Raw genomic sequence first — 72,089 nt, 5'->3', positions numbered from 1 at the left:
AGACAAAAACTCTGTGCCACCTTTGCAATGACTCTGTGAAAGTCCAGGTTCGATCCACGATACTGGATGCTTGGGGCTGGTGCACTGGGATGACCCAGAGGGATGGTATGGGGAGGGAGGAGGGAGAGGGTTCAGGATGGGGAACACATGTATACCTGTGGCAGATTCATTTTGATATATGGCAAAACCAATACAATATTGTAAAGTTAAAAAATAAAATAAAATTAAATTTAAAAATAAATAAATAAATAAACTATCCTAACACAAAAACATTTATTTAAATAGGTATATAGTCAAAGAGAGATACTCAATGTAAATATCTTACAGTGTGATAAAGCTACAACCAAATTATATTCTTGAAGCCTTGTGTGAGCACAAAAGGAATAGAGATTGAATTTGCAGAGGGACAGAAGTGTCACAGAGGATTCCATGGATGAAGTGGCTTTTGAAGTGGATTCATTTTATCCTTCCTTTTCCTAATTGCTGGAAATACAACAGTGAGCAACATAGACATTATGCCTGCTCTCTTGGGGCTTCTACTCTAGTAAGGTGTGACTCAAACATAACTAAAACATTTTAAAGTTGTCTTTAATTATAAGAGGGGAGGGGATGGTGAAAACAAAGCAAACGTTGCAAAGGCACAGAGATGTAAAGTCACATTGTGTGTTTGGGGGCTCAGAGCCCATCAAGTGTGGCCCCAAGATAAGCAGGGTTGGGACTCAGATAAGCTGAGTGAAGTACCCAGGATACAAAAATTTAAGGAGGCATTCACTCTTACGATCCTATCTTAGATACCTCACTCTAGTCCCAGCTTTGAGCACAGGGTTTGTAGTGAGGAGTTGAAGGAAGTTAGATCAAGATACCAAACTAGAGCCATATTGTGAAGGGTCTTGTATGCTTTACTAAGAAATTGGAGCTTCAGCGTGTAGGTAGTGGGGAATCATATCTGTGCTTTAGAAAGGTCATTTTACAAACTGTGGGGAAAGGAGTAGGGGCGGTGTGTGACAGGAATCAGATGGCCATTGAAAGGACAATTGCCTTTCTCTATGAAACTCATGAAACTCATGGCTGGTTTTGAGGGCTGAGGGGAAGGAAAGAGACAGTGCAGAGGAAGACATTCAAGAACAGAAATGAGTGAGCTTCATGAGGGCAGGAATACTCTTTCATTCTCAATTGCTAATCCTAGTACCTTGGACAATGACTAGAGCATGCTGCTAAGTCGCTTCATTCGTGTCCGATTCTGTGCGACCCCATAGACGGCAGCCCACCAGGCTCCCCCGTCCCTGGGATTCTCCAGGCAAGAACACTGGAGTGGGTTGCCATTTCCTTCTCCAATGCATGAAAGTGCAAAAATAAAGTGAAGTTGCTCAGTCTTGTCCGACTCCTAGCGACCCCATGGACTGTAGCCCACCAGGCCCCTCCGTCCATGGGATTTTCCCGGCAAGAGTACTGGAGTGGGGTGCCATCGCCTTCTCCAGACTGGAGCATAGGAATAGTTTAATAACTATTTGTGAATGAATACATAAGTAGGTGTAAAATATAGCAGCAAGATCCCTCAGGATCTTGGAAAGAAGAGATTTTCAGAGTAGGAATTTGTCTTATAAAGGAGAGGGACACCCTTTCTTGGGAGGAGAGACTAACACAAAGGTGATAATTCTCTGCCAGGAGACTTCCACTGTGATGACAGATGTGATGCCAGTTGTCTTCTTAGCAGATGTGGGAATAATGAGATTGAGGATTGGAAGATGGTGAGACAAGATATGCATGGCCTTGGGTCAGTGGTAGGGTGACATGAGTGACAAAGTCTCCAAGGGCTTTCCATGGGCCAGGGAAGCTCCCAAGCTATTGAATAGTTCTGATTTTCACAGACACTAAAGAAGAGGTATATAAAAATGAATATCTCCACCTTTCTGTCTCTTTTTCTTTCTTTCTCTCTCTCTCTCTCTCTGTTTCACATACAAAAATGCCCACACAAGAGAACCAGAGTCCTCTTATGATGATTGGGAATGTTTTCCCCTAAATATTATTTATGCCAACTTTGAAGGAAGGTGGCTGAGTAGTGCAACTCAAAAAGTTTCTCATTCTGGGAGAAAATAATAATGAGTGAAACAATTGACCAAGAATTAATCTCCAAAACATACAAGCAGCTCATGCAGCTCAATACCAGAAAAATAAATGACCCAATCAAAAAGTGGGCCAAAGAACTAAACAGACATTTCTCCAAAGAAGACATACAGATGGCTAACAAACACATGTAAAAATGCTCAACATCACTCATTATCAGAGAAATGCAAATCAAAACCACAGTGAGGTACCACCTCATGCTGGTCAGAATGGCTGCCATCAAAAAGCCTGCAAACAATAAATGCTGAGAGGGTGTGGAGAAAAGGGAACCCCCTTACACTGTTGGTGGGAAGGCAAACCAGTACAGCCACTATGGAGAACAGTGTGGAGATTCCTTAAAAAACTGGAAATAAAACTGCCATATGACCCAGCAATCCCACCACTGGGCATACACATGGAGGAAACCAGAACTGAACGAGACACATGTACCCCAATGCTCATTGCAGCACTGTTTACAATAGCCAGGGCGTGGAAGCAACCTACATGTTCATCAGCAGACAAATGGATAAGGAAGTTGTGGTACATATGCACAATGGAATATTTCTCAGCTATTAAAAAGAATGCATTTGAGTCAGTTCAAATGAGGTGGATGAAAATGGAGCCTATTATACAGAGTAAAGTAAGTCAGAAAGAGAAACACCAATACAGTATCTTAATGCATATATATGGAATTTAGAAAGACAGTAACGTTGACCCTATATGCAAGATAGCAAAAGAGACACAGATGTAAAGAACAGACTTTTGGACTATGTGGGAGAAGGTGAGGTTGGGATGACTTGAGAGAATAGCATTGAAACATGTATATTACCATATGTAAAACAGATAACCAGTGCAAGTTAAATGCATGAAGCAAGGCACTCAAAGCTGGTGCTCTGGGCCAACCCAGAGGAATGGAGCAGGGAGGGAGGTGAAAGGGGGTTCAGGATGGGGGGACACATGTACACCAGTGGCTGATTCGTGTTGATGTATGGCAAAAACCACCACAATATTGTAAAGTAATTAGCTTCCAATTAAAATTTTAAAATTAATTTAATAAAAATAAATAAATGAAGTTTCTCATTCTACCCAGGGAAAAATTATCAAACAGAACTAATGAGCTACAGTGGGACTGACAATTTTAAAAAAACAAAAACGTTTTTATGGGAAGAAGAAACAGGATGGATCACCTGGTATTCTCAACAGAAGCATTGTTGTGTAAAGTCAGCAAGGGTACTCAAATAATCAGGGATGAAACAACACTGGAAAGACCAAAAGTTAGACCAAGGAGTTGATCCTTGGATGCCATAATGTGTTAAGAAGTTGTTGAGCTCATTTGGAAGACACCCTCAGCTTTCAAGAGAATTTCAGGGCTAACCCAAACCCTGCTTGCTCTTTATAACTGTCCTACATTGGACAGAGTTCAAAGTTGATCATTTATGAGTCATTTTATACACTGCGCCCAAAAAACACCATTCAGCAAGACTTTAAAGGATATGCCGTGAACAGTCAGTTCTGTGGTCCAGTAAGTGTGGGAAATACTGGGCTATATACAATTAATCTGTATGCTTTATTACAGTATGTTTCAAAATCTTTAATATAGTAAACGGATACTGTATACAAGAAGAAGATAAAGTTTACAGCTTCCCCAGTTATTTAACCCAGAATACCTGACTAGTGTTTTACATACTATGATTTGGGAAACCTTGTCCTAAAGCATCATTCCTGGAAGGCTATTGTTAAAATGCAAATAAAACACTTTGGGGTAGTAGTAGTGTTAGTCGCTCAGTCCTATCCGACTCTGTGATCCCACGGACGTAGCCCACCAGGCTCCTCTGTCCATGGGACTCTTCAGGCAAGAATTCTGGAGTGGATTGCTATTCCCTTCTCCAGAACTTTGGAGTAAATAATACACTATTAGCACGAAGCCTGGTGGGCTGCAGTCCATGGGGTCGCTAGGAGTCGGACACGACTGAGCGACTTCCCTTTCACTTTTCACTTTCATGCATTGGAGAAGGAAATGGCAACCCACTCCAGTGTTCTTGCCTGGAGAATCCCAGGGACGGGGGAGCCTGGTGGGCTGCCGTCTATGGGGTCGCACAGAGTCAGACACGACTAAAGCGACTTAACAGCAGCACCCACTTTCATATTTGAGGACATGTTTGTAGAGGAATAGAGTATCAGAAATATACACTGTTCTCAGGAAGTTTACAGCCTATGGGTGACAGAGAAGAATGAAGTATACAAGAAATATTATGGTAAGGAATTACATGGGCTTTCCCTGTGGCATTAGTGGTAAAGAACCCACCTAATGCAGGAGACATAAGACATGTGGGTTTGATCCCTGGGTCAGGAAGATCCCCTGGAGGAGGGCATGGCAACCCACTCCAGTATTTGTGCCTGGAAAATCCCATGGACAGAGGAGCATGGTGGATTATGGTCCATAGGGTCACAAAGAGTCAGACACTACTGAAGCGACCTAGCATGCATGCACAAGGAATTACACATGCTGTAAGATGGTGGTGTCTTGGATGAGGGTGGTGGCAGTGAAAAGGAAAGGAAATTGACAGATGTGGGAACTATTTTAGAGGTAAGATCCATAGGACTTAGTAATGGATTGAAGAATGTAGGGTGAAACAAAGGAGTAAGTGAAAAACTGACCATAACAGGTGTGATTTTGCAACCATATGAATGATGATTCTACTCACTGTGATGGAGAGTGGAAAAGGAGAGAGGGTTGTGGGGAGATGATGAGTTTAACCTGTGGGAATTCTAAAGGCAGTTATTCTCAGGATCACCTACATGACTGTTATTACTCTCTCTGCTCTGCTACATGGTAAAATGAACCAATTCTCATGAGAGATGTCACATTAAAGATTCTGTCTAAGTCATTTATCCTCTTGTTTATTTCTATGGTAGCTTAACTGATTAAATGAAATACCAGACATAGCCTACAGCAGTTAGGGCTTCACAGACAAAACAGAGCTATTCACAGAATAACATTGTTTCTGATCAAATATAGGAGATAATCAGATTAATGGATTAAAATGAACACAAAATTTTTCACACTAAATCAGTGAAAATACAGCAAATCACATGCAGTTCTTTACATTTCTATTTACTCAATTAACTGACATTTACTGTGTGTCCAATAACTGTCAAGTTCAGTACTGAATTACACAAAGATGAACCAGTCAAAAGTCTTGCTATTGAATTGTTCAGAGTCTTGGGGTAGATGTGTGTCACAGATTTATAAAATTAAATGAGATGAAGTTTTAGAAGTTTTGTGATAGAAGGCTGGATTGGACTTAGTAATGGAACAGTGGTGGAATTATGCCATTCTAGTTGAGGATGGGCAAAGAAATTGACAAACTCATTCTTGCAAAATAGAAAAGATGTTTTCCAAGTGGACAAAATCAGGAGATAGAATACAAGAATGATGTTCTGGGAAAAAAGAGCATTATCACAAAGACTTAGATGTCTAAATTGTACCTTGCAGGTAATAAGCTATTTAAGGATTTTAAGTAGAGAGGTAATAAATTAGATTTATGATTTATAAGGATAACCCTGGCAATTATATGGAAAGCAAATAAGAGAGAATAAGGCTCTTCCTAAGGGCAAGAAAGCCAACTAAAAGTTTCTGAAAGAGTTCAAACAGGAGATAATGGAGGAGTATCTGTGGATATGGAGAGGAGATAGATCAGAGAGATGTCAAAAATGTAGAACTTATTGACTTTCTGCATGTGCTATGGACATCGAGAATGGAGTTTAAACTTAATGCTTATTTTTTTCTACATGAAAAATTTAACTGATAGTACTTCTTTCAGTAAGATGGGAAGATTGGTAGGGTAAGTTTGAGGTGGAAGATGATTTCAATTTTAACATGAATGTGAAGTATCAGAGAGATGTAAAGATACTCATTACACATTTAGATATGTGAACTTGGATTCAGGTGAAAAGTTTAGCTGGAAATATATTTAAGAGTTTACAATGTGTATGTGGTGTTTGATAAAAAGGAATGGAAGGACTTCTACTTCCTAGTGGGGAGGACAAGCAGTCTTGGCAAAAACACTACATAAAAAATGGATGAAACATTAACACACATACCCAGGTGGCCCAGTGGTAAAGAATCCACTTGCCAATGTAGGGGACACAAGAGATGTGGGTTCGATCCCTAGGTCAGGAAGATCCCCTGGAGTAGGAAATGGCAACCCACTCCAGTATTCTTGCCTGGAAAATTCCAAGGACGGTGGAGCCTGATGGGTTACCGTCCATGGGGTTGCAAAGAGTCGGACACCACTGAATAATTGAGCACACACACACAAATGAGTAAAGACAAAGAAAGTGTGATCAACATAATGAAACACGACCTTTTTGTTATACATAGAACAACGCCAACCAAAAATGGCAGAATTTATTTTCTTTTAATGGGTATAGGGAGCATTTAATAAAATTTCAGAACATGGAAAGCCTCAACACGTTTATAAAGATGGAAATCATTTGAAGCATCTTCTTGACATCAGTGAAAGTAGCTTAGAAACCAACAGCAAAACAATAAATAGAATATATTATATAATACCTTATTAAATAATCAATGGATCTAAGGTGAAATCACAAGTAAAAGTATAAAATATTTCAAGATGAAATAGAATAATTACAATGAATATCTAAAAATTTTTGGCATATAGCTTTAATAGAAATTAGTGGAATATGTGTGTGTGTATATATATATTCTCATATTAGAATCAAGGAAACACTGAAAATCATATTTTAAACTTACAAAAGTTAGAAAAATAACAATAAAGTTTAACCTTATAAGGAAGAAAATAAAGATCAGGTTATAAATAATTGAGCTTTAAAAAACGAAGCAAAATTGTGTTCTTTGAAAAGCTGAATAAAACTGATAAATGTCTAAGAAGATTGGTTAAGAAAAAAAGAAAACAAATTACTAATATAAGGAAAAGAGGCATATTGCAAGAGATCCTAAAGATATTTAAAAACTAATGAGGTTGTTATGAACAAATATATGCAATTAAATTTAAAATTTAGAGAGAAAAAGCAATTGCTTAAAACATAATTTACCAAAGCAGAAAAAATAATGCATAGACAATTTTAATAGTCCAATATCTATAAAGAAACTTACTTCATTACTTAAAACTTTCCCATAACAAAAATCCCAGATCCAGCATTAAAGAAAAAAATAGTATTAATTTAACAAAATTTATGTGCATACCCACATAAGAATAAAGACATCCCAACTCTTTTTAGGAAACCAGCAAAACTTTGATTCCAAAATCTGACCAGGACTTTGAAAGAGAAAAATTACAGACGAATCTCTATCATGAATATAGATGTTAAAAAAAAAAAAACCCTTAATAAACATTTAACATTTCAAATCTAGCAATAAATAAAACAATAGAATATATCACAATCAGGTGATCTTCATTCTTGGTATCCAAGGGTGGTTTATCACTCAAAAATCATCCAATGTAATTCATCACAGTATCAAAGTTAAAAAGAGAAAAATCATGACCATATTAATAGAAGAAGAAAGCAGAATTGGTATTTGACAAACTTAAGACCTGTTCATAATAAACACTTATAGCAAAATAGGAATAAAAGGCAACTTGCTCATTCTAAGAAAATACATTCAAAAAAGATTTCAGCAAACATTACATTCAATGGTAAAAAAAAAAAATATTTTACCATGACTAGTAGAAACAAAACACCCAGGATGACTTCTATTATCACTTTTAATCAAATTTGAACTGCAGGTCCAAATGAGTACAATAAAACAAGAAAAGGAAATTAAAGGCATAAGGATTAGAAAGGTTGAAATAAAATTTTCATTACTTACACACAAGATTGGATACTTAATGAACTCAAGGAATTTATGAACAAACTCTTAGAATTAAGTGAATTTAGCAAGCCAGGATATGAAAATCCATTTTTTAAATTTCAGCAACAGATATTTAAATTGTAAAGGAAATTTTATCATCTGAACAACCTGGACTCTCCATCCGAGCCATCTTCCTGTGCCATTCCTTTACTGCACACGGGCGCCCCCACAACGTCTGCTACCTGGGAGGGGTGCATCCTGGCCATCCTATTCCATCCTATTTTCATGCCACTCACCACCATTTTTCTTCTAAACTTACTTCGGCCACCTCAAGTTCATTAGACAGATGTGTTTACCCATCTTCTGCTTTAATTTTCTTCGTGGCATTTATTACTAACTGATTTGCTTGTTTATAATGTCTCCACCATTAAAAATAAAGCTTCCATTACAATACAAATTTAAAAGTATATACATGTAACATAAAATAAGTATATCAATATATTCTATATGAGTATATTATGTTGCAAATAATATAAATATATTATCAATAAATATTAAATACAAAATAAAAATTGAACAGGAAATTTAATGGCACTGTGATACAGTTCTGTGTCCACTTCGCTAGGTTCTAGTCTCCAGGTATTCAAATACAAATATATACGCCGCTCTGAATGTATTTTTATGATAATTAGTTGACTTGAAGTAAAAGATTGTCCTAAACACAGGTGGTTCTGATTGAGTTTGTTGAAAGAACCTAAGAGCAGAACTGAGATTTATCTGAATATAATCTGCCTGTGGTTGCAACTTTAGCTGATGCTGAAGAGTTCCAGTCTGCCTGTTCAGCCTTCCCAGTAGATTTCAGACTTGCCCCCACATTCTCTCTCTTTAAATACATATATATATATAAATATATATATATATATTTAAACTGGTTCTATTTCTCTGATGAAACCTTGACTGAAAAAGACATTGCTTAAAATTATATAAGAAATCAAATGCCTAGATATAGATATGAAAGTGTAAAAGAATTTTATGTTTAATATTAAAATCATATTTTGAGAAAACATTTAAAGACATAAGTAAATGGATACATTACGGCTCAGAAGACTATTGTTAGGATATAAATTCTCCCCTAATTAATATATGGATTCAACACAATCACAATGAATATCCCAGTATGTTTTTGGAAAATTTACAAGGTGATCCTGAAATTCATAAGGAAATGTGAAGGGCCAAAAATAACTAAGGTTTTGTAAAAGATAGGAGGAAATAGTTACCAGAGAAGAATACCTATGATAAAAAGACAGTAATCAAGAAGCTGTAGTATTGCCAAAAGGTTAGACAAACTAATTCTTGGAACAAAATATAAAATCCAGAATCAGACACATACATATATGATGATTTGATCTATAAGAAGAAACTGCAGTACTCTGAAGAAAAGATGGTGTGTTTAATAAATAGTTCTGAGTGAAGTAAATAACCATATGGAAAAAAAAAACACCTTTGGGTAGACTTCCAGAATGGTAGTTTGAGGAGCACAGTAGATCCTATCCTCATTTACCTACAGAAAGCTATTGTACAAAAACATTTAAAGCCTCTGGAAATGTCCTAAGGGCCCAAAGCAAATGGAGGAACATCTAAACCTTGGCAAGAAAAGTGAGAGTCTGTGGCACAGCAGCCTTGATATGTTTATATCTCCACTACTACCAGCTCGATGTGATAAAAATTCTACTCCAAGCATCTGCAATCAAATAGATGGGTTTCCTCTCCACTTAGCTCCCAGACTAGGACCACAGTTTTATACTGGGAGGAGTTGGCTACCAATATCACTTATAATCCTAAGCTTCATATTGCAGAGATAATATTCCAGACAATCACAGTGGACCAGTCTTCCTTTTCCCACCCAGTCCCTACTCATAGGATGGAAACTCTCATAAGCATAGTAGGCAGAGTGTGTTGTATCCTGAACACACCTGATCCAACTCTCTAAAATAGCAGAGGTTATAGACTTTTAAAAGAGTTAAGCTTCATGCCCAGGGCTCTGCTCCAACAGCTAGGAAAAGCATGCTTCTATCTCTACCCCTTGCTCCTTTGCATTGGCATAAAAGTTCTTCCCAGGAAAAAAGCAGACATGAGAACAAAAAGCTCCACTGCTGCTACTGCTGCTAAGTCGCTTCAGTCGTGTCTGACTCTGTGCGACCCCACAGACGGCAGCCCACCAGGCTCCCCCGTCCCTGGGATTCTCCAGGCAAGAACACTGGAGTGGGTTGCCATTTCCTTCTTCAATGCATGAAAGTGAAAAGTGAAAGTGAAGTCGCTCAGTTGTGCCCGACTCTTAGCGACCCCATGGACTGCAGCCTACCAGGCTCCTCCGTCCATGGGATTTTCCAGGCAAGAGTACTGGAGTGGGGTGCCATTGCCTTCTCCAAAAAAGCTCCACAGATAAGACTAAAGGGACTAATTTTATTTTTAAAGAAGCATGAGCAAGTTCAAGTCCAAAGGCATTATTGAAAACAACTTCAATTTTACTGGTGGCCAATTAGGAGAAAACCGGTAGCTTCATTATACATTAACAATAGACTAAAAGGTAGACCAACTAGAAGTTTATCACAGAGAACCAGGGAAAATACGTGTCTATGAAAAGTCCTTAGGTCCTACGGCAACCTTGGATTTTAATAGAGCCCTTTATCATATTGAGGAACTTTCCTTCTATTAATGATTTGTTGAGTGTTTTCCTTATGAACAGGTGTTGAATTTTGTCAAATACTTTTTCAGGGATTATTGACATAGATAGTCATGTGGTTTTATCCATTATTCAGTCACTATGCTGTATTTGGCACTCCACTCCAGTACTCTTGCCTGGAAAATCCCATGGATGGAGGAGCCTGGTAGGCTCCAGTCCATGGGGTTGCTAAGAGTTGGGAACGACTGAGCGACTTCACTTTGACTTTTCACTTTCATGCATTGGAGAAGGAAATGGCAACCCACTCCAGTGTTCTTGCCTGGAGAATCCCAGGGACGGTGGAGCCTGATGGGCTGCCGTCTATGGGGTCGCACAGAGTCGGACACAACTGAAGCGACTTACCAGCAGCATGCTGTATTTGATTAATTTTCATATGTTAAACAAACTTAGAATTTCTGGAATAAATGCCACTAGGTCATGATGTATAATCCTCCTTATATGTTACTGGATTCAGTATGACAGTATTTTGATCCATATTTATATTGGTCTGAGGCTTTATTTTCTTACATTGTCTTTCTCTAATTTTGGTATCAAATGCTTTTTTGTCTATTGAGATATCTGGGGTTTTTGTCTTTTATTCTATAAATATGCTATATTACATTTATTTACTTTTGGAATCTGAACCAAATTCACATTTTTAGTATACATTCAACTTAGTCATGTTGCATACTCTTTTCTTTATATGTTTCTGAATTCACTTTGCTGATGTCTTGTTAAGAATCTGGTATTAGTGCATATATCATAAATTATATTGGCCTGTAGTCTCTTATGTTGTGTTTTTATGATTTTAATATCAGAGTAATATTGGTCTCATAGTAGTACTTGGAAAGAAGTGATTATATTCTATTTTTAAGAAGAATTTGACAAGGATTGGTGCTAATTCTTTAAAAATACTCTTTTTATTCTAAAGAAGCTTTATGGTAGTTGCCAATGAAGCCATTCAGTCTTGGGCTTTTATTTATGACAAATTATTGATGACTAATTCAAACTCTCTACTTTTCTACACATGTTTTCTATTTCTTCTTCAGTCATTTTTAATAATTTGTGTCTTTCTAGGCATTTGTTCCTTTTATCTTCTTTACTTAATTTGCCATTCATCATATTCCTTTATAATCCTTTCTATTTCTATAAAGTTGGGAGAGATATTCCCTCTCTCATTGTTCACTTTAGTAATTTGAGTCTTCTTTCTTTTTTTTTCTTGGCCATCCTAGCTAAGTAGTTCAACATATTAAAAACAGTCAATGTAATACAACACATTAATAGAATGAAGGAAGAAGAGCACACCATCTCAACTGATGCAGAAAAGCGATTGACAAAATCTGACATTCTTTCAGGACAGGACACTTAGCAGATCCTACTTTTTGGATTAGAATGTAGAAAATCACAAAAGATCATCACCCCCATTCTATGAACAAAAACAAGCCAGATAACATGCAAAAGTATAGTGTTTTTTGTAATACCATCAGAGATTTGAGGAGTAAAATGTTGAAAAAAAAAAGAAAACTATTTTTCCAGAAATGATAAGCCATTCTTGAGAGACTCATGATAATTTTATCCTAGAAGAATACCATGGATAATGGTAGGGAGAGATATGCCAAACTTCTTAAAGAAGCATTAAATGTCCCATGTTGACTGGGATGACATTTTAGATTCCCAAGGAATCTCATTCAATTAGCTAATTTTTACTCACCCCCTAACTACTTCCCCGGAGAAGGCGATGGCACCCCACTCCAGTACTCTTGCCTGGAAAATCCCATGGACAGAGGAGCCTGGTGGGCTGCAGTCCATGGGATCGTGAAGAGTCGGACACGACTGAGCGACTTCACTTTCACTTTTCACTTTCATGCATTGGAGAAGGAAATGGCAACCCACTCCAGTGTTCTTGCCTGGAGAATCCCAGGGACGAGGGGGTGGGGGTGGGGGCCTCGTGGGCTGCCGTCTATGGGGTCACACAGAGTTGGACACTACTGAAGCGACTTAGCAGCAGCAGCTACTTTCCAAAGCCTTCACTAAATACATGGGAGTAATACACTAAAATCTGGTGATCCAATTAAAGCTGACAGAGATATCCCTCATCAAGTTGTGTTGTGCATAAAAACTGAGAAAAACTATTATGAATCACTGCAGGTCTTCTGTAAGTATAAACCAGAGACTGGTAAAAGCCAACAGTGGGTCAGGGTAGTTGACAGACATCTCTCCACAAAAATCTAAATCTTAAACTAATACAAAGTAGCAGCTAAAGTAGTCCTTTGAAGACAGAGGGCGGGTGAGAGGCACAGTGGGTGGAGGCAGGGCATCAGTATAAAGTGGCATCTCCTGAAGCACAGAAAACCAGAGGGGAGGCAGGATTGGAGACCTAAGAGAACTAATCAGAGAACCAAACAACTGTCATCCAAGCTCTGAAACAGACAGAAATCCTCCATGGTTCTTGAAGTGAGCAGCAGGCCGTAGAGCACAAATCAATCTCCACAGTCATATCTGTGCTTAGATTCTAAACTCTGATATGCTGCTAAGTTACTTCAGTCATGTCCGACTCTGTGTGACCCCAGAGATGACAGCCCACCAGGCTCCCCTGTCCCTGGGATTCTCCAGACAAGAACACTGGAGTGGGTTGCCATTTCCTTCTCCAATGCATGAAAGTGAAAAGTGAAAGTGAAGTCGCTCAGTCGTGTCTGACTCTTAGCGACCCCATGGACTGCAGCCTACCAGGCTCCTCCGTCCATGGGATTTTCCAGGCAAGAGTACTGGAGTGGGGTGCCATTGCCTTCTCCAAAATTCTGATATAGGGGAACCTTAAATGCACATTACTAAGTGAAAGAAGCTAATCTTAAAAGGCTACATATGCACTGTATGATTCAAACTACGTATATGACATTTTGAAAGGCAAAACTATGGAACTAGTAAAAAGATCAGTGCTTGACAGGAATTCTGGGGGAGGGAGGAAGAGATAAGTAATCAGAGCATTATAACAAGATATTTGGGGCAATAAAACCATTATTTTGTATCATACTGTAAAGAGGAATGTACATCATTATGCATTTGTCAAAATGCTTATAATGTACAACACAAAGAGTAAACCATGGGCTTTAATAATAATGTATTAATGTTGGCTCATCGATGGTAACAAATATAGCACTGTAATGCAAGATATTAAATAAAGGGGAAGTTGGGGACATTGAAGAATATATGGAATCTATGTACTTCTCCTCACTTTTTCTTGTAAACTTAAACTGTAAAAAAAAGCACACAAAGTCTGTTGATTAAGCAAAAACATAAAAATGCAGTGAAAGCAGTACTTAGCAGGAAATTGAGAACTGTATAATATACAATATAAAAGTTGAAAAATCTCAAATAAACACCCCTGCCTTCAACCTTCAGACACTGGGAAAAGAAAGGTAAAATAAATCCAAAGTAAATGGAAGGGAAAAATAAGGATTAGAGCAGAAATTTTAAATAGAAAAACAATGGAGAAAACTAAAACCACCCAAAGTTGGTTCTTTGTAAAGATCAACAAAATCAACAAATAGCTAGAATGACCAAGAAAAAAAAGAAGACTCAATTACTAAAGTAAAGAATGAGAATGGGAATATGTCTACCAACCTTATAGAAATAAAAAGTATTATAAAAGAATACTATGAACAACAGAAACAAAGATAATTAGCATAGAATATTTTCTTTAATGAATGCTGTTCAGATAACCCAGAGAAGGCAATGGCACCCCACTCCAGTACTCTTGCCTAGAAAATCCCATGGACAGAGGAGCCTGGTAGGCTGCAGTCCATGGGGTCGCTAAGAGTCAGACACGACTGAGCCCCTTCCTTTTCACTTTCCACTTTCATGCATTGGAGAAGGAAATGGCAACCCACTCCAGTGTTCTTGTCTGGAGAATCCCAGGGACAGGGGAGCCTGGTGGGCTTCCATCTGTGGGGTCGCACAGAGTCGGACACGACTGAAGCTACTTAGCAGTAGCAGTTCAGATAACCAAATATCTACATGCAAAAGAATGAAGTTAGACCTCTACCTCACATCTTCCACAAATATTAACTCAAAACATATCATATACATAAACATAAGAGTTAAAACTATAAAACTCTTAGAAGAAAAATTTAGGAATAAATCTTCATGATTTTGTTAGCATATGGCTTCTTTAGTATGAAACTGAAGCACAAATGACAAAAGATAAAACATAAATTAGAGTTCAACAAAATTTAAAACTTTTGTACTGTGAAGTATATAATCAAAGAAATGAAAAGACAGCTCACAGGATGGGAGAAAATACTTAAAATTATATTTTTGACAGAAGACATTTCCAGTATTTATAAACAGTACTTAAATCCCAATATTTAAAACATAAAATAATATTTTAAAATGTTAAATATATATTTCTTTAAAGAAAATACACAAATGGCAATTAAACACACAAAAAGATACTCAGTAGCATAAATCATTAAGGAAGTGTAAGTCAAAAGCACAGTGAGATATCATTTTACACCAACCAAGATGGTTATAATAAAAAAAAAAAGACCAAGAATAGCAAACATTGGAAAAGATCTAAAGAAACTGGAAATCTCATACATTGTTTATGGGATGAGAAAATGATGCAGCTACCTTGGGAAATAGTGTGACATTTCCTCAAAGTACTAATATTAAGCATAGAGTTTCTATTTGACCCAAAAATTCCTCTAAGTATCTGAAGTGAAGTGTTAGTCGATCAGTCATGTCCAATTTTTTGCAACCCCGTGAACTATAGCCCACCAGGCTCCTCTGTCCATGAGGATTCTCAAGGCAAGAATACTGGAATGGGTAGTCATTCCCTTGGAGAAGGCAATGGCACCCCACTCCAGTACTCTTGCCTGGAAAATCCGATGGAAGGAGGAGCCTGGTAGGCTGCAGTCCATGGGGTCGCTAGAGTCGGACACGAACTGAGCGATTTCACTTTCACTTTTCACTTTCATGCATTGGAGAAGGAAATGACAACCCCCTCCAGTGTTCTTGCCTGGAGAATCCCAGGGACGGGGGAGCCTGGTGGGCTGCCGTCTATGGGGTCGCACAGAGTCGGACACGACTGAAGCGACTTAGCAGCAGCAGCAGCAGTCATTCCCTTCTCCAGGGGATCTTCCTGACCCAGGGACTGAAGCCAGGTCTCCTGCATTGCAGGCAGATTCTTTACCGTCTGAGCCACCAAGGAAGCCCTTCCTAAGTATCTACCCAAAAAACATGTCCATGAAAAAACTTGTAGAAACATGTTCATAGTTCACTATTCATAGCACTCAAAAGTGGAAATAATCCAAATGCCCACCAGCTAGCTAATGAAGGGATAAATAAAATTAAGTATGTCCATAATATAAAATGTTTCTTGTGAGTAAAAAATGAATCTAGTACGTAAGACAACATGAGTCAATCTTGAAAACATTTTGTGTGAAGTAAAAGAATCTAGAGACAAAAGGCCACAGAATATTTTCTTTGTAGAAAATGTCTACAATAGGTAGATTTATAAATACAGAATTTAGATTAGTGATTGCCTTTTGGACTAGGGGCTAAGGAGAAGTGGGGAATGACCACAAATGTGTATGGCATTTCTTTTCTGGGGAATTAAATGTTCTAAAATTAGGTAGTGGAGTTGGTCTCACAACTTTATGGAACTAGTAAACCATTAAATGCATGCACTTACTGACTTAAAATGGGTATGTTTTATGGCATCTGAAACATATCTCCATAAAGCTGTTTCTTTTAACTTTTTATTTTATTTTGGAGTATAGTCAATCAACAATGTTGTGACCGCTTCAGGTGCACAGCAATGTGACTCAGCCATTTATATACATTCATAAAACTGTTTTCAAAAATTAAGGAAAGAAAAGAAATCTAGAATGGATATATTAATATCAGACATGTAAACTTCAAAACAAGCAACATTAACATGAATAAAAAGTGCCATTACATAATTATGAAGGGGTCAATTCACCAAGTGAACAACAATTCTAAATGTGTATCCATCTAACAACAGAGCTTTAAAATAGAGGAAACAAATATAGAACTTACATAGAAATAAAGAAATCAACATTTGTAATAGGAGATTTCAACACTCCTTCTCAGTAATTAATAGATCAAGTACAGGGATATAAATATGTATATAAATGACTTGAGTGATAATTATTAATCAACTTATCTTAGTTGATATATAGAAAATACATCACCCAACAGTAGAATAAATATTGGGTTCATATGCACATACATTTTCCAAGATTTAACATAATTCTGGATCATAAAACAAACTTCAACAAATTTAAGGAAATTGAGTCAAATAAAGGATGTTCTATGATCATGTATATTTAAATTATAAATAAGTAATGGAAAGGTGGAGAAGGCAATGGCAACCCACTCCAGTGTTCTTGCCTGGAGAATCCCAGGGATGGGGGAGCCTGGTGGGCTGCCGTCTATGGGGTTGCAGAGTCGGACACGACTGAAGCGACTTAGCAGCAGCAATGGAAAGGTATTTAGAAACTTCCTAGTGTGAAATTAACACTTATAATTTTTTTTGAACAAGAAGGAATAACAGAGACCAAATATACCATTCCACCTGAAAAACTTAAGAAACTGTCAAAATATATGAAAGAATCATTCCTCAAGACACTGGAAACCATACAACAAAGGATAGTGATCCCAGAAAGATGGGAAACAAATTCAAAGAGCTTGACAATTCTCCAGCTTTATGCCAATTTTATGAAAGACAAAAACCATATAGAAAAAGTGTTTATGTAGAAAAAGTGTTTGACAAAATTTAACATCCTTCATGAAAAAAATTCTCAACAAATTGGGTATAGAAAGAAAATATCTCAACATAAAAAAGGCCATATATGACAAATTCACAGGTAATATACTCAACGGTAAAAGTTTGAAAACTTTCTCGCTAAGATCAGGAAGAAGACCAAGGTGTCCACTCTCAACATTCTTATTCAACATAGTACTGGAAGTCCCAGCTAGAGCAATCAGGAAAGATCAAGAAATAAAAGGCATCCAAACTGGAAAAAAGAGATGTAAAATTGTCTTTATTTGCAGATGATATTATCTTACAAATAAAAATCCTAAAGACTGCACCAAAAGAACAGTTGGAACTAATCAGCAAATTTAGTAAAGTTGTAGGACATAAAATCACCATATGGAAATCAGTTGTGTTTCTATGTGCCAACAATAAAATAATGGAAAAAGAAATTAAGAAAGCAATCTCATTCACAGCAGCATCAAAAACAATGAAATATTTAGGAATAAATTTAATCAAGGAAGTGAAAGATCTGTACACTGAAAACTACAAGACTTGGATAAAAGAAATTGAAGACACAAACAAATGGAAAGGTATCCTGTGTTCATGAATTGCAAAAATTAACATCGCTAAAATGTCTATACTGCCTAAAACCATCTATAGATTCAGAGCAATTCTTAACAAAATTCCAAAGACATTTTTCACAAGAATAGAAAAAAACAATCCGCAAATTTGTGTGGAACCACAAGAGACCCCAAATAGCTGAAACAATTCTGAAAAAAAGAAAAAGAACAAAGCTGAGAGCATCATATTTCTTGATTTCACACTGTATTACAAAGCTGTGGTAATCAAAACAGCATAGTAGTGGCATAAAAATAAATGTGTAGGCCAACGGAATAGAGTAGAGAGCCCAAAATAAGCCCTTGCATGTATGGTCAACTAATATTTGATGAGAAAGCCAAAAATACAGTTGACTCTAGAACAATGTGGGGTTTAGAGGCATCAACCCCCGTGCAGTCAAAAATCTATATAAAATTAAACCAACCTCAGGTTGCACTGTAGTATGAGTTTATTGAAAAATTTCATGAGTAAGTGGACCCACAGAGTTCAAACCCATGTTGTTCAAGGGTCAAGTGTACTCAAGGGGAAAAGGATAGTCTCTGCAATAAATAACATTGAGAAAACTGGATAAGCACAAGTGAAAGAATGAAACTGGAGGCCTATCTTATGGCACTCACAAAAACTTACTGAAAATGAATTAAAAACAAATGTAAAACCCCAACATATGAAACTACTAGAAGAAAACATGGGGGAAATCTCAACACTGGTTTTGGCTACACTTTTTTGGATACAACAAAAGTTGTATCCTACTTTTCCATGCAGTCTAAGGAATTCCCCAGGCCAGAATACTGGAATGGGTAGCCTTTCCCTTTGCAGGGGATCTTCCCGACTCAGGAATTGAACTGGGGTCTCCTGCATTGCAGGAGGATTCTTTACCAACTGAGCTATCTGGGAACCCTCAGTTGTATGAGTCTCATATATTTTGAATATTAACCCCTTATCAGACATATGGTTCACAAATGTGGATGGTTCACAAATTTGGATACAGCAAAAGTAAGCAAGTTAGACTAAATCAAACTAAAAAGCTTTTGTATAGCAATAGAAACAATCAGCAGAATAAAAAGATAAGCTAGTGAATAAGAAAAAACATTTGTGAACCATATGTCTGATAAGGGGTTAATATTCAAAATATATGAGACTCATACAACTGAGGTTCCCAGATATCTCAGATGGTAAAGAATCCTCCTGCAATGCAGGAGACCCCAGTTCAATTCCTGGGTCGGGAAGTTCCCCTGGCGAAGGGAAAGGCTACCCATTCCAGTATTCTGGCCTGGGGAATTCCATAGACTGTGTAGTCCATGGGGTCACGAAGAGTCAGACATGAGTTTCACTTTCACAACTGAATAACCAAAACAAATAGTCCTATTTAAAAATGAGCTGAGGACTTGAAAAGACATTTTTTCCAAAGAAAAATGACCATTGACATACAAATGGTCAACACATACATTAAAACGTGCTCAATGTCACTAATCATCAGGAAAATCCAAATCAAATCACAGCGAGGTATTACGTCATATACCTTTTAGAATGGCTGTTATCAAAAAGATAAATGATAACAAATGAAGGCAAAGATGTGGACAATAAGGAACATTGCACTGCACATTCCTGGAAGAAATATAAGTTGGTATAGCCACTACGGAAAACAGTATGGAGATTTCTCATAAAATTAAAATTACCATATGACCCAGAAATCCACTTGGGTACATATCCAAAGGAAATGAAAACAGGGTATCAAAGAGATATCTGCACGCCCATGTTTATTACAGCATTATTCATAATAGCCAATACATGGATACAACGTAAGTGTCCATCAGTGGATAAATCAATAAAGAAAATGTGAGATCTGTATCTACATCTACACCTATATCTATCTATAGACAAGAAGATACAGGCATAGATATATAATTAAGCTATAAAAAAGAAGGAACTTCTGTCATTTGCAACAACAAATGATGCACCTTCAAGGCATCATGCTAAGTGAAATAGGTCAGACAGAGAAATACACACTGTACAACTTCACTTTATAAGTAGACTCTAGAAACATCAAATTCATAGAAAGAGTAGAATGGTGGCTGGGTTGCCTGAGAGGTGGGAAATAGGGAGGTATTGGTCAAAGGGCACAAACTCTCAGTTGTAAGATGAATAATTTCCAGGAATATAAGTGCAGCATGGTAACTGTAGTTTAAGTTGCTAGGAGAGTAAAGAACACTAGTGTTCTCACCATCATCACCATTACAACAAAATGGTAATTATATGAAGTAAACTATGTGTTAACTAACCTTGTCCTGGTAAACATTTTTTTTTATTTAAATTTATTTATTTTAATTAGAGGCTAATTACTTTACAATATTGTATTGGTTCTGCCATACATCAACATGAATCCACCATGGCTGTACACGTGTTCCCAATCCTGAACCCCCCACCCACCTCCCTCCCGATAGCATCCCTCTGGGTCATCCCAGTGCACCAGCCCCAAGCTTCCTGTATCCTGCATTGAACCTGGACTGGCAATTCATTTCTTATATGATATTATACGTGTTTCAATGCCATTCTTCCAAATTATTTCCCCCTCCCTCTCCCACAGAGTCCAAAAGACTGTTCTATACATCTGTGTCTCTTTTGCTGTCTCGCATACAGGGACATCGTTATCATCTTTCTAAATTCCATATATATGCGTTAGTATACTGTATTGGTGTTTTTCTTTCTGGCTTACTTCATTCTGTATAACAGGCTCCAGTTTCATCCACCTCATTAGAACTGATTCAAATGTATTCTTTTTAATGGCTGAGTAATACTCCATTGTGTATATGTACGACAGCTTTCTTATCCATTCATCTGCTGATGGACATCTAGGTTGCTTCCATGTCCTGGCTATTATAAACAGTGCTGCGATGAACATTGGGGTACATGTGTGTCTTTCAACTCTGGTTTCTTTGGTGTGTATGCCCAGCAGTGGGATTGCTGGGTCATATGGCAGTTCTATTTCCAGTTTTTTAAGGAATCTCCACACTGTTCTCCATAGTGGCTGTACTAGTTTGCATTCCCACCAACAGTGTAAGAGGGTTCCCTTTTCTCCACATCCTCTCCAGCATTTATTGCCTGTAGACTTTTGGATTGCAGTCATTCTGACTGGCATGAAATGGTACCTCATTATGGTTTTGATTTGCATTTCTTTGATAATGAGTGATGTTTAGCATCTTTTCATGTGTTTGTTAGCCATCTGTATGTCTTCTTTGGAGAAATGTCTATTTAGTTCTGTGGCCCATTTTTTGATTGGGGCATTTATTTTTCTCATTTTGAGAAATAGGCATGTATCAAATCATCATGTTATATACCTTAAAGTTACACAATCTTATATTCAATTATACCTCAGTAAACTGGGGGTCTGACAGAATGTGGTTCACTGGAGAAGGGAATGGCAAACCACTTCAGTATTCTTGCTTTGAGAACTGCATGAACAGTATGAAAAGGCAAAATGATAGGATACTGGAAGAGAAACTCCCCAGGTCAGTAGGTGCCCAATATGCTACTGGAGATCAGTGGAGAAATAACTCCAGAAAGAATGAAGGGATGGAGCCAAAGCAAAACAATACCCAGCTGTGGATGTGACTGGTGATAGAAGCAAGGTCCAATGCTGTAAAGAGCAATATTGCATAGGAACCTGGAATGTCAGGTCCATGAATCAAGGCAAACTGGAAGTGGTCAAACAGAAGATGTCAAGAATGAATGTCGACATTCTAGGAATCAGTGAACTAAAATGGACTGGAATGGGTGAATTTAACTCAGATGACCATTATATCTACTACTGTGGGCAGGAATCCCTTAGAAGAAATGGAGTAGCCATCATGGGCAACAAAAGAGTCCAAAATGCAGCACTTGGATGCAATCTCAAAAATGACAGAATGATCTCTGTTCGTTTCCAAGGCAAACCATTCAATATCACAGTAATCCAAGTCTATGCCCCAACCAGTAATGCTGAAGAAGCTGAAGTTGAATGGTTCTATGAAGGCCTACAAGACCTTTTAGAACTAACACCCAAAAAAGATGTCCTTTTCATTCTAGGGGACTGGAATGCAAAAGGAGGAAGTCAAGAAACACCTGGGGTAACAGGCAAATTTGGCCTTCGAATATGGAATGAAGCAGGGCAAAGGCTAATAGAGTTCTGCCAAGAGAACGCACTGGTCACAGCAGACACCCTCTATCAACAACACAAGAGAAGACTCTACACATGGACATCATCAGATGGTCAACACCGAAATCAGATTGACTATATTCTTTGCAGCCAAAGATGGAGAAGCTCTATACAGTCAGCAAAAACAAGACCGGGAGCTGACTGTGGCTCAGATCATGAACTCCTTATTGCCAAATTCAGACTTAAATCGAAGGAAGTAGGGAAAACCACTAGACCATTCAGGTATGACCTAAATTAAATCCCTTATGATTATACAGTGCAAGTGAGAAATAGATTTAAGGGACTAGATCTGATAGAGTGCCTGATGAACTATGGATGGAGGTTCGTGACATTGTACAGGAGACAGGGATCAAGACCATCCCCACGGAAAAGAAATGCAAGAAAGCAAAATGGCTGTCTGGGGAGGCCTTACAAATAGCTGTGAAAAGAAGAGAAGCGAAAAGCAAAGGAGAAAAGGAAAGATATAAGCATCTGAATGCAGAGTTCCAAAGAATAGCAAGGAGAGATAAGAAAGCCTTCCTCAGTGATCAATGCAAAGAAATAGAGGAAAACAACAGAATGGGAAAGACTAGAGATCTCTTCAAGAAAATTAGAGATACCAAGGGAACATTTCATGCAAAGATGGGCTCAATAAAGGACAGAAATGGTATGGACCTAACAGAAGCAGAAGATATTAAGAAGAGGTGGCAAGAATACACAGAAGAACTGTACAAGGGAGGTTCATGACCAAGATAATCACGATGATGTGATCACTGACCTAGAGCCAGACATCCTGGAATGTGAAGTCAAGTGGGCCTTAGAAAGCATCACTATGAACAAAGCTAGTGAAGGTGATGGAATTCCAGTTGAACTATTTCAAATCCTGAAAGATGATGCTGTGAAAGTGCTGCACTCAATATGCCAGCAAATTTGGAAAACTCAGCAGTGGCCACAGGACTGGAAAAGGTCAGTTTTCATTCCAATCCCAGAGAAAGGCAATGCCAAAGAATGCTCAAACTACCGCACAATTGCACTCATCTCACACACTAGTAAAGTAATGCTCAAAATTCTCCCAGCCAGGATTCAGCGATATATGAACCATGAACTTCCAGATGTTCAAGCTGGTTTTAGAAAAGGCAGAGGAACCAGAGATCAAATTGCCAACATCTGCTGGATCATCGAAAGAGCAAGAGAGTTCCAGAAAAACATCTATTTCTGCTTTACTGACTATGCCAAAGCCTTTGACTGTGTGGATCACAATAAACTGTGGACAATTCTGAAAGAGATGGGAATACCAGACCACCTGAGCCTGCCTCTTGAGAAACCTATATGCAGGTCAGGAAGCAACAGTTAGAACTCGACATGGAACAATAATCTGGTTCCAAATAGGAAAAGGAGTATGTCAAGGCTGTATATTGTCACCCTGGTTATTTAACTTCTATGCAGAGTACATCATGAGAAACGCTGGGCTGGAAGAAGCACAAGCTGGAATCAAGATTGCTGGGAGAAATATCAATAACCTCAGATATGCAGATGACACCACCCTTATGGCAGAAAGTGAAGAGGAACTCAAAAGCCTCTTGATGAAAGTGAAAGTGGAGAGTGAAAAAGTTGGCTTAAAGCTCAACATTCAGAAAACGAAGATCATGGCATCTGGTCCCATCACTTCATGGGAAATAGATGGGGAAACAGTGTCAGACTTTATTTTTGGGGGCTCAAAAGCACTGCAGATGGTGATTGCAGCCATGAAATTAAAAGACGCTTACTCCTTGGAAGGAAAGTTATGACCAACCTAGATAGCAAATTCAAAAGCAGAGACATTACTTTGTCAACAAAGGTCCATCTAGTCAAGGCTATGGTTTTTCCAATGGTCATGTATGGATGTGAAAGTTGGACTGTGAGGAAAGCTGAGCGCTGAAGAATTGATGCTTTTGAACTGTGGTGTTGGAGAAGACTCTTGAGAGTCCCTTGGATCAAGGAGATCCAACCAGTCCATTCTAAAGGAGATCAGTCCTGGGTGTTCATTGGAAGGACTGATGCTAAAGTTGAAACTCCAATACTTTGGCCACCTCATGCGAAGAGTTGACTCATTGGAAAAGACTCTGATGCTGGGAGTGACTGGGGGCAGGAGCAGAAGGGGACGACAGAGAATGAGATGGCTGGATGGCATCACTGACTCGATGGACATGAGTTTGGGTGAACTCCGGGAGTTGGTGATGGACAGGGAGGCCTGGTATGCTGCAATTCATGGGGTCGCAAAGAGGTGGACATGACTGAGTGACTGAACTGAACTGAAACTGAGAGAAAAATAGGCAGCTGGCATGCCCCAATTTAAAGATTTATTATAAATCTAGAGTAATCAAGAAACACACTACTTACATAAAAATAGAAAAGTAGATCCATCAAACAGAGAGAAAATGCAGAAATATACATAAAATGATCAACCAATTGTTGTTAAAGTTATAAAGGCAATTAAAAGGAGAAATTACAGTCTGTTCAATAAATGGTACTAGAAAATGTGCATATATGTGTAGAAGAAAAAAATTAACTTCAATCCATGCCTCACACTATGTATCAATTCAACTCCAAAAAATTTGTAGACAGAAATAGAAAAACTAATTTTTTTTAAATTTTAGTTTCTTAATATAGTATATTACATTCATTGGCATTGCTAGTCTTCAGAGAAGTGCAAATTAAAACCACAGTGAGAAAGCATTCACACCGCTAGAAGGACTGAGATAATAAGGATAATAAAAATTTTTGACAAAAATGTAAAGAAATTGGAAATCTCATGCATTGCTGGTAGGAACACAAAATGATACAGTCACTTAAAAAACCTGATAGTTTCCAAAAATGTTTAAAAGTAGAGTCATCACATCACCCAGCAATTCCACTCCTACGTACGTATCTTAGAGAAATGAAAACATATCTTCACATAAAACTTGTACATGAATTTCAAAACAATAAGAGAAGAAACAATTCTTTTGGCTCTCAACTGATTATTGGATAAATAAAACCACAAAACTTCTAGGAAAAAAACATAGCAGACAACAGGATCAGAAGTAAAGTGAGGCAAATGAGGGACTTGGGTACAAAACTCAAGATGTCCTCACTCTCAGGGATTTGCACAACTTTGAGAGATACTCCTTAAATTTTATACCCTAGACCAATTATCTCCTCTGTCTGGTGCAGACTTTGAGAGAATGCTTAGTGAGTGTGGAGTAGGCAATGATTTCTTAGAAATGGCACCAAAAATAAGATCCTAAACATTTTTAACATGGTAAACTGAGCTTCATTAAAATCACAAACTTCTGCTCTTGAGAAGATTCCATTAAGAGAATGAAAAACAAGTCACAGACTGGGGAAAAAAAATTATCCAGAATATAGAGAAAAACTTTCAACACTCAATCAAAAATCTCAGATAAAAATTGGCAGAAGATACTTGACCAAAGGATGGGGAAAATATGAAAAAGTCCCAGGCGCCTTTATCCATGGAATTTTCCAGGCAAGAATACTGGAGTGTGTTGCCATTACCTACTCCAGGGGATTGATGCTTTCAAACTGTGGTGCTGGAGAAGACTCTTGAGAGTCCCTTGGAAAGCAAGGAGTTCAAACCAGTCAATACTAAAGGAAATCTACCCTGAATATACATTGGAAGGACTGATACTGAAGCTAAAACGCCAATACTTTGACCACCTGAGGCAAAGAGTTGACTCATTGGAAAAGACCCTGATGCTGGAAAAGATTGAGGGCAGGAGGAGAAGGAGGGGACAGAGGACCAAATGGTTGGATAGCATCACCAACTTGACGGACATGAGTTTGAGCAAACTCCGGGAGACAGTGAAGGACAGGGAAGCCTGGCATGCTGCAGTTCATGGGGTCACAAAGAGTTGGACATGACTTAGTGACTGAACAACAACTCCAAGGGATCTTCCCGATCCAGGGATCAAACCTGCGTCTCTGGCATCCCCTGCATTGGCAGGCAGATTCTTTACCACTAGACCACGCGGGAAGCTCCAGCATTATTGTTTTAGGTAACTGTGAATCAAATATGGCACATTCATAATAATAATGGAATATTATTTGACATTAAAAAAGAATGAAGTTCTGATACATGCTGTGACATGGCTGAATCTTGAAAATATTATGAAAGAAGTCAGTCACAAAAGGTTACATAACTGTGTGATTCCATTTATATGAAATGTTCAGAATAGTCAAGCCTGTAAAGATAGAAAGTAGTTTGGTGGCTGCCTATACTTGGGGGATAGGGAAGATAGAGCATGACTGCTAATTAGTATGTGGTTACTTTGGGGGTGATAAAAATATTATTAAATTAGATTACAACAATGGTTGCACAACTCTGTGAATACCTAACAATATTGTACACTCTAAAATATAGATTGGAAATTGTGAATAAATTGGAAATATCTGAATAAAGGTTTTAAGAATAACCAGACTTCTACTCAGAGCAAGATCACATAGCCCCCTTTCTCCCAAACTCCTCCCTACCAAGTACAACTATAAGCTCTGGAAATATCTTCAGAGAAAACCAAAGGAGAATCTAAAACATAGAAGAGGAAGGTTTAGGACTCTAGGACAAGAGAAACAGCACAGTACAAAGACATCTTATTAACTAGTGTATGTGTGTGTGTGTGTGTGTTCACTCGCTCAGTTGTGTCAGACTCTTTGCGACCCCATGGACTGTAGCCTGCCAGGCTCCTTTGTTCATGGGATTCTCCAGGCAAGAATACTGGAGTGGGTTGCCATTCCCTTCTCCAGGGAATCTTCCTGACCCAGGGCAGGCAGATTCTTTACACAGAGCCACCTGGGAAGCCCTTATTAACTCTTATGCAACAGAAAAAGGTGACCTAGGTCTGCCATTTCCTGAACACAAGCTCAGTTGTAGAAAGAGAAGGTGGCCTAAATATGCTCGTCCTTTTTCTGGATGAAATGAAAGGCCCACCCGTAACAGTGAGACAGGCAGCACTACAATCAATAACAGAAAGATGGCAGGAAAACAAAAAACAAAAAGTAAATTAACCTTTAGGAAATTTTAACAATATATTGAACTAAATGAAAATACAACACCTCAAAACTTGTGATACACTGTTAAAGCACTGAATATTTACATTAAAAAAGAGAAAATCAATAATCTAAGTTCCTACCTAAAGACTAGAAAAAGAAGAGGAAAATAAACAATCATAAAGCAGAAAAGAGGATGTATTTGGAATGAGTTAAGTTGAAAGAGACTGCTGTTTAAGGGGAATGATGTAGAAAATGGAATATGAATGGGAGGAGAATTAGAGACGGACATAACCTGGGATGTGCAAGAGGATTGCTCAGTGGCCTGAGGGCCCAGTTGGGGTTGGAAATTCTATTAGATGAACCAATATTTGGAGGGTTACTACCTTTCTCTCATGGTGGTCATTATGAGATTGGAGAAATCAGATGCTTAAAGGGACCCAAGATTGAGAGTAAATAGTGCAGATGTGGTATTTCCAGGACAAGGGGATGAAGATACAGTCAGTTCTGAATTAATATGCCCTGAGATCCTGCCTGGATAAGGAAAGAAGGGAAGAGAAAAGAAAATGCTTGGGTTACTGGGCATCTCAAGAAGCCCAAATAGCAGATGATGTGGGATCCAGCTATTGTTATGAGATTTGAGTCATAACGGGATACTAGAGTTGAGTCTTTTGGAAGTGAAATCATGCCCAGTGATGCCAAGTGGCTGCAGGATGGTGAAATGCTAAGAAATTAAAGGGTGAAAGGCCAAGTTGTGTGGGATGGGCCTTCCGTGTAGATATTGAGGTCACCTAGAATGAGGACAGGACTTGAAGTGTCAAGGAAGCCTGTTGAGTTGGCCCTTCAAGTATGGGGAAGAGTGAGAATAATACCCATATCTACTCACCACTCTCAGTCCCAACTCCTTGGTTGGTAGTCAGCACTAGAGAGGACTGTAGGGGAAGCAATTAGATCAGGGAAGGCCAGGAAGTGAAGGGAAGGTTTTGAATCAATCTACTCAACTGCTCACTATCTGGTTCATTTGTTGATCTTCAAGCTGAGTGGGAAAAGCACAGGTAAACTCTTCCAAGGACATGTGGTACTATTTTGGCCCTGTGAAGTCCTGGAATGGATGAGCTCTGTATTTTCTGCTGGCTTTAATATCTGTGAGTCCTTGATATAACTGCTAGGGTCTGCCTGAGATGTCACAGTTATTGTCCAACGGCTTGTCTGAAGAAAGGATCTATAAGGAAGGAACCTGAAGCTTGCTTGTTAAAAGTGCAAAAATACAAACCAAAAAAACTGAGTGCAGACATCTCAGTGCATCTTTGTATCAGAGGAAGAATCCTAAAATTTTAGAATAAGCCAGTCTAGTCAAGCTATGGTTTGTCCAGTAGTCATGTATGGATATGAGAGTTGGACTATTAAGAAAGCTGAGCCCCGAAAAATTGATGCTTTTGAACTGTGGTGTTGGAGAAGTCTCTTGAGAGTCCCTTGGACTGCAAGGAGATCCAGCCAGTCCATCCTAAAGGAAATCGGTCCTGAATATTCATTGGAAGGACTGATGCTGAAGGTGACACTCCAATACTTTGGCCGCCTGATGCAAAGAACTGACGACTCATTTGAAAAGACCCTGATGATGGAAAAGATTGAGGGCAGGAGGAGAAGGGAACAACAGAGGATGAGATGGTTGGATGACATCACCAACTCAATGGACATGAGTGTGAATAAGTTCTGGAAGTTGGTGATGGACAGGGAAGCCTGGCATGCTGCAATCCATGGGGTCGCAGAGTCGGACATGACTGAGCAACTGAACTGAACTGAACTGAACTGAATATAATCCAGTGGTTAAATTTTGAAGACCAGTTGTTTTCCACTAACCAGATGTGTAGTTTGGGCGGGTTATTTGACCTCTCTGTATCTCATTTTCCTCAAGAAGAAAAATGAGAATAACAGTAACATGTATCTAATAGAGTTGCTGGGAGTATTTTTTTAAATGATGCATGTAAAGCTTTAAATATATTTCAAAGAACTCAATATGTGTGAACTTTCATTATGTTATTATAAAATAATCTTTATTATAGGAAGGGCCCAATATTACATTTCTGCTGTCAGTAAAACTCTACAGAAGGAAATATTCTAAAGCAAAGTGTTCAAAAATAAAAAATACACACCATTCTTCTTTCTGGAACACTGTCCCTGACATGGGAAGTTTCCAAACATGTCATGAACTCTTAGGATTTCAAGAAAGTTTGGCCGTTCCATCAGTCAAACAGAAGCATGTTCTCTTGCCCTTGGAAATCATATGTCTCCAGGTGTTTCTAGGTTTGCATTTTTGACAATCCAGGGGGAATTTCTTAGTTGAGAACACTGAGTGATCTCTCCCTTTATTCCCCTTTTTTTCCCACCTTTTAGAATGCCTCCTCTTAAGTTTTATTCTTTCCCCATACTTCTTTATCCCTTCTTCCATTTTAGTCTCCTTCATCACACACCACATCCTTTTATTCTTTCTCACATCTTATTCCACTTCTCTGCATCACTTCTATTCTTCACTATCCCTCTTCTTCATTCTTCATCACCCTACTTTATTCTACCTCACCTCTTTATTCCACATCTTTCCATGCCCTTATTTCATATCACCCCTTCCCCTTTATTCCCCAACACTTTCCTTTATCCCACCTCTCCCTTGTTTATTCCACCTCGCCCCTTTTATTCAATTTCTCTCCATCCTTTTATCCCATATCACCACTTCCTCTCCACTCCTCATCACCTGCTCTCCTTTATCCCACATACCTCCCTGTATCCCACTTGCCTCTTTATTCCACCTCACCACTTTTATTCTACTTTACCCCCTTTATTCCACCTCACCCTCTTTATTCAGTTTCTCTCCATCCCTTTATCCCATGTCACCCCCTGCCCTCTATCCCTTATCACCTGCTCTCCTTTATCCCACCTCACCCCCTTTATTCTATTTCTCTCCATCCCTTTATCCCATACCACCCTTCCCCTCTATTCCTAATGACCTGCTCTCCTTTACACATCATCCCCCTGTATCCAACTCTCCCCTTTATTCCACCTCACCCCTTCTATTGCACCTCACCCCCTTTATTCAATTTTTCTCCATCCCTTTATCCCATGTCACCACTTCCTCTCATCACCTGCTCTCCTTTATCCCACATCACCTCCCTGTATCCCACTTGCCTCTTCATTCCACCTCACCACTTTTATTCCACTTTACCCCCTTTATTCCCCCTCTTTACTCAGTTTCTCTCCATCCTTTTATCCCTTGTCACCCCCGTCCTCTATTCCTTATCACCTGCTCTTCTTTATCCTGCATCACCCCTCTGTACCTCACCTCACCCCTTTATTCCACTTCCCCCACTTTATTCCATCTCACCCCCTCTATTGCACCTCATTCCCTTTATTCCATTTCTCTCCATCCCTTTATCCCATGTCACCCCTCTCCCCTACTCATCACCTGCTCTCCTTTATGCCATATCACCCCTGTATCCCATCTCCCCCCTTTATTGCACCTCCTTTATTCCATTTCTCTCCATCCCTTTATCCCATGTCACCCCTCTCTTCTATTCATCACCTGCTCTCCTTTATGCCATATCACCCTTGTATCCCATCTCCCCCCTTTATTGCACCTCCTTTATTCCATTTCTCTCCATCCCTTTATCCCATGTCACCCCTCTCTTCTATTCATCACCTGCTCTCCTTTATGCCATATCACCCTTGTATCCCATCTCCCCCCTTTATTGCACCTCCTTTATTCCATTTCTCTCCATCCCTTTATCCCATGTCACCCCTCTCTTCTATTCATCACCTGCTCTCCTTTATGCCATATCACCCTTGTATCCCATCTCCCCCCTTTATTGCACCTCCTTTATTCCATTTCTCTCCATCCCTTTATCCCATGTCACCCCTCTCCCCTACTCATCACCTGCTCTCCTTTATGCCATATCACCCCTGTATCCCATCTCCCCCCTTTATTGCACCTCCTTTATTCCATTTCTCTCCATCCCTTTATCCCATGTCACCCCTCTCTTCTATTCATCACCTGCTCTCCTTTATGCCATATCACCCTTGTATCCCATCTCCCCCCCTTTATTGCACCTCACCCCCTTCATCCAATTTCTCTCCATCCCTTTATCCCATGTCACCCCTCTCCCCTACTCATCACCTGCTCTCCTTTATGCCATATCACCCCTGTATCCCATCTCCCCCCCCCTTATTGCACCTCACCCCCCTTTATTCCATTTCTCTCCATCCCTTTATCCCATGTCACCCCTCTCCCCTACTCATCACCTGCTCTCCTTTATGCCATATCACCCCCCTGTAACCCACCTCCCCCTTTTATTCCTTCAACCCCCCTTTATTGCACCTCACCCCCTTTATTCCATTTCTCTCCATCCCTTTATCCCATGTCACCCCTCTCCTCTACTCATCACCTGCTCTCCTTTATGCCATATCACCCCTGTATCCCATCTCCCCCCTTTATTGCACCTCACCCCCTTTATTCCATTTCTCTCCATCCCTTTATCCCGTCACCCCTCCCCTCTACTCATCACCTGCTCTCCTTTATGCCATAATCACCCCCCGGTAACCCACCTCCCCCTTTTATTCCTTCAACCCATTATTGCATCTCACTCCCTTTATTCAGTTTCTCCTTCCCTTTATCTCATGTCACCCTCTCCCCTTTACTTACCACCTGCTCTCCTTTATGCCATATCACCCCCTCCCTGTATCCCACCTCCTCCCTTTATTCCACATCACTCCCCTTTATTGCACCTCATCCCCTTTATTCAATTTCTCTCAGTCTCATTATCCCATCTCACCCCCTCCCTTCTACTTCTCATCACCCACTCTTCTTATCCCACCCCCCCATATGCCACCTCATCCCCCCTTTATTATACCTCAACCCCTTTATTCCATCTTTCTCCATCCCCTTATTCCACATCACCCCTTCCCCTTTATTCCACTGACTTAATCCCTTTATCCCATGTCACCCCTACCCTTATTTGACATCACCCTCTTCTCTTTTGTTCCTCTTCCCCACCTCGCTTTCCCCTTCAGCTCCAGCCAGAGCTTCCCAACTCACCAAGAAAATTTCACAAAAAGACAAAAAACAAACAAGTAAGCCATGAATATGCTGCTGCTACAATACAGATTTTTATTAAGGATTAAATGCCAGAGAAGTTTTAACTATCACAAATCTTCGAGCTCTGTGGTTGTTACCCATTGTGTGAACAATTTCTATCCCTCAATACAGTACATTCTTCATTCTATGTACCTTGGCCGTTGTTACCCCTCAATAACAGCTATAATTTTTTGGATGTCATATGTAACCCATATCTGTGTGTTACTGGAGCATGTCTTGCAAATTTGTACCATCCCGCATAGAGGAACTACAGAGACAATAATTTAGAACTTTTGTAATCAGGTGAGTTTTACTACTTGGAACTATGTGTTCATACCTAACTAGCTGTTTTGCTGATAACAGGATATGCCTGCCAGCTCTCTGTAAAATGGATCTAGGAAATAAAGTCAAATTTTTCCTCTAACTTTTGACTCCAGAAAAGCTTGTTGGGTTTCTCAGTATTTGGGGAGTGTCTGTTTGAAGAACCACTGCCCTAAATAATTTGGAAAATTTATCCTGAGGCAGTGGAGTGACTGCAGGGACACGGCTATGAGTTGGTATGACATGATCTAGCATTAATTGTTAGTCAGCTGTCAGGAGGCTGACCTAACATCCTAGCATGCCTCTTGAGGGCCTTTCCAATTGAGCTCTTAGGAGGAGGGCAGGAAAGTCAGGGAAAGCATGCAATCCCCTTTGGGGGAGGGAAAGCACCTCAAGATTTGTGAGCTTCTCTGGGACAGGTATTTTACCACAAATGTCACATCAATTAAAGGGACGGCTGTAGTAAGGGGAAAGCCAGGATCAGGGGTAAAAGAGAGAGGCAAGGTAGCACCAGGGTGCCTGAGCATGACACAGAAACATCCCTGCTTTTACCAGCATAAGGAACCAAACATCCCCAAGAAAGGGGCTGGCAGTGTGTTTGGAATTCTCAGCCTGACCCGAGCATCAGGTAGAACTCCTTCTTACCCTCAGATCTTTACCTTCAAGACTCCTTAATGTTTCCTGTGACATCCCAGGTCTACCCCCACCCTTTCCCCTGTCCGGCACCATAGAGAAGGAAAAACATCTAAGGAAAGAAGTAGCCGATGCCAGTTTTGGCCTCCTTCTCCCGGGGCACACGGAGCAATGGGCGGTCTTGCTCCAGAATGAGGGGGTTACCCGCTCCTTCCTCATCGTCATGGGAACGGGCAGTGCCGGGAGGCACAGCTGGCTCCTCAGAGGAACCTGGAAAATAGTAACAATGTTAACTCATGTTTCTAGACTTCATACTTTGCACAGCACCCAAGAGACTAAGACCTAATTTTGAGTTTCAAATACAGTATGAAGCAAGAAGTTAGGGCAGAAATGATTATCCCCATTTAACATGTAAGAAAACTGAAGCTTAACAGTAGAACATATATCTCTATATCTAGGCCCACTGTGGAAGCTGGCTGTGGGGGATGGAGGGTAAGAGGGCAAGGCTGTGTTAGAGAAAAGAGTCAGACAGATACCCCATGCTCAGAGCAAATGGGAAATACCACCAGGGAAGGGGGGAAGTGGGCGGCCTCCTAACAGCCACCACCACCGTACAGCCAGCCTGACTAATTTTACTAAGCAAATGAGTAACAAAGCCGGAGCCGGAAGCTTACAGAACTTCATGGAGAGGCGAAAGCAGGCGTTGTTCTTCAGTGACTCCAAGAAGGACATGTAGTCCATGACTTGGCCAGGCTGAGACTGGTTCTTAAAGAAGGTGATATCTACAAGAAATGTAACATCTGCATCTTCTTGGCGGAACCAGACGGTCTTTGGATGCTGAGCTTCTTTTGAGTCAACAGTATTAGGCACTGGGACTGTTTCCTCATTCATGATTTCTTCAAGATTGACAGCTAGGTCTGGCTGAGGGTCTGGAATTGTACTGAGAATGGAGACATCTTCAAGCTCTGCAGTCACATTAACTTCATCTTCTTCAAAAGTGTTGCCTAAGTCTTTCTGAGAAACTGGAATTTCGTTGCAAATTTGAGTGTCCTTGGGCTCTGGAACCATACTGAGAACTGAGTCTTCTTCAAGATCATGATTTTCTTTGGAGTCTTGGATTTCATGGACATCAGTGGCTTCTTCGCGTCCAGAGATTTCTTCAACATCTAAGGTTTCTTCATTGTTCAGTACTCCACTTTCATCTGAGGATTCTTCCTGGCTTTGAATTTCATCAGCATCAGAGACATCTTCGGGGCTTGTTACCACATGGAGAGTGGGGACCTCTTCAGGACTGGAGTATTCTTCAGAGTCTCCAATTCCACTGATTTCTGGAATTTCTTCAGTAGCTGAGGTTTCTTCCTCATTTGGGACTCCATCAAGAGCTGGAACCTCTTCAAGATTGGGGTCTTCTTCAGAGTCTGAGAGTCCATTGATCTCTGGGGCTTCTTCATGATTTGGGATTTCATGCCCACCAGGGGCTTCTTCAGGGCTTGGGACATGACCACCAGAGGCTTCTTCAGGGCTTGGGACCACATGAATACCTGGGACTTCATCATAATCAAAGTCTTCATCAGAGTCTGAAATCCCGTTGATTTCTGGGGCTTCTTGGTGGTCTGGAACTTCTTCAGCATTTGAGGCTTCATCATTTGGGATTTCATCCAGGGCTAGAACATCTTCAAGATTGGGGTCTTCTCCAAAATCTGGGTCTTCATCATTATCGGAGTCATTGGCATGGTCTGGAATTTCATCAGTGTCAGCGGCTTCTTCATTGTCTGGAATTTCGTCAGGATCTGAGGCTTCTTCAATGTTTGGGACAACATCAGGATCTGGAACTTCTGCGAGGTTGGGGTTTTGGTAGTCTTCAAAATCTTCATCAAGGTCGTGGTTTGGGTTTTCTCCAGGGTTTGGGTTTTCTCCAACATTTGGGACTTCTTGCACATCTGGAACTACACCAGGGTCCGGAACAAAATTAAAATATGGTATTTCATCAAAGTCTGCAATTTCAATGAGGCCTGGAATTTCATCATCCACATCTAGAATGTCCTCAAGGAGAGGAAGACCATCAAAATTCAGGGCATTGTCATCATCGTTATCATCGTCATCATCATCATCATCATCTTCATCAAGCTCTGGAATGCCTTCGAGTTGCGGGCCTTGAATCTCAAGGTCATTTGGAATCTCAAGACCTTGAAGTTCACCAAAGGCTAATCCTTGATTGAGATATTCAAATACTAGTTCTTCATTGACTGACATATCGTCCTCAGAGGACTCATCTTCTTCAAGGGGCTCAACTTCAGCAAGGACCTGGCCTTCAGGAAGGGCCTGACCTTCACCAAGGGACTCACCTGCAGCAAAGGCCTGACCTTCAGCAAGGGTCTGACCGCCAGCAGGGAACTGACCTTCATCAAAGGGCTTGCTTTGACCAAGGATAGCAGCCCGGGCTTCAGCAGAGGTTTCCACTGGGTCAGAAAGTAAAGCATCCTCTTCCATTTTTATCCGTGCACTCCTGAAGGGGAATGAATTTGAAAAAGCAAGTCAGTTGATATACTTGGGTTGACTAACATAAAGGCGACCTGGGGTCAGAAGCCCCCATAGGAGATCCTACTTCAGGCTAAGCATGAACAAACCCAGAAAACACTCACTGGATCTTCCTCAAATTCCTGCGTCTGATAAAATCAAGGGCTTCAGGGCTGAATTTCCACACACGCTTAGCAACCTGCTTCTGAATATGGGGAGGCACCTGAGAGCAAAATTAACAAGGTTAGCTGTTATTACACAACATTTTAAAAATCTATACTCCTCTCTATCAGATACCCAGAACTGAAGGCACCATGCACAGCTAATGTAGGAAGGGCTTTTAGACTGGGAGATTTGTGGCTGCCTGCTTCAGCTATCTCTCAGGGATGCATATAGAACTCTTCCTTGTCTTGGGAACAGGAGAGAGAGAGCTGTGAAATGAGTGTGTTTTAAAGCTTCCACCTACCTGGAAGAGGACATCCCAGTTATCAATCATGGCACGGACCACACTGACAGAGGCAACATAGTGGTCAATCCCCAGTCTGGTTTTCCTGGACTCCCTCTTGGCAGATGCCCCCTTTTTCAGGAGAGCAGATCCAAACACCAAAGCCAAATTGGTGGACGTCATACGATTGCCTGAAACCTAGGTAAAAGGAAAGCAGGAAGTGATCAACTCAGAAGCAGTAATGGAAATTACACAAATAGAAAAGTCGCTTTTGTTCTTGTTATCCTCTCCCTCTGTCTCTCTCTCTCTTTCTCATATATTCCCACACATGTCCCCTGCTATGAACTTCACTACCCTTTCCCAGAGCTTTTTACCAACTGTCCATCAATGCCAATGGAGTCCTCGCAGTTCTCAGCGACCTTATGCAGGACCTTCAGCAGACGCTCTAGGGTGTCACTGTGGCAAGGTGGCATCAGGTAAACCAGCAATTGCAGGGCAGAAAGCTGATCCTGTGGCTTCAGCGCTAGAGGGAGGAAATCAGGGGCTGGCTTAGGGGGCAGGCCTTGGCAGCAGCCTGACACAAAGAAAGGTGTGATTCTGGTTGAAAATTGCTGAAGGCTATGGGGAGGGTACCTAGGCATCTTTTCTTCACTCATTCCCCTGGCATTTGTGCTCAGGATCCCTAGAACCCAGAAGTGCTCCCATCAAAATAAGACACCCCCCCCCAAAAAAAAGACCACCGCCTCTACAGAATCTAGGTTTTACTTTGCCCTGAGAGGGTACACACAGCCTCAAGAAGCTCTAGAGAGATTTCCAAAGAACAGACTTGTAGTGGAATCTGGAGAGGTATTTTCATCTTCTGCTATTCATTTTGCCTTAGTGCCTTGGGGTCTTGCAGCCTGAGCTCTGTCCCCAGAACCCCACATCCCCTGTGCTATTTCCTTTCCCTGCCCAGCAAGGGCGAGCGGAAGGCTCACTGGCTGTCTGGAGGAAGGACATGTACAGATCATCCGGCAGCAACGAGTCCTTCATGTCCCGGAAAAACTCCTTGAGGAGCGCGGCCACATCGTGTACATTCTGAGAGTCATCCAGCACCACATCCAGACCTTGGTCAAATTCTTCACGGAGCTAGAAAAAGAGAATACTGCCAGTGAAGGCTCTGCCCACCGCAGCCTTCCTCCTGGCCACTCCTTCAATAAATCTCAGCCCTCAGTAGAGGTAGTTGGCTATATGGTGTGCCTGAGGGGATAGAAAGAAGACCATGCTCCCCTCACCAGGCATGACAGTCTCTTCAGGTCTATGGGGGAGCCCCACCCCACCTGCTTTTTCTCACTGAAGGAACAAAAGTGTGAACATAGTTGATTTATTACCTTACGCACTCTCTTCTCAGAATATTCCAGAGTGAAAATCCCCACTGTGCTTAAGCCTGAAAGAAAAGACCAAGGGAAGCTCAGTGTCTCTGCTCACCCCTCCCCCAGCACTACCCTTTTCCTCCTCCACCGCATTCCAACCCCAACTGGTGGCAGGGCAATGTTGCAAGTCCTTCCTCCCTTGACCTGTTGCCCTTCCCCATCTCTATAATACGGGTCTCTTTAATTGCCTTCCACCTTGATTTCACCTCCATTCTTGGCCCCTTACCATGTTTCTCTATGAAGCTGCAGCAAGCCTCAACAACATGGGGGATTTGCTTAGCAATCGGATTGAGGCTCATTTTCCTTTTGGATCCCAGAAGTCGCTGGCCAATTGGAAAAGAAATCCTGGAAAGTTGCAGGGTCTGCAGTAGCAGGGCCCCACCCTCCAGTTCAGCCAGGCTGTCCACAGAGACTGCGCCCTGTGGAGAAACCCAGACTCTGTGAAAATGGGGGAGCCGTGGGGGGAGGCGGGGTGTTACTTCAGACCTTCCTAAAGATTGCGTCACGTTCGCAATGGGAGACATGTTCTTACGCCCCTCCAACGCGTTCTGTTCAGCACCCACTTTCCTCTGAGGACACAGGCCTTGACCCTCCCGCCCCACATCCCGGACACTTCACTAAGGGCCCCCGCCTGAAACCTGGAAGGTTGAACTCACTCGACGCCCACGGCGAGTAAACTCCCGGGGCAGGAAGGGCTCATCCCGTCGGCGACTGAAAAAGCGCCGGATGCGGCCAAACATCCTTTGCACCGCGTTTCCCCGACGACGACCGCTAGTAGCGGGACCGGCGGCTTCTTCCATCTGCATCGTGGCTCTCAGTTCAACTTGCTTGCGGCGGGTAAGCTCGTTCACCAGCACCTCTTCCAGACGAATGCCAAAGGTCTTGAGGGATACGGCTTGGGAGCCAGGGAGAGAAGAAATGAAAAACGTCAGCGCTCCACAGCACTTAAATCGGGAGGAACTGCAGGGGCTGTAGCCCTCCTCTAAGCAACTACCCCCAGCCACCCCCACCCCGCCAGACTCGCAGCGCCCCTCCCTCGGGAGGGAGCCAAAGAGACCCTACGGTGATCTGGCTGAACGACTCAGCTCCACTCCACTACCCCGACGGGGTCCCTGCCTTAAGACCTGCCAGGGGGTGACCACCTTGAAGCAATGAGAGCAGTTTCTTCTGGGCGATCTGTCTGGGGTAGATTCACCGGGGATCAGATCTGATGGGACTGTTCAGCACTCCAGCAACTAGTGCGCCATTTCCTGAAACCATACCCTGCGGGGTTTCTGGAAGCCGGAAGGGAGGGAGGGGTAGGGGGATGGGGGAGGGGACGGGGGACTCAGGGGCAGTGGGCACCACCCTGTCTCCAGTAGCCAGGCTCTCGAATGCAGGAGGGGCGCAGCATTCTGTTTCTTTCCTAAGGAAAGTACAGTAAGAGAGACCCTCACCCCTCTCTTGTCCTCTCAGAATCAGAAACCACTTCTCGAAGGTGTTTGGACGGTCAGTAGGTAGAGCTATGGGAAGAGAAAAAACGAAAATACACGCACTCTCATACAAAAAGGATTTGATAAGTGACTAAAACATCGCAGTGCACTGATCCACAGGGACTGAGGGGGAAGGGAGGGGCAAACAGCTTTGTCTTGTCCTCCCGAAGTGTTTTGCTTTCACTCAGCCTCAGTTTCCCCATTTGAAAACGGTACCAAGTCTGTTTACCTCCCGAGACTCCAAGGATGTCACCACACCAGATCCTGTACGGCGCCGCGTGCGCAGCGCGCATCTCGTTACGCACCAGGAGTAGCGCAACACGACGCTTCAACCTGAGATTCCAGGGCTGCGCGGCCGCGGGACAGCGCAACAGGCGAGGGGAGGGGCTCTGCCTGTGGCGCCCGGGCGAGTAAGGGTCGCTAAGTTACTGCGGACGCGCTCGTTCCCGGGAGGCCAGCGGCTCCCAGCGCTGCTGCGGCGGGAGAAGCGGCGACACCCGCTGGCCCCGCACTGCGACCCCCCGCAGCGGCGGCTGCACACGGGGTCTCATCGCCCTTCGCTGGGCTCCTATTTTCGGCTGCGCCCGCCGCGCGCGCGCCTGGCGAGCCCACTGCCCCCTGCACTTTTCATCACTGCGGCGGCGCCCTTTGGGTTCGCACGACCCCCCTCCCACTCCTCTCAGCCGCCCAATCTGCGCCCGGACCCGGGAAACCCCGGTGCTCTTCGACCCCCGTCCTGCGCTGGGTCCCGCTCGCTCCCCGGCAGCCAGCCGAGGTGGGCAGCGCTCCCAGCGCACCTCCCGCCGCCGCTCCCCGCACCCGCACCCGCCCTCCCGCTACTCGCCGGGATTGGCGCGTCTCTCTCTCGGTCTCGCTATCTCCCTCCAACTCTTGGTCTCTCAACCGCGCTGTCTCTGTCTGTCCCAGTCCTTTCGGAGTGTCTCTCTGCGCCCCCATCTCGTCCCGACTCGTTCTGGCACCGCACTTGGTCCGTCTGTCTCTTCACCTGTCCTCTGTCCACTTGTCTGTCTCTGATATCTGCCTGTCTCACTGCCCCCCAAGCCCCAAGCTTCGACCCAACTCAATTCATCTTTACCTCTTCCCAGTTGACCAAACACCCCTCAAGTCCCACTCCCTCGGTTATCCAGGAGCCGGGAGAACCGGCCAGGTCCGAGACCAGAGGAGAGTCCCTCCCACCCCTCGACCCCCCAAACTCCCAATTCGTTCCGCCCGGCCCGGAGGGTCCACTCGGCCCGAAGGCGAGGATGCCACATACCGGGGTACTGCTCACCTCTTTCAGGTTTGAATTCAGAGAGGAACTGCCTGGCCACGAGTTCGTGGTAAGCAGCCTCTTGCAGCTTCAGACGCTCCAGCTCGGAGAGGCTATGTATTGAGATCATCTTGGCCCTGCGGTTCGGGTTGTGTCCTGGGGCTCCTCCCAGGACGTTCACTAAAAAAATCAAGGCAGACAACAACAGCAAAGGGGGCATGATTCTGGGGTACCGCGTCCTTGCTGTCTTCAGAAAAGGAATGCAGCCACCCATTCTGCAATCATCGGATGATTATGAGGACTGCATCATCCAATTGTCTCTGGACCTGGTGGAGAGAACTCTGGGGGGGTGGGGGAAGGGTGATAAAGAGGGAGGGAAAACTGGGAGGCGGCTTAACCCTCAAGCAGAGCTGCCTCTGGCTGCTTATTTAAAAAAAAAAAAAAAAAAACTCCAACTTAAAAAAAAAAAAACAGCCCTGAACCGACAGTCCAGAAAAGAAAAAACCTAACTGGGCAAAAAAGAAGAAGAAAAAAAGATTTTAAAAAACCCCAACCACCAACCTTACTTAAAATTTTTCAATGAAAATTAAGATAAGAATAAGGTAATATTCTTCCATTAATTTTTTAGAACACTGATGAAGTTTATTTTTATTTTTTAATGGTAATGCTTGATGCTGTTCAGTTTGGGTGAAATGGGCACATTCATCTAGGTTAGGAGCCCTGTAAATTTTGTACAGCTCTTCCAGAATGCAAACTGGACACATGAATCTGAAGCCAAAAGTCATCCCCAGGCCCTTTGACCCAGTGATTTCCCTTCTAGGAATCTATCCTAATGAAATCTTCCTATAGAAAGGAAAAACCATGTGTACAGGAACCGTAACAGTAAAAAAAAAAAAAAACTAGCCCAGCAACAAGATTATTTATATACATTATGGAATAGCCATTGTATGGAAAATTATGCAATCATTAAAGTGATGTTTACAAGGAATTTTTAAACAACAAATATAAAATACAGAATTGTATCAATTATGATTACAACTATGTGAAGGAAAACATGCGTACAAATAAAAGACTGAAATAAATGCACCCAATTACTGATGGCATCTGTATTAAGTGGTGGTATTCTGTTGCCTTTTGCCTTTTGTCTATTTACCAAAAATTGTGCAACTTGATTATGTTATTTTTTCCTGAAAAAAAAAAAGAAAGTTTGTACCAAAACAGACATCATTTCCAGTCTGCTTCTAATGAGACTTTCTATACAGGATTGGTATAGTGAAGTTTCTTTGTGTGTTGGTAAACGTGTTTTAGATGCCCCTTCTCCATGGTGCCCACTATCTCGTACTGCTCCCAGAATGCACAGGACCCCCCAAGTGGGGATCTCCCTGAACCCCACACAGCATCCTAACTGCACATCTTCACCTCTATTATTAATTTGTTTTTCCATGCATGCATTTAAAAGAAAAGAAAGCTTTATTAATTGCCCACTTTGTGCCAGGCACTAAAGATTCAAATATGAGCAAAATAATAATACTCTTTTCATAAAGGGTTTAACAGTACAGTGATGGAAATAGGCAGGTTAGCAACAATTTACAAAACCTTGTGATAAGTCAATCACCCAAGATATAAACAAACTACTGTGAGAACAGAAAGGAGGAATCCTCTAAGTCTGCCTGGAGATAAGGAGGGGGGAGCATCCAGAAAGAGAGAACAGCTTGTGCCAAGGCAAGGACATGGGAGAGAGGTTGTTATATTCTTAAAGCTGTATAAAGGGGATGGACGATGGACGGAGATAAATCTGGGTAGGCAGGAATGAGATCATGAATGACCCTATATGCCATGTTATGGAGCTGGACTTTCTCTTGAAGGCAATAGAGAACTACTGCAGGTTTTTAAGTGGGAAGTGACATAGAGCTGCAGCTTGGAAAAATCACAGAGCAGTGAAAAGCCGGGTTTGGGTAGAAAGCCTGAAGTAGATAGATGAGCCAAGAGGCAAGAGACGCTGACAGAAGTCAGTGTCATTGGGGCTGGATTTTATGGGTAGAATTGACAGGACTTAGAGAAATCTTTTATTATAATAGGAAGGATAGCTCTGAAGTTTATGGTCTGGATGAGTGTGTGATGCTTATTCCCAACAGAGAAGATAATTTGGGACGTGGGGAACTAAACCTTTTGACAAGAAGGGAAGTGGTCACATGCAACTTTTCTGAGCTCCCCTTGCCCATGGAGTTTCATGATAATATTCTATATATTATTGGGAGGGGGGAGTGCTTTAAACTCCAAAGATCAGGTAATGTAGCATTGACAGAGAAAGGATAGGTAGAAGTTTATCATCCAATAATCTATATAAAACAGCTCTATCCAAAAACAAAAACAACAAAAAAAATCCCTCACTTCTTTTGTTTCCAAAATTCCCTTTTGCCCATTTTCCTTAAATGGCCAGAGTCACACATGTCAGAAATAAACACTTGCCTCATAATTAAGTTCAGTATCAGATAGGATGAGGAGTATTTTTTATGCCTTTTGAACTGAGCTATAAGGCAAAATCTTAGCATACATCTTTATAAAAGTTCCTTCAACTGCAAAGCAATATCTCTTAGCCCCAAAGTGAACACCTAAATCCAGCCACCAAACTGCATCCACAAAATGACCATCTTAACCAAAGGCACACACAGAGAACCTAACCACAGTACCCAATTAAGAGCCAGTAATTCCTGATTCACAAAGACAGGTCCAAAATCAATTAGCCAAAGGTTTCATTCTGACATACACAGCCTAGCTCTGGTTTAATTTTTTTACATGACTCCTTTTTTTTCCCTTACCCAATTCAAACATTTTGGTACCTGTTTTGGAGTTGCAGCTATTTCTTCTTGCCAAGGGTTACAAGATCTGGTCATCCAAAGAGTAGAGCTGGTTCTTTTACCCAAAAATCAGGATGAAAATCAATCCTTCTTCTTCTCCCCAAATAAGATGAGAACAAATAAGAGAACCTCAAAACAATGTCAGCCAAGAGAGAGAGAGAGAGAGAGAGGAGCCTTTGAGAGATGAGTCAGCCTAGATGCTTACAATTCCAAAGAAAATCAAAGGCCTTAGAATAAACCGTTTGTCATTGCCTCCTGCTCAAAGATACAGGGCTAAACTTAAGAGTAATCTTTATGCTGCAATTCTGCCAGCAAAATTGACACTGTCTTGCATGCCTTCAACCCTCTCAGGGGACCAGTAGATATTAGACAGAAGTAGAATTAAGAAGGTCAGTGTGCCCAGACAAGAAGCAGATGGGCAGGTTGGGGAGGAGGGACCAGTAACTAGGCTTCAACACTATGAGAGGCACATAACAGATTCTTGAGATTTGAATATCTGTCCTAGGGTATGACTTTCCAAGATGATCACAAAAGGAGGCTCCTCACAGACAGCCAGGTGCCAAGAGACCTCTCTTGCTCCAAAGTGTCTTCCCCTTCCCATTCAGCATGCTCTGGCACTGGCCAGAAGTGACCATAACATCAAAAAGGAAGAAGGAAGATGAAAGCAAGCCCTCTCAATTTCAGCCTAGAATTCAACACATTTGCAAAAACAATATCCTTAGAAAAATATCTGTAAAGGCCCCTGGGGTCAGAGCTAAATAGAACTGAGTTCAAAGCCAGACTTTATTACTTCTTAGCTGTGTGACCTTAGGAAAGTTTGTTGAATTCTCTGAACCTCAGTGGCTTCCTCTATAAAATGGGGAAATGGTAAAGTATCCACTTCAGCAACTGTATAAGAATTGAATAATATATATATGATATTTAGCATTGGTTTTTAATAAACACATTGAAATTCAAGGTTCTTTACTGAGGGCCTGACTTTACCAGAAAGTATCAGGTTTCAAAAGTAATTGCATAAAATTAGCATGTGTATCAATGTATCCATCCTACTTAGTTCAATCTTTACAAAATTTGAATTAAATTAAAACAGGCAAAAAAGATCTTGGGAGACTGTTGCAAATAGATCTTTCTTCTTCAATCTCCAATGACATCAGGGTCAAGTATTTTAAAAAATTATAAAATTTAGAAAAACTAATTGCATAGGTCAAATTTTCAAATGCTACTATTCAGATTAGTAAAATGCTTGTAAGTCTCAAAATTAATCTATCTTTTAAACCATCTAATTTCACATTGTCACTACCAAAAGAACATATAATTTCATTTCTATCAGTAAAGGGGCTAGGATATTAGCAGATACTGAGAGACAGAATTTGAACAAAGAGCAGAGATACAACCCAGTCAACTCTCCAGTAATATGAAGAGAGGAAACACACGAGTGGCATCAAGCTTGTTCCTCACATCCTCCTGAAATGCACGGCACAGATGGAGAAACAAATTAACGTCAGAAAGGTCACCCCGCTTCGACATTGTGAGGACAGAAATGTTTCAGCTAAGCATAAATCCACAGACTTCACAATTTGGAGGACTAATTTACTCCATTGTCCCCATCAAATAGTTAGGGGTGGTACAGTGCTCACTAGTAAACACCTCAGAAAAAAAAAAAAAAAAAAGACTGCTCTGATGCTGTTGTTAGAATCCTAATAAATTAGGCATTCTATGGCACCATCAGAATTTTGCTTCTAGCCACTAAGAGATCTTTGAAGTTTGAGAAACTGATAGTGTGCAAGGCTGAGTACCCAGAAGATATTGCATCTACGGTATTCAAATATCTACAGGCAGTAACAATGAATAAAAACATCCCCATTAATATATCACAACATGGGAGAGAGATACAGGTCTCTAGATGAAAACATTCAGGCACCAATTTGGTCTGCTGGCACATTACCTCATTCGTCCCTGAGCATTAATGAGTTAGCCTTTAAGTTGTTATTCCATAACCTCCATTTCAGCAAAGGCTGCAGTCGTGATGAACAAAATGGCTCATTTTACCCTATGCAGTGTACTGCCCCAAGATAATTAATTTGGGGGCAGCATTCAATACGTGAGTCAGCCCATCACTCCAGGGCAGACACTCATAAACTGAAGGTAGGTACTGTTAAAATACATTCAGAAAAGCTCTGGCATCAAAAAATGTTTCCAGAACTTATTAGAATATTAGAATGGATCAGAGGTAGAAGGGACCCTAGCCATCACCTAGTCCAAAGCTTTCATACTACAGTTCAAAAAACTCAGGGTCAGAGACAGGAGTTTGCCCAAGGCCACACAGCAATCTGACACAAAATCTAGGCAAGAACCCAGTTCTTCTCAGACCTAGGGCTCTTTCCACTGTCTCATCCACCTTCATTCTTAATAGCTACAAAATAATTAGCTAAATAATGAAATCAAAAGAATGAATACATAATCAAAGCCTGATTCGATCAAATAAGGGAGGTCATATCCAAAGGCAGACAGCCACCACAAATTACAACCTCTTTGTAAAATAAGGACAGGTGTCATTGTATAGAACGTGGGATGCCCTTTTAAAATTTTATTGACTAAAGAACTCAAGCTCAGGATGGTGAAAGGCAATCTTCGTGCTATAAACATCCCAAACAATAGTGTAGACCAGGTGATGCGACATCAAATACAACAAGATATAGTTGTATTATATGTAGATATTCTCCCTGTTATCTGCAGTGTGTCAGAGTGCATAACACTGCTAGTATCACAAGCTGTGTCACCCTTTATCTTTTTTTCCCTTTTGGTTGCTGCTTCTATTATGTTGTGGTAGAAAAAGTAAAAAAAGAAAATCTGATGTTCCATCAACAGGAGGTAATTTTTTCTAATGTCTAATTTTTCTTGTGCTTTTCACATTCTCAAAAGCTTTCCATGTGTCTGTTATTTTCAGACCCTAGCACACAGTAGGTGTTCAATGTATTTGTTGGGTGAATCACAGGATTATAAATTCTGACAGTTTTGAGAGAACATAAAGGTCTTGTAATTAAAACTGCTATTCATGACTCATGGATAAATGAATCATGCCATTTTATTCTCACAACAAACCCTGGGAAGGAGGTAGGTTTGGTATTATGCTTCCCATTTTACAGATAACAACAAACTAGGACTCTGGAGAGGTTGTAACTTCCCTGAAGTTGCACTAACATACCATGGAGGGATATGATCTGGGAACTAGCCTATCCCCAGACCTGGTCTTGCTCTCCCCACCAAAACACGGCATTTCTTGGTTTACATCACCAACATTTGCTGCTTGGAACTGGAATGACCTGAGTCAAGAAGATTTCCTTTCCTAAAGAGATGGCTAGATTTTGAGGTCTTTCTTTATACACACTATTATTGGGAAATGGTAATGAAAGGAGGTGATTGATAGGATAAATAGAGATAAATGATGATAGAGATATATGGTTTTGAAAAACACTATTATGAAAGATAGACAAAAAGAATTAATAGAGAGAAAGGCATCAAAAGTGCTCTGTATTCCACCCATCACATCTCTTGCCTCAGCCCACTCCCCAAACTGACAGCATGAAATCCTAAAGAGGTCTTGCGATATGGGCTAGAACTCAGGCTCAAATTCCAGCCTTACCACATGTCAGTTTGCACACTCTCCAACCAAGTGACCCGGAGCTAATTTTCAAACTTTTATGAGCCTCAGTTCCATCACCTTACAAAATAAAAATCATGGTACCTATGAGGTATGCCTGTGGTAAAGATTAAATAAAAGACAGGATGAAATGCAAGAATCCTCCAAAGGGTCAGTGCTGAACCAAGGTAGGGAACAGCACCGCCCACAAATACCTGTGAATCAAATTTGAAAGGAAGATGAACAGAAGTGCTGCTATATGGGATGAAGCAGTGTCCCCCCTGAAGAATGCCCTTGTACCATCCATTGTGGGGTGCCAGTGGGTACCATACCCCGTCAACAGATAGCTCACTTTCACAGGGGATGAGTTCAACTGTTTCTTCACTGGGTCTTGAGTGATCAGAAATGTAAGGTAGCTAACTGTGGGGGTTGGGGATCAGTCTAGGCTCTGAAACATAGAAGAAAGTTAACTGGCTCACAAAAGGGATTCAGTCCATACCTTTTGTTCCCTCAGCACAGTGTGTAAGCCATCCATGCTAGAGATGGTGGGGGAAAGAGGGGAGCCATCTGGACTGGAATGTCTCAGTTCTTGCCTTTGGGATCTTACAGCCTAGCTGCAGGTCACATACACATCAAAAGTCTGCAAGACTATCAATCAAAGTCCATGGGTCTAACACCTTCCTTCCCTGCCCTATTGAAATACATTTCCTCCCCTTTATTCCTTAAGGAGTATTAAGAATTGACCATTTCTCCAGGTCCACCAGCAGTGGCCAGACTCTTTCAGTTGTAGGTTGTTAGTGTGCATTCAGTAAACTCTGATTCATTTTTCCCATCTTCTCAACTCCCCTGGCCCCAAGCCCCCTTCTTTAAGACATATTCCCTTTCAGACACACACATTCCCTCTCACAAACATCCATACATACACACACATCCTCATGTGTTCTCACAATGCATCTACACACACACACACACACACACACACACACACACACAGGATAGACTTCCCCAGTGTATTTGCTACAACAGAAGGAAGGAGGAAAATGAGATTCTGAATTAAAGAGAGAACCATCCAACATTTGCCCCTCTAGACCACAGCTGGGGCTCCCACCAGTGGACACGAGAGAGGCAAGAACATGGGGACAATTCCTCAAACCATCTGGACAGAGAGAGCTGGCAAGGAAACCTTATAATAAATTTGTTCTCCAAATAGGTGCTGAGAACTCTCTCTCTTCCACCTTTGTTCCCCACCCTCACCTGCTTCCCTCCTCCTTTGTATCTCCCCCAAGAAGCATTCAATTTTCTGCAGTTTTGTTTTTCTAAATCCTGAGTGGCTGTCATAGGGAATTGGGGCTGTGGGAGATGTTTTTCTGATAGTTTTCATGATAGGAATGGTATTTTAAAACTACACTTAAATAATCGTATTTTTAAAAATATCTGTCTGTCTAACTGCCTGTATCTATCCTCCTTCAAAAATTAGACCACTGTCTTGGCCTATGATGCAATGAGAAAAACCCTTAGACCAGCAGTCAGGCGGTCTGCCTAGTTACCAAAGCAGCTGAGTGGCCTTGGCCAAGTCTGTGAGCATCCCCAAGCCCCAAACACAAGCAGTGCCATTTATTTATTATTATCTGGCTTATCAGAGAACACGGTGGATACACAGTCCTCACGTCTGCCGTGTCCTTGATTCTTCTACAGGACTCAGCCGCCTCCAGGACAGATAGTCAAGCTGGCGTTGTCCATAGCTGGAGAGAGAACCCCTGCCCCTCTGCAGGTTTCTTTGCACCAGAGTAGGGAGGGGATAGAAGCGGATCTCCCTTTCCCTCCCTAATGGAGTCGCAGTCCTGCAATCAGCCCCTGACCCAGAGCTAGGTGACCGCGGATGGGGGTGGGGTGGGGTGGGGTGGAGACCGGGTGACGGAGAGAGGGACAGGAACCGGCCGGCCATGACTTTGCGCCCTCCCCTCGAAGGGATGTCCCGGGCTACAGGTTGTCGCTGCAGCGCGCGGTCAGGCGGGATTGCGCCCCGCGCGTCTCGCCCCTAAGTGGCTCAAGAGCGCGCAGAACCTGCAAAGTTAAACAAAGCCCCGTCGCGCGCAAAAATCACTCTTGCTGCTTGCCGCTGCCGAGAATTTGAAAAATGCAATCTTCCTTGCGTGTTTAACGTTTGAGCCACTGAACGCGAAACGCTGGGCACCTTGTTCAGCACCCGCAGGCTTCCTCTCCCTCCCGCACATCCGGCGCTCCGCTTGGAGTGTCCTCACCCCCCACCTCAGCCCCTCATGTGGGCTGCACTCAGGACCCTGGAGCCCTGCCCCTGCACTACCTCTTGGCGACTCTCCTGGTCCGGCCACGGAATAAATGGCTGCGTGACCCGCTGGTCAGTCCTGCGGCGCGACTACGACCCGTCCTGGGACAAGCTGCAGGCTCGGCGGAGAGCTTAGCTCTACGGCTCAGATTCCCCCGCGCGCTCTCTGAAGCTCCCGCGGTGGGGCAGGGGCTGATTCATAGCAATTTTCTACGCAGCAGCCAACTCAGTGCCTTACGCATACCTGTTTGCTCAATTCTCTGGGCTACTCCCACTCTTTCTCACTGTTCCCCTCAATCATCTTTCATGTTATTCAAAGCTGATTTCCCTGTCAAGATTCAGCCTAAGAGTCCCTTCCTCTGAGGGCTCCCTTTCTCTACCCCTGGCCGTGGCACACTGTCTCTCATTATAGGGGACATTGAGGCAGAAGTGGAGGTTTAGATGGCTAAGAAACTTACCAAAGGCCATTGAGCTATTTAGTGGCTGGGCTAAGAGGAAGGCCCAGAATTCCTGGAACCCAGCTCAGAACGCGTCTTATTACCCCTCATCACTTCCACTTCCCCTCTGCCCTGACTTCTATGGCACTGAAGGGCAGGTGGTATCCCTTTGGACACAAGGACTGCACAAGGAACAACCCTCAGAGCCTCCTTGCCTCACTCTTCTGACTCCTTGTTTGCCATCTCCTCCAGAGCCTCTGCTCTTCCAAACTCAGAGACAAAAAAGATCATTTTGTTCAGAGTTCAATAAACAGCAAGAAAAATAAATAAATGAATAAACAGCAAGAGCAAGCAGAATTCTTCCACCCATCTGGATGAGAGTGGTTTCAGTAATCCCCTTCTCAACACACACAGAGTCTTCATCTTTCCATCTTCTTAGCATCTGGTGCGGTCAGAAGGCCATTCACACCTGCCCAAACCATCTTACCTTCTAATATTACTTCAAAAAATGCCTTGTTCTAATCTGCAGTCCAACAAACATATATTCAAATCACTATTCAGCCAAGCAAAAATGTATTATTCACAAGCACTAAATATTCTCATCTGACGCAACAAGGGCAATATGGGGTTATAAAGGCAAGATCTCAAGTGGGGAGAATTTCAAATACACAATTACACCCCCTCCCAGTTGAATTTTCTCCTCTCCTGGATGAAGCAAATGGATAGAGAGTGTTGTTGACAGAGGGACTGGATGGAAAATAAATAGGAGAAGAGAATCAAGAATGCCGGAGACTGGATGAGCCCAGCAAGAGGGAAGGAGGCAGAGCAGAGTAAAGGCAAAGGAGAGGAGGAGGAAGGGGAGGGGAGAGGATAAACATCCATAGGTGCTGGGGCAGCTCTGGAAGACCTGAACTTATTCCCCAAAGGCTCGGAGTTGTGGCTTTTGGATTTGGATTGGAAATGAGATCCAGAAACCCAGTGGCAAGTCTCTTTTAAGCCCTAGCAAAGGAACAGAGCTTCTGGCTCTCGAAGCAGCCTTGGTGGCACTCTTTTCACTTCAAGTACCACCTCAACACCAGCAATACCAAAAAGGCGCCCTCTTACCCTGCTCCTCTTTCTTACCCCTTCCCCCTCAGGAATTAAATCAATCTTACCCACACAGCAGTGTAATTTGACTGCTCAGGGTGGTTTTCCTTTCCCTGGAAGGAGAGGATCTCTCCCTCTCCTGCTGAAAATGGGCTGGGTGCTGCCCCTTTATACATTCTAGAGCACCAGATGAGGAGAGGGGGAGGAAGGGAGGGAGCGGCAGTCTGGGGCTGGTCCAATTTGTCCTTGGCATCCTCTTTCTCCTCTTGGTCTTTTTCTGCAGCCCCTCCTTCTGGCCCTGGCAGCTCTGCTCCCCTTCCTCACTACAGCATCCCGCAGCCAGATCCCCCACCCTCAGGATAAGGGATGGATACTGGGGTGCAACTTGCGGGTGATGCTTACTTTCTCTTGTGGGATCTTATGCTGATACGCCAGGGAAAGATCCGAGTTGGGGGTAGGTGGGTGTCATAGGAGATGAAAAGAGAAACCCACCCAGGTAACCAACTGCCTGTAAAGCAACACACGTTGGCATTAGGGGCAGCTGGGAGACATAATCTGAACCTGACTGCATAAGACGCCAATTTAAGCAGAGGGCTGACAAATAATTGGCTTGTTACCATGATTGCCTTGGTAACATAAATACATAGAGATGGCATGATATATTAGAAAGCAGACGATTATCACCCAGCCTCAGTTTTCTCAACTGCAAAATGGCATAAATGCTCACCGTATAGCACTATGGAGAAAAGAGTGTGTGGAAATTACATCGGCAAGATACTTAGCACAGGGCCTCAAGCAGAGCCCCTTACCCCCTTAACTTCCTTCCAGTGTTGAGAACAGGAAGGAAAAGGACTTGCTCAAGGTCAGCAGCAAGTAACCGAGTCAGAATTGGAAACCAGGTCTCCCAAACATCCCCCAGAAAGGATGCTTTCCACTCCACCTTGTCCTCTAAGAAGCTGCCTGGCCATCTTTCGGACTGGGGGGAGGGGGAGGGAAGTGTGGCGGTTAGGAGCTGGACTTGCCTTGTGGCTCAGACAATAAAGCGTCTGCCTACAATGCAGAAAACCCAGGTTCGATCCCTGGGTCAGGAAGATCCTCTGGAGAAGGAAATGGCAATCCACTCCAGTACTCTTGCCTGGAAAATCCCATGGATGGAGGAGGCTACAGTCCATGGGCTCACAAAGAGTTGGACACGACTGAGCAACTTCACTTGGACTTGGAGGATGCTTAATGTACAGACATTCTACCACTGAGTCCCAGCTTCAAGGGCTCACCTTTCTGCTTTACCCTCCTGATCATCACTCAGGTAACATCCCCTTTCTATCTTGGAGTAATTCATCACCACTTTAGCGCCACCTCTGCTGCCCAACTCTGAGACAGTGACTCACCTTTCAGCTGGCCAGGGCCTCTGACCTCCAGGAAAGAAGCTTTCTTCTTAATGGACTGCAGAAGCCTCAGCCACAAGTGAGACAACCCCCCTTCCGGAGAATCTGAGGCCTGGAGGGATTTGAGGAGGAGTGGAATAGCATTCTATTTAAAAGCCACTGCTCTCCACCCCCACAGTGCCTGGGGTACTGCTATTGGACTCCTCTCTCTAGACCCTTAAGGATCCTGTGTACCCTTAAGTCTCGGTGTTTCCAAGGGATTCCACCCAGGGCCTCATTTGCCGCATGTATACAGCCTGTGCTCTAGCTGGCACTGTGCTAGGCACTGGCAAGGCGTAAGTTAAGAGAAGTTGTCCCTGGCATCCAGTGTGTGTTCACTACTGTTAAAAAAATAAAATAAGGTGGCAACTTGGAAAGGGGGAAAAGAATTCAGGGTGGGGTGGGAATGAATCAGGAAGTTCCTTTGAGAGGTGAGGTGATGGGCAGAGTTGTGGTGAATTGAAATGTCTTGTGCCTAGTGTATGACACCACTAAAATCACTGCTGTGGGTGTTTCCCTTCAACAAAGCACGTTGCTTAAGTACTTGAATGCTAATTGAACCCCTGTCCAGCCTCTGACTTAGAGGCATTATCTGGTGGCCGTATCTCCAGCCTCTGATCCCCCTCTTCCCTAATCTCCCAAAGCTTTATCTCTAGTGAGGGTGAGGGAGAGGGAATGGACATCCTTGGGATCTTAACTGGAATAAGCATTTTGCATGTATTTCCTCCTTCAAATTTCACAATCAGCCTGCAGCCTAAGCCAGGTAATCAACTGCAAAGTGGCAGAGTGGGGATTCGAACCGATACAGACTCTGAAGCTTGTGTACTTTGCACCGCCAGGCGCTTTACACAATGCGCCGCCTCAGGCGGAAGTCCTCTTCCTCCTCCTCGCCGACACCCGCGGTCCATCTCTACAGAAAGCAGGCAGGCGGAGGATAGGAGCCAGATGGTTATCTGGCCGCGGAGCATTTTGGAGTGACCTTTGTAGTTCGCTACAGTGGGAGGGAACCTCAGTTTCCCGCAATGGCTATGCTGCCCGAAGGGCAAAGCACCCTCGGCGACTCTACCGCCCCCTGCCGCCGGTAGCTCCCGGGCCGAGGCGGCTGTCCTTGGGAGGGCTTGTGTGCCAGAAAAAAGCTCACCGCCTGCCCAGGAGGGGTCGACGCTGGTGCTGGGCTGCAGACAGCCCTGCCAAATTTGGTGACCAAAGGTGCCCTACTATGTGTCCAACGCGGTGTCGGTGATTCCTAATAGCCATCGCCTTTTATGTGAAAATTAGTGGCTTTGCAAAATAGTGAGGTCTCTATTAAAAGACATCTTCAAACTAGATTAGAACGAATTTCGCAAAAAGCTTGTCTGCAGGTCCAAACTCCTTACTTCTTGAAACCAATAAAGCTTTCCACCCCCAACAGTTGCTCACTCTCCCTGGAGGGAGAGGAAGCAGCACCCCCGCCTTCCTCGCCCCCATCCCCACCCCCACCTCCACCCCCAGTCGCGAGGAGCTGGGGTCTAAGCAGCGATGGGATCTGGGAGGGGGGCTGCTGCGGGGAGGAGCCTCCGGCAGGGTCGACCAACGCAGAATCAGGGTCTCCGCGGAGCTCACGTGCCCTCCGCCAGCCGGCGGATTCCCCGGGCCTTCCAGTTTTCCCGGGTTCCGACTGGACCCCATCTGGACCCAACTCACTCACTCCCTTTGCTTGGGGATGGGGAACAGGCGGGTTAATGGGAACAACACCCCGGTCAAAGGGAAAAGAGCGTCTGTGCCCGCAGCGCCTCGCCGGCCCATCCCCCCTCCTTCCTTCCCCCTCCTCCCATCCTCGCCCCCTTCTCTTCCGCCCGGAGGGAAGGAGGGGGCGGGCTGTATGTGTATGTATGTATGCATGTACGCGTGTGTGTGCGCGCGCAAGTGCGGCTCGCCTGTGTGTGAGTTCCGTGTGTGGCTGGGTGTGGGATGTGTGTTGCATGCTTTAGTTCGAGTGCTGAGTGTGAAGTGTATTTGGTTTGAGCTCGGATGTGGAACGTGTGTTTGTGTGTGCACGTTTGTAGGTTGTACGTTTCTGCCTGGTTGTAGTGTGACTGTGTGGGTGCGGTCTGGATGTGGGTGTGTTCGATGTATGCTTCTGCCGGGGTCTGTGGTCGTGCTGTAGTGTATATGTGTATGCAGTGTGTGTATGTTTGTGTGCCCGTAGAAGCTTGTGTGCATGTTTGTTTGGTGTGTGTTTACCCTTAGCTGTGTTAGGTCAAGATGGGTTTACGGGCGGTGATTGTTGTGTGTAGTGTGTGTTCGTGAGCAAGGTGTCTTTATATGTGAGCTTACTTAAGGCGTGTGTGTTCAAAGGTTTGTGTCAGGGTGCACTGTGTGTGTGTGTTTGAGTGTGATGTGCTCTTGTGTGTGGTGGGGACGCATGCAGCCAAGGTCTGTGCTAGGGTGGAGGGCTGAAAACCCGGTGTGTGTGTCTTGGAGGGGGTCGCCGTGTGGTTTTACAGGTGTAGTGTGTGAGAGCATGGGGTTGTCTAAAGAGCCCAAGTGACTGTGTGCTTGGTGGTTTTTTTTTTTTTTAATTGGGGGTGGAGGGGGACTTTGCTCCAGAACTGGGACGAAGAAGGAGCTAGGGGCCCGCGACTTCGGCAGAGTCGCCTCGTGCCCGGAATTGCCGGGTCTGGGTCCGACGACCCCCACGCTGTGCGCACCAGGCCCCCCGGGGGGCTGGGTGTGAGCTTACCTGACTGCCTAGAGGAAAGAAGAGGAGGGCGTCGCCTGTGACTGGCCAGGTAGGGCGCCTAAGGCGCTGTGCAGGGGCTGGTGGGAATAAACTGGAAAGATTCTTAGTCACTGATCCCCTCCCCCATCCCCCAGGAGATCCCAATTCCTGCCCAGCAAAGCCCAGCTATTTGCTCAAGGCCTGGCTGTTTCACAGTTCTTTGGCTTTGTGTGGGCACATACGGTTGCCTGGAATCCCTTTCCCCCTGGGCCTTGTGACAAACTCCTACTTATTTTTTAAGAACTCACTTAGGAGTCACAAAACTTTCTCTGCTTTTCTGTAGCCCTCCCTCCCAGTTGAGGGCTCTTTGAGCCATCATAGTTGCTCTCTTCATACTTCTCATGATATCATCATACATAACTGCAATTATTTGTCTCTCCTTTTAAACTTTGGGCTCTTGTAGTAAATGCCTGGTATATGGTACAAATAATAATAGTCATCATGATCATTATGTTACCATTTATTAAGTACTTATTGTATACCAGGCATTGTGCATTGTCTGGAGTCTTCACAATGACCTCATGAGGTAATTAGAGCTATGACTTATCACTTTTTTGCACATCACACATCAAACTCTTGAGTAGTTAAGTAACTTCTCCAGGGTCACACAGCCAGTGGGAGGTAGAGGTAGTATTTGAATCCAGGTTTGCCAAGCTCCCTAAACCTTTCTTCTTTTCCAAGCAGCCTCACCAAGAATCCCTCATTTCTGCTAGGCATTGAGGTCTCTATCAAACAGTATCACTTCCCAACAAATTTTTCTTTTGAGCTTACTGACAGCACCAAGAGTGCTCAGCATGATTATTTTCTTTGTCTCTGAGACAGCTGATAGCTTCTCCACCATACTTGCTTTGTTGACACCTCAAAATCTTTAATTACTCTAGGCTCATAAGCACCTCACAGGCTCCAGTTCTGGGAGCTCTCCTTAGGCTGGTGCTGAAAGAAAGAGCAGAGAAGGAGCACTTTCTAGCCATAGGGTCAGGGGAATTGAGCATGGATGGGAATGGAGGTGAGGGGTCAGAATGGAGTAAGTGAATGATTTCACAGCTCCCCCTGACCCATTTTTATGGCACTACCACCAGAAATTGATATGTAGTAAATTTCAAGCAGACCAGTTATCTCCACATCAAACTACACACATAAAAATAAGCAGAGCCCCCCAGTAGATTTTTGAATGGACCCCCTTTTGTATTATTCATGTTTGGGGGGAGCACTGTGCCTATCTAGTGGGGTTTCTGCTGCTCTGATGCCTTCCAAGCAGCCTCATCTGAGAATTTCAAATTAAAACAATACATCGCATTTTTTTTTTTTGGAACACATTTATTGGGGGGAGGGGGGGTTGGCTCCATCACAGCTAAAGGGCTGCTGGAAGAACTGATTTCCAGCTCAGCCCCCCAGGGAACCAGCCTAGACTGCTGCAGAGAGGTCAGGGGGTGGATAGAGAGGGACAATTCAACAGTGGTGAGTCACTTTGCCACTTTTCAGGGGGAAAGCAGAAAGCAAGAAGCACGATTTAAATTGCCACTGTTATTATTGTGCCCTTTCAACTGGCACAAATGAGCCTGGTGTGCAGACGAGAAGCAGCTGTAACATCCATAAAGCTTCCCCGCCAGCTGGGCCTGGGTCAGCACCTCATCCTGGGTGGGCAAGAGAAGCATTGCCTAAACTACTACGTAGCCAGAAAGTGTTGTGTTTTGTTTTTGTTTTTAAGTGCAGTGGGGAAAGTGGTTCTAGAGAAGTCAAAGTCACACAGGGCACAGACTAGCTGAAGCCCCTTGCTGAAGTCTGTCCAGGAAGTTCATGCAAACTTTGGTGTCTTCCAGCATCTGGTCTCAGGCAGGTGACTTTCCTGCTGCTGCAGGGGCCAGTCTGATCCCTCCTCACCCTCCTCTGAATATAGCAAGTCCACTTCCACTTCCTCACTGCCATCCTGCAAGGCTTCTGCCTCCCACCCCTACACACAGACCACTCAACCACGGGACCACCTATGTAAATTCTGTTGTCTGAGTCCCACCTGAATTCGTGAAGACTGTCTGATTCACTCCAGTCCAGTACTCTTACCTGTGAAATGGGGGACAAACTTCACCTTTGAAGAAGCCGAAAGCTCCAAGGCTCTAACTCCAAAGATGCACTTCTAGGCTGCATAACCCACATAAATGGTGGGTTAGGAGGGGCTACCAGGACCCTTGTCAACATTGCCACCACCATGGGGTAGACACACACACACACACACACACGCACGCATGCACACACACTTCCCTTGGAGCTTAAAATCTCCACTATAAGTCTCTCTCTCTCTCTCTCTCTCTCTGGAGTTCATAACAGGAGGATTATACAGGGAATTGTAAAGGTGGAAAAAATGCTTTAACAAACTCCATTACTGCCAAATGTAAACAGAAATTTGCTTGTTTTCACCTTAAGAACCCATACGGGCAAGGCACCAAAATGGGAATTTTATCCAAAAGAAAGATCTTGGTTTTCCCAAGAAAATGTGAGTAAAACCTTTAAAGATAAGGACCTTCAGACAGCTTTGAGTTTGTATCCCAGCTCCATCACTTACTTGCTGTGTGATCTTGGGAAGGTTACTTCATCTCTCTGAACCTCAGTTTTCTCATCTGTAGTTTGGAGATGTTAACACCTGCCTTAGACATGCTCAGATGACTGAAGGAGGTAAAATATGGAAAGTGTCAGCCAGATGTCTAACACATCTAGTAAATGTTCAAGAAAAGGATAATTCCCTCTCTTGCTTAAGTTGCCCCCCACCCACATAGCCCAAAGTGTCCTAACTGGGGTGTTCAGGGACTGAAGCTGACTGACTAAGCTGCCAATTTTCCTCATTACTGGTGTGTCTGACACTTTTGAAATAGCCCCTCTTCTTTTAGGGTGATGTTGTGATCAGCCTAATGCAGCCCGGAAGAATTGGACCCTAAGTCCAATTCTCACTCTGCAGTTTCTCCTGGCAGTGTTAATGAGACCAAGGTTTCAGATGTATTATTCCATATAGGAAAGTTTCCAACTACCTGCTCAGCATCTAGACTTCCTCCCATCCCAGCTATGGACTGCACTCCCCAGCCCTCACATCAGAGCCAGTCTTGACCCCATCTCTTAAATGTGTGTCATTGTACCCCAGAGAAAGACAGGGTGAATATTCCCTGGATAAACTGCCCCCACGACTTCCGTTATGTTTTTTCTTTTGTTTTCTGAACTCTAACCTAGAAATTAGGAGAGGCTCCCAAGGCCACCCTTTTTCTAGCAGCCACCAACATTGCGGGGGGCGGGGAGTAGATGAGGGGAGAGATGATGTTTCTCTGAAATATACTTTGCAACACCTAAAATACTGTTCCAATTAGTTGTTATCTAACTGTTCGCAGTCAAAGGAAAATAAACCTACCCTTTGGTAAAGTATAAGAGAAGACCCCAATCGGTGCCCTTTCCTCTCTGATGCTATTGCCTCCCTCTAGAGACAAAAACAAGTCACTACAAGCTGAAGCTGCATTTGGGCAGAGTCAGGGTGGAGGTAGGAGTGCAGGTTAAGAAGTTGAGGGGAGGGGGTGGATATAATCCCATGGAGTGATAAAGAGGCTACAGAGTATTGAGATTTATGGCAGAAAAACTCTGAGCGGCCAGGCTCCAGGTGCTCTCAGTCTCTGGAACATGCCTTCAATTCCTCCCTCTTCTTCACCTCTCGTATTCATCCGGCATGCTACCCCTCCCAGACCCTAGACTCCACCATGTGAGATAATCTATTAGTGAGTCCCTCTGAGGATTTAGGAATTTAAGCTTTTCTCTATTTCCTATCCCTGTCTGCTTCTGAGGAGGTCCTGTAGCCCCTGCTTTGAAGAGGAAAGTGGGAGGGGTAACAGGGGTCAGCTACACCATACAGAGAATTGCTGGATCAGGAGAGAGGTCCCGGCCATTTAATAAGCATCACTGAGTGCAGGGACCTCCCGGTTACTGGGTAGCAGGTGCCTGTCCCGAGGAAGCTGTGTGGTTTTTCAAGAACTATATCTGAGACATGACAGTAGCTGCCAAGGCTCATCAAACACGCCATCTACCTACTTCTGCTGATACATGTGAGAACAGATGATACTGCCAGAAGGAAACAGAAATCGTTTCCTAGTGACTCAGAGCCCCAGCAATAAGAACACAGGTGCTGTTTGCATTGCATCTTTCCAGTTGAAATGTGCACCTTTTCATTGAAAGGAATCTATAAGTAATCAAGCAGATCAAAGACCAGAATTTGGACTCGGGGCAAGGAAACATCATCATCGTATTGACCACCTAGTAAATGTCTGCTTCTGTACCAGCATAGTAATGGAAGCTTTGCAAATGTTATTTCCTTTAATCTCATGCAGGCTTTGAAATCAGACCAAAAGGGGTTGTGGTCCTTGCTCAGCTATTGTGTGGCAGTGAGCAAGTTACTAAACCTCTCTGAGTTTTTGTTTTACAGTGAAGATGATAATACTTCAAAGAGTTGTTATGAAAGTTAAATGGGATCATTTGTGTAAGATGACTGGTACACAGCAAATATTTGGAGAAGGAATAAAACACATCTTTTGATACCTGAACCATAGAAGGCACTTAATAATGATATCGCCAATAACAATAATACAACTACTATTAAATAGTTATTAAAAATAATAACTATTATTATTTATAACTTGAAAATGTAGGCATTATTACATTACTTTAAGAGAGGTTAAGACACTTGCTCATTTCAAGACTGTGAAAGCAGGTCTGGAATTCAAGCCCATTCTGCCTTTTCCCACCCAGTATTAAGGGACATTTCATGATCATTGGGAAGATCACATTTGGCTGACCTGATTTAGTCATTACATTTAAACTAGAATTTGAAGAATATCCCTTAAACTATGTATAGTGGGATTCTAGATAATTATAATTATTATATGGACTATTGTATGGACTATATTATATGGACTATTGTATGGACTATTTGCATTCAACTAGCATTTTAAGAATCTCTTTAGTCCAGGTTCGATGCATGATACAGGATGCTTGGGGCTGGTGCACTGGGATGACCCAGAGGGATGGGATGGGGAGGGAAGTGGGAGGGGGGTTCAGGATGGGGAACATGTGTACACCCGTGGCGAATTCATGTTGATGTATGGCAAAACCAATACAATATTGTAAAGTAAAAAATATAAATAAAGAAGTTATGCTCCTCAAAAAAAAAAAGAATCTCTTTAAAATATAAGAGTAATTTAAGCACAAGCTCGATAAAAATTTTGGGAAACAGAAAAAATAACTATTATCCTATCAACCTAATAGGGTCTCTTACTTGACCTTGTTGCTGAATTTTCTTCCAGTCTTTTAAAAAATGCATATTTGACACATAAATCATACCATTTTCCATGTTGCTACATCTTTGCCATAAACAGCATTTTTATGGGTGTAGACTAGTCTAACAAGTGGAGATGTCATATATTTTACTGAACCATTCCCCTACAGTTGGACATTTAGGCTGTCTTGGTTGATAAGTTGAAAAAAGGAATGACGTTGCTTTCACTGTTGCCATCATCACCCTCAGGGACCTGGTATCCTGCTCCATCAATGCCCAATATGCTTTCTGTCATTTGATATTTAAGCTTGATGAATGTCAGCTCTACTGCTGGAGCCTGAGATACACTTGCAAGAGTATCATTTTCTGCCAGTTTTCATCACACAGATGCTGCATTTTATACTATGATGAGTAAAGTGTGGCCTAACCTAGGAACCTAAGCTCTGGAGTGTCACATTTTTTTTTCCTTTGGAGAAATGTCTTTTGAGGTGCAAACAAATGATTTTCAAAGGCACTTCAGGAAGTCTTGCCATTGGTGGATGGGGGTGCTAGTCCAATGCCATGATCAGGGAAGCAGGGTGTCTCATTGGAAAACTTGCCCCAGCTCTGGGAAGTAATCCTGTGCAGTGCAACCAGGCCTGGTCTCAGTGCAACGATTGGGTCCCATCCCCAAGAAAAGATCAAATTTGTATGTAAAGTGGGCCCTAGGGTCCCTTTAGCTTTAGAGTTTTGGCTGCTTTACAGAAGTCCAATTGTCTGAGGCTAAATCCAATGCCAGGAGTGAACTGGGGACAGAATTTCAAGTGGGTCAATTGTGCTGTCCCTTTCCCTGGGAAAGAAGCCCTTTCTGGGTCCCCATTCTTTCCATACCTAATTGATGCTTCTCCCAGATGTCTTCATATGGTCATCGATTGCCCGTTGCCACCCTCAAAAGATTGCTCTGACATACCAACAATGTCCCAAGCAAGAGGTGGTTGGGTGGGTAAAGGAACATTGAGAATGCTTCCCCTAGTCTTCCCAATCATCAGTCAGCTGCTCCCTCCCTGTGACTCCTGAGGATTTCTGGAAGGCATTTGAGAGGAGGCACCAAGGGCAGCTGGAGCCCTACAGAATATCAGTAGTTACCACAAAGTTACATTGACGTGAGTGAGTTCTTACCTGGTCAAAAAACTGTACCCCCAAACCAATTACTTATTTCAAAATGATGTTCTATGACTTAAGTGAGATCACATATGTAAAGGACTGAGGCTGGGGCCCAGCATCTGGGTAGTACTTCACATATATTAGCTGCTCTGTACAAGTAATAGAACTGGTGTAGGCAGTGGTGTACCCCACTGACATGTAGGGGGACAGGTCTTACCAGATTAGAAATGCAGTAGCAAATATATGTCAAACAACTATAGAATACAGACTCTGAAAAGAGCTTGAGTTTACTTTTTTCTTCAGGTGAAGAAAGTACTTCCAATATAAATTAGCAATTTGTGTGAACTATGTGGCATGTACAAGGGATTTGTGTGTGGCATGTGCATGTGTGATGTTCTATTGTGTGTGAAAAGTATGTGAAGTATGTGTGCTGGTGACATTGTAGGGGGGAATGCGTACATGTGTGTGTGTTTATGGCTATGTGTCTGTGTACCATGAGTGCGAACCTGGTCTTCCAACAGAGGGAAAGTCAACCATCCAGGACTATATTTACAGGGACACAGCTGGAAATCCTCTTTTGGCCAGGTCATTGGGCATTCAAAACTTGGAGCACGTTCAAAGAAGAGCAGCTAGATGTGGGTAGGAGCCTTGTAGCCGTGTCACGTGTTAAACGGATGAAGGAACTGGGGAGGTTTGGCCTGGATGAAAATAGGGGTGAGTGGGGGTGGGGAACGGAGAGGGTTGGCACTGTTCTCTTGGAAGGATCATGAAGGTCAGCACCAGAGCCAGAAAAAGAGATTTGGGTTCAGCTTAAGGAAAAACCTTCTAATTCTAATAGAAATGACTGTCTTTAGTTGGGAATGGGCTACTTGTGTGATACTGACCCTCTTCCCAATGGGGTTATTCATAAAGGAGACTTTATATCCTTGATCTCATTGGAATCACAGCTTTCAAGCCAGGCAGGGGTGGAATGGTTCATTCCATCCCCTTTTCAAAGGTAGGGTGTTTGAGCTGAAAGGCCTTAAAAGGCATCTTATAAAACTCCCTTATAATTATTTTTGTCTTCTATATACCAGGATCACATAAACTAGAAAAAAAAATACACAGAACAAAAAATGAAACTCTCCGTGTGTATGCAGATCTTTCTTTCTTTCTCAGAGAACGTGTGGCCTGCCAGCGACTGCACTTGAACTTGCTAAGCATGCTGCAGCCCCCTAGTAGTAGGTCAGAGTTCTGGGATGGTTCTCAGCAGGGTGCTCTGGCTGGCAAGGACTAAAAACAGTTTCTGCAGAATTAAACTGCCTAGGCCCCTCCCCTCCCTGTGAGGGGGCAGAGGAAAGAGGAGACAACCCCAGGTTTGGTCTATGGCTGGTGACCCATGACGCACTCTCACCAATATAGATTTTGGAGGTGGAGACTATGGAAAAACAGGTGGCAGTGGGGGCAGGTGGCAGCCTAGAGGGGGTGGGGCCTACCAAGGGAGAGTGAAGGACAGTGTGAGTGGGGGTCCTGGGAAATCTCAAACAGAAAATATAAGTCTCCTGAAACTTAAGGAGGAGAAAAAATAAATGAGTTTCCAAAATGTACTTTATAGAAGCAGTTCCCAGGAAAGGCCACCCACATAGCACACTAGCCCTGGGATCTTTTGTACACCTATGCCCTCAACTCCACAGGGATAGGGAAAGCAGCACTGATCTCAAAGCATCCATGGGAAGACCCAGGCTAAAGACCCCAGGCCTCTGCCATTGGGCAGTTTGGGGCAGTGGACAGTTGACAGAGCCTCTGCAGAAACAGATTGGCTGCCAACTCCTTGTGTGACCTTGGGCAGGCCTTTGCCATCTCTGGCCTTCAGTGTCACCATCTCTTAAATAAAGGGGCTGAATTTGATGATCCTAAGGGGCCCCTGTCGATATTCTGTAGTTGAGATTGGCACATGGGGGACAGGCTTCAAGGCAAAAGGATCCCCGCTCCCCCAATCCATCTTCAGGGTTCCCGGGCCCGAGCTGCCGGGCCGGGGACATTCATCCTGGGGCCTGTATGGCCCTTAGGTTTCGGGGCTCTTGGTCCTAAGTGTCTGGCCCCGACGCTCTAGCTGTCCCCGAGGACGGCTGAGCCAGCGACTCCGCCCCCGCGCTCGACCCGCGTCCCGCCGAGCCATTAGCGCGATTGCTCGCTGTTCCCGGCAAAGCCGGTGATTTATGCGGGGCCTCGACGGGGCAGTCCTTGAGCCAGGAACAATTAGCTAAAAGCCCTCGGGAAGGGAGGCGAAGGGGCAGCGATCCAAGCCCCAGGGCGCCCGGCCGGGGCGGCAGCCGGCGGCAGCCCCCGGCCGAGGACCCCAGACCCCCGACTCGGCGGGCCCCACTCACCACGGCGGGGGCGGGGCTCGAAGGCCGACGCGAAAAGGCAGTCCAGCATCCACGCCATGGCCCGCGCTCGGCGCCGCAGCCTCGCAGCCGGCGTCCGCGCCAGCCCCCGCGCCGGCGGCCCTAAGTAGCCCCCGGTGACCACGCCCTGAGCCGCACCCTGCACCCAGCGAAGAGTGTCTCGGTCACCGGACACCTCGGGCCTGTCACGAAAGGGGCAGGGCCTCAGGGGAGCCCCCCTCCCGCCGGAGGAGAGGCGGCTGATCCCACAGCCCCTTCCCCCACGCGGAGGGAGGCCGAAATCCAGCTCCTGTCCCGGGAAGCCCCGACTCTGAGGGCAGGACCCTGCCCCTATCCCGGGGAGCCCCGAGTCTGAGGGGAGACGCCATCTCAGCCCTGGTGAGCCCCGAAGCTGAGAGGGAAGGGAGGCCTTGCCCCCAGAAGCCCCAATCGGGTGCGTAAAAGCGAGCCTGTCCCCCAGAAGCTGGTATTTGAGGGCCAGATAGTGCACCTGCCTCTGGGAGCTCAGATCTGAGGGTAAGATTGTATCCCTGCCCGAAAACCCCCAAGTTTTAGCGGACACATCCTCGCCGCCTTTGGGAGGAGGCCCAGTCTAGGCGGGAAGTGGTGTCTGCCTTAGGAGCCCTGAACAGGATGGGGAGGCCTGGCCTCCACCCCTGGGGACCCCCTTGTCTTAGAGGAGGCATCACCTCAGCCGTGAATAACTCCGGATCTGATTTGTGATGTCACAGCTCTGTTCTCCAGGACCAAGAATGTAGGAGCCCCAAAGTTGAGAGTACTTTTACTGTTCCTGCCCTGTGGATCCCTCGGGCAAGTGGGAGATGCTTTCCTGTCTGGGATTGTTAGTTTTGAGGGGGTTGGTCCCCAACCGAGACAAAAGAACATGGCATCAAGTGTGTATGAATATGGGATGTCCATCAGTTGCCGCTAACTTACGGATTCCACCGCCTACGCTTTTGCTCAGGGCACTGACATAGGAGGGGCACCAACATTTATTTTTAGAAAGAATTCGATATTTGATATTTCAATGGGGGGTGGTACTGTGTTAGATTTCATTGCACTTCTTTTATGGCTTTGGTTTTTTAAATTTTAAATGCATATGGGGGCACATACCATAATAGGTTCAGTGTTTGGGAGCCCCTGGTGCTAGTAAACTAGTCCTACCCCCAAATCCTGGGGTAGAAGCAGCCACCGGGGATGGACCATTTGGGGCAAGAAGGGCTTCTGAGAGAAATTTCCTTTTCTATACCTGTTCAGCCTCATATTAATTTCTCACCCAGTTCTCCATTGGCAGTTGTATAAACCTGACTCTGTGCCTTGTTTTTCTGTACTGGGAAAACGGGGCTCTGTCGATAAAATGCTAGTGAGGAGGTAGAAAGGAATATGAAAAATTCTCTTCCAACAGCTCGATTGTAGGCTTGAGGAGTGGAAGCTGCAATCAAAGGTCCTTTGGGGAGAGCAGTTATTACATTTGCTTTGCTAACCACTGATATTAGCATTAATGCAGCAAAAGGGGTGCATAAAATGGAAAAATCGTCTGTACTTCACCATGCAATTCTTGGTAAAGCAGAGCTGTAGTCCGAGTTTAAAGGGTTTCCACTCATTTCCCTTCCTTTCCGGGAAACATGGTACCTCTCTGCCTTTATACCAATTTCTAAATCATTTCCAATTTCTCTGTTTTCTAAAAGCAATCAGAGTCAACAAATATTCACCAGACCTGCTCTTTTACCAATTTCTGCTGTACAAATACCCAGTCATCCAAGCCAAACAAGTCTGACATCTAGAAATGTCCAGTTTCAGGCTCTGGTTACTGAAATCTCTGCCTTACCTCTTCCCTTGAGCATATATACCACTAGCTTTTGTGATGGTCTCAATGGGTTTCTTTTTTTTCCCTGCTGAATGAGATTTTATGTGTGGGGAGGGGGTCCTATAAGGGCTGCCTGCCCAATCCAATCCAATGGGCTTCAGTAACTGAAGTTTCTCTCCTTCTAAAATAGCTCTACCTGAAGTACAGACTCATGACCACTATCCCTTGTGGTGATGTAGTAAAGGAACAAAGCTAAGCATGCTCACAGGCCTAGACTGGAAGCCCGACTGTGCTATGTACTGGCTCTGTAACCTTAGGAAGATATTTTACCTCTCTGAGGCTTAGTTTTCCTCATCTGTAAAATGGGGATGTTAATAGTTGTGAACAAACTCTTGGCAAACCAAAGCCTACTCATTTGGAAAAAAGAAAAGGGAAAATATGGAGTTCAGAATTCTCAAAAAATTTTAACAGTCAAGTTAGCAGTTTTCCCCAACTCCTTTTGCTTTGACCCATGTCCTCTGCCACTTAATTACTTAGTGTTGTTTCCTTTGAAAATATTTACCCTTAACTAAATGTCACATAATAGGGGAATGTGTTTATCCATCAATCCATCCATTCTTTCAACAAATATTTATTAAATGTCCTTCGTGTGCAAGATATTGAACTGTGGATATAATGTTGATTAACTCAATGAATTATCATGCAATTATTTTTAAGTGTATAGTTTGGAAGCCTATATGATAACTTGAAAAAAATCATTTATGATTATTTTAAGTGAAAAATAATCAAAATGCAAAATGTATGCACACTATTATATAAACAGTACAAATTAATAATAAACTTATACATAAAAAAATGTTAACAGGAAACACACCAGAATCTTAGTAGTGACTCTTATTTAAGCAATGCAATTATGGGCAATTTTGAACTGTTTTATTATTTCCATATTTTAGAATTTTCTAAATTTTCTGTAATAAATGTATATCATTTTCTGGAGTTAGCAAATACCACTTATAGGAAAAAAAAAAAACTATAACTTTGTCTGCTGAATAAAGAAAGAGGTTGGGTAAGGGAAAGACTGGGGCCTTTACGCTGGGATTGTGCTCTTAGTACAGGGCTCTGGACCTGGCTGCGGTGACTCAGAAAAATCTGAAACTTGGTCTGTGAGTAAAATACAGAACTCCCCTCCTGTGCAGGACCACAGAACCCATATGGTATCTCCTTTCCAAGAATGCAGAGGTTCATAAGACCCCAGTTGAGCAGCCAAGAACCTGCCAGCTTGGACCTGCAACCCCTCACCCCAGGGTATTCAAGGTGTATTGGGTATAATTGCCCTCACCCTGATAGTTTAAGGCTTAAAGCCTAACAACTTGCTGCCTCATAAGGTTGTCTCATTTCAATTCCAATTAAAAACCAAGCACCCTGCTCCTAACTTAGGTCATTGTTTGCTGTGTAGGAAAAAAAATACACTAGCTAAGAAGGCACAATGATGAAATCAAACTGGAGTCTCACTGACTATGAAAAGAAAGGTTTCCTATCTTTTGGCACCCAGGCAAACAGTTTGCTATTTAAACAAGATTCCAAGCATCAAAGGCCTGTAAACCTTGTCATGGATCAGCGTTTTTTGAAGTATGGTCCATTGGACCAGCTGCATGAGAATCACTTGCTGTGCTATAAATGAAGATCCCCTGCTCCCACTCCAGATTTTCTTATTTACTCTGGATAAATACCCAGAGAATATCTGGGCATGGGGACCAGGAAACAGCATTTGAGCTCAGCTTGGGGGCTCCTGTACCCAATACAGTTAGAGAAACTCTAATACAGAGGAAAGAACAGTTTCCCTGAAAACCTTCCACCACTGTCTCTTCCCATTGCACTCCAACTACAAGGAACCCTGGGACAGCCCTATGGAGAACTTGATCACTTTAACCTCACTCCACTTTCTTTGGGTATATGGGTAAATATGTAGCATGAGAAATTGAACAAATCTCAAAACTTGACTCCTGATAGGATCTAGTGGTACTCAAAATGAACCTTCACTTGGATTGTCTAAGAATCCTGTGTATGTTGATATAGCCTTTTTTCAGTCAGGTTATCTCATTTGGACTCCCTGCTTGGGGTCCTTATGTGAGGCAAGAGGCAGTGGAGGCACTGTGGAAAGAGTATGGCATTTAAAGCTAAAATATCAGGAGTGAGGTTGGGCATTTTGACTGACTGGCTGAATGGATGCTTCAAGTATGTCTGCTTCGCAACCTGAGCCCCAGGCTCCTCCTCTATGAAATGGGGATCCCCGTCCCCCCGCCCACTTTCCCAGCTGGTCAGTATGAAGGTCTCTGCAATTTCAGAAGTGAGATAACAAAAGTAACTACTCCCAGATCCATGGAAGGAAGTGGGAAATTAGCAAACCTGCCTCCCCACAACCCCTTTTGAGGAGTCCTATCAGAAGGTCCACATGGTTTGTATAGGGTCCTATGTGTCCTCTAAATGGGGCTAGAAGCCTTAGGACCTCAAGATTTTGCCTCCCTACTTATCTATTTGGGAAGGGTTTACCTGAACTTATGGTGAACACATAGTAAAATCATGGGGGACCATTTGAGACCTCTCTGAGTCTCAGAAAGGCATGGGTGTCCTCATTTTTTAAGTGGAGTTTTACAAGGAAAACTTGAAGTTCCTTTGCAGCTACTTAGCATTCCTAGGATACACTGCTTCTACAGCACTTTATTTTTTCCTATAGCTCTATTACTTCCAAGCATTTCATATCACCAAAGCCTGACAAGGTCCTGGCACCATCTTTGTGAGGCAGAAATAGGAGAAAATTATTCCCATTTTTTAAGTTAGAAAAGCTGAGGCAAAAGACAAGTAAGTAACTAGCCTGCAGTCACCCGGCAGGGGAAAGATGAGCTGAGACTAGCCCCGAGATCTCTTACTCCCCACCCATTCTCTTCTAGTGCCCCTCCACAGATCCCAGGAGCTGTCTGTCAGTGTGCTGACACCACTCAAGAAGATGCAAGCTTCATCCTGACACCAGGGAGACAGAGCTACGATTACGCTTCAGTCCCCAAGGAGGCAGAGAAATTGCTTTTAGTTGACAAGTGCATCTCCCACACACATACCCCTCTGGTTGAATGAAAAGATAAAATCAAGTTAAAAATCCCAAATGCTCACTTAATTTTGTAAAGCATTTTGCTCTTTGAGCTAAAGGTAGGCAGGATGATAGAATTTTGAAGTCTAGAAGTCTCGACAGGGTGGGGCAGAATAGTAGGAATTAAGGGGGAGCACAGAAAAAAAAAGTCAGAAGAAAAAGTAGAGAGATGATTATTTAGTTTGTGCCATAATCAATAAGAGAAAATGGAGCTATCTGAAAAAAGAACTAGAAAGAACTGGGTGTGTGTGTTTTTATGCCTTTGAAAAACTGCAAAAGATGTGAGCCACTGAGATTTCCATTATAAATGAAAATTTTGTGGCTTTCAGTAATAAGAGTTTGGGGGCTGAGCAGGGGGACTGTCAACTTTGTGTGTCACCAGGGAAATTAATCTCTTGGTCTTTACTAGCTCTGAAGGTCATTTCTGTAAATCTGCTTCTGCTAAGTCGCTGCAGTCATGTCTGACTCTGTGCGACCCCATAGACGGCAGCCCACCAGGCTCCGCCTTCCCTGGGATTCTCCAGGCAAGAACACTGGAGTGGGTTGCCATTTCCTTCTCCAGTGCATGAAAGTGAAAAGTGAAAGTGAAGTCGCTCAGTCGTGTCCGACTCTTAGCGACCCCATGGACTGCAGCCTACGAGGCTCCTCTGTCCATGGGATTTTCCAGGCATGAGTACTGGAGTGGGGTGCCATCGCCTTCTCCTTTCTGTAAATCATTCGCCCTTAAATGTTTAAGTGTGGCAGCTCCCCATGGGTCCTGAATCTGTTTCCACATCTAAGCCTCATATAGCTTGGGAGATTGGCAGGACAGAGATTAGCACAATCCCCATTTTATAGATGAAGAAAGTGAATGCCAGGAAAGGGAAGTGACTTGCTCAAAGGCATTCTGCCTTTGGGACCACTGTTTGTGCCTCTTTCTCTTGTATTTAGCTCCTTCTCACACCACCTGTATGCAGACTTCAATCTGGTCTTTAGACCTCATATACTTCTTTTTTAAAAATATTTATTTTTAATTGATTGCTTTACAATATTGGCTTGATTTCTGTCGTACATCAACATGAATTAATCATAGGGGTACATATGTGCCCTCCCTCTTGAATCTCCCTCACACCCCCTGCCTATTCCCGCCCCTCTAAGGTTATTACAGAGCCCCAGTTTGACTTCCCTGAGTCTAGACCTCATATACTTCTTGACTGCCTTTGGACTTTATATAGAGACTGAAGATGTTCCCCTAACTGAGCATTGTAGGGCCCTTAAAAAGCTTTCCAGTAAAGGACACTCTTGTTCTTAGGAGTTATGGGCTGAAGTATCTGCAAGTGAAGTGTCATAATGTCTATAATATAGGAGATGGGGGTGGGGAAGGAAAGAGAGAGAAGGGAGAGTATGCAAATTATTAATGAGGGTATGTACAAATATTTGTGTCATTCTTTCAATGATACAGTATGGTAAAGAATTTGAAAATATAAACTTGGAGAAAATCTATCCAAACCAGGTAGTCCCCCTACCTGCCTATGCTAAAATCTAGGAGGTCAATGGCATATCCCTTTTCACAGGGAATCCTTCGGAATGGCCCAGCCCCAAGTCCAGACCTAGCTCAGTATGCAAATTTGCAACTTGCATACTCTCCCTTCTCTCTCTCTCCTTCCCCACCCCTGTCTCCTATATTATAGACATTATGACACTTCACTTGCAGATACTTCAGCCCATAACTCCTAAGAACAAGAGTGTCCTTTACTGGCGGGACAAACTGGACCCATGACTGGTTTTGATGTCTTAGATGGCGCTTGGGTGGTGGGAAAGTGACTGCATGTACTGAATGGGTGTTTGGCATGAGGGCTTTTGTGGCAGTGTAGCTAAGTGGAAGTCCTAGAGAATCGGAGCTTGATTTTTTTCCAGAAAAGAGTTTGCTTGTTTTTTAAATTTCAGGGTTCGTTTATCAGAGCTGGAAGTGTCATTAGAGATAATCTAGTCCAACCTCTTCACATGCCAGGGAGGACACTGAGATCCAGGGAGGGAGAGTGACTTACCCAACATCGCCCAGCAAATTAATGGCTGAAATGGAGCTAGAAGCCATGTGTCCAGCTTCCTTGTTCCCAGCTCGGTCCATGACATCGCACTGTCATCTCCCCTTGGATTCGTGGGCTCTTGATAGGTCATCTGCCCATCCCAGGGCTTGCCCTCTTCAGACCTGCATGGAACTTGGGGATTTGCAGTCAGCGACAGTCCCTGCCGCTGGAAGCAGAGCCAGGCGCCTGAAGATGGCACCTGTCACATCCCATTGGAATGAATGACCTCCCTCTGAAAGCGAAATGGGCCTGGTGGAATCTGGGAGTGGCACCTTGAGAGCAGGTGGGCCAGGCCTGTGTGGCTGGTGTGCCATGGACATTAACAGCAGAGGAGGTCATGGATCTGTCCTGAGAACTGTTTGCTGGGGAGTCTTCCACCTCTCTCAGCCCCCAAGTGGTTTATTATTTTGGGGGCAGCCACTCTAGTTCACTGGTTTAGCTTTCATTGCCCCTGAGGGGGCAGGGTGGGGGCGGGGTTGGCCTGCCGCTTCCTCTGCTCTGTCAGCTCATGGGATTGGTTCATCAGACAGCTTAGCTAGACCCTCATGAGCCTGTCGGGATTAATGGCATTTGACTGTAAATCATGAGAAATCACATCAGTAGCTGCTGGTGGAGGTGGATGGAGGAAGCAGAAAGAGGGCACTGGAGAAGGGAGAAGGGAAAACAGTAAAAGGGGAGGGAAGAAAAGGTGGAAGGAGAAGGGCAGAGGAAAATTCGATGAAGGAGTTCTCTTGCACACCAACCACTGACATTTTTGAGGCTGTAGCTTCTCTCCCTTTTAATCACCTTTGTTAATTGCCATTTGTCAACACAAGTAAGTCTTTCTCTGCTATAACTTAATCTTGGGGCAACTCACGTCTTAAACAGGGACTCAAGGCTAAATCCAGAGGCCAGTCTTCCTTAGCTAGTGAGTTGTCTGTCCTTCTCCTCTGCATTCCTACACCCCAGGCACTGTGGGGGCTGGTATGTGAACACTAGAACTGGCCTCAGAACTAAAGATGCTAAAATGTGAAAGTGAACATGTTAGGTGCTCAGTCATGTCCAATTCTTTGCTACTCCATGGACTGTAGCCCGCCAGGCTCCTCAGTCCATGGGATTCTCCAGGCAAGAATACTGGAGTGGGTTGCTGTTCCCTTCTCCAGGAGATCTTCCTGACGCAAGGATCGAATCCGGGTCTCCCACATTGCAGGCAGATTCTTTACCACCGACTGAGCCATCAGTGGACAATTAGATTGCTTCCATGTCTTGGCTTTGTGAATAGTGCTGCTGTGAACATTGGGGTGCATGTATCT

The 72,089-nt window shown here is 43.4% G+C and overlaps 1 protein-coding gene across 7 annotated transcripts; it reads right to left on the bottom strand.

Moving 5' to 3' along the window:
• Positions 1-32,383: 32,383 nt before the first annotated feature.
• On the bottom strand, positions 32,384-63,849 carry ARHGAP36 (Rho GTPase activating protein 36). Of its 7 annotated transcripts, XM_025276255.3 has the most exons (13): positions 54,918-55,050; positions 52,160-52,268; positions 40,467-40,625; positions 39,140-39,205; positions 38,360-38,598; positions 37,930-38,122; positions 37,662-37,717; positions 37,269-37,419; positions 36,666-36,814; positions 36,313-36,489; positions 35,972-36,069; positions 34,004-35,835; positions 32,384-33,599 (listed from the first exon to the last, which is right to left on the bottom strand). In XM_025276255.3, exons 3-13 carry the CDS (start codon positions 40,573-40,575, stop codon positions 33,442-33,444), a joined length of 3,228 nt encoding a protein of 1,075 aa, XP_025132040.1. In that variant the 5' UTR covers positions 40,576-40,625; positions 52,160-52,268; positions 54,918-55,050; the 3' UTR covers positions 32,384-33,441. The 7 variants fall into 7 exon arrangements, with proteins under 7 accessions (XP_025132040.1, XP_025132039.1, XP_025132043.1 ...); XM_025276254.2 differs by lacking the exons at positions 52,160-52,268; positions 54,918-55,050 and adding an exon at positions 63,765-63,849; XM_025276258.3 differs by lacking the exons at positions 52,160-52,268; positions 54,918-55,050 and adding an exon at positions 63,765-63,849 and having other exon boundaries at positions 35,729-35,835.
• Positions 63,850-72,089: the final 8,240 nt, after the last annotated feature.

The sequence above is a fragment of the Bubalus bubalis genome, chromosome X, assembly GCF_019923935.1.
Source record: "Bubalus bubalis isolate 160015118507 breed Murrah chromosome X, NDDB_SH_1, whole genome shotgun sequence".
NCBI lineage: Eukaryota > Metazoa > Chordata > Mammalia > Artiodactyla > Bovidae > Bubalus > Bubalus bubalis.
Note: the sequence above shows the minus strand (reverse complement) of the source record. Positions and strands in the feature narration are given on the sequence as shown.

Bases quoted from the DNA above. Each gene is read 5' to 3' on its own strand.
- ARHGAP36 (XM_025276253.3), bottom strand. From the start codon at position 40,719: ATGGGTGGCTGCATTCCTTTTCTGAAGACAGCAAGGACGCGGTACCCC. The intron at 36,815-37,268 runs GTGAGCCTTCCG...TCCTCCCTCTAG, and splicing joins GTCCTTCCTCCAGACAGCCA to CGCTGAAGCCACAGGATCAG. The intron at 36,490-36,665 runs GTAAAAAGCTCT...CCTTTTACCTAG, and splicing joins TTGGCATTGATGGACAGTTG to GTTTCAGGCAATCGTATGAC.